Genomic DNA, 70,419 nt, shown 5'->3' with positions numbered 1-70,419 from the left:
CTGCTGCTGAACGAGCTAATACTTTGGGGCCATCGGGATAGAATTCATGTTACCTATGAGATGAATGTGAATATGGAGGGCAGAGGCTACATACTGCTGTGATTAGAATATGGCTCCCCCATTTGTCTTAGAAACAGTACTCAAATTCTTAAACTAGGGCGGTTGAAGTGGGGGTACTTTGGAAAGTGATAGGGTCCTGAGAGTTCTGCTTTGGTAAACAAATTGACCTACCCATGGATTAATAGATTACTTTTTAGTGTGATGTTTGATGATGTCAAGTGGACAGGATCCAGAATCACACAAACATCTTGGCATATTTGTGAGAGACTTTCTGGAATAAGTTAGCTGAGGTGGGAAGAGCCACTCTGTGATGGTTATTCTTGTTTTTCAACATGACTACTTCTGGAACTGACTAAAATCCCAAGATGACTGAACATACTTATGAGGGATTTTTGCTTATTCGTTTGGAGTGGGAAGACCCACTTCTAAATCTTTGAGGTGCAAAGACACACCTCTAATCTGGGCCATACCTTCTGCTGGAAGTCTGTATAAAGGACATGGCAGAAGGAAGTTACCCTCTTTGCCTGCTTGCTCTTGCCTTCTGTAGCAAGTACCTTCTTCTACTGCCATTACTTCTTCAGGATTTCAGTGTATACTGCAGACCAGCTGAGACATCCAGCCTTGTGGACTGAACAGCTACTAGATTCTCGGACCTCCTATATATATAAGCAACCATTGCTTGCTTAGCTGGACTACAGCCCATAAGTCATTCTAATATTCTTATACACATATATGTGTACATGTGTTTATATTCATTCTGTAAGTTTTGTTACTGTAGAGAACCTTGACGAATACAAGCCTAAATGTGGATGGCTCCATTCCATGGGCTCAAGTCTTGAACTGAGTGAAAAGGAGAAAGCTGAACTCCAGTGCCCCCTCCCCCACCCGCCACCATGGATGCAGTGTGACCATTCTCCTGCTCCACTCTTTCTTTCCATGATGGAGCACACCCTGGACCTGGGAGCCCAAATAAGCCTTTCCTTCCTTACGTTGTTTTTGGGAACAACAGGAAAGTAATGGATATGGGAGGTCACGGGTACAGTGACCTTTCTACCACAACTGGCTCCTGGGTTCCTTCTTCAGCCCCCTCACTTTTCTGTACCTCATCTTTGTAAGTCACCCCATTTGTGGAGTTCAGTCACAGCAACAGGAAGCAGACCAAGACACTGCCCAGTGTCCTATCTGCTACACCAGGAGATACACACCTGCCTCTCAGCACGGTCACTGTTAACATTCACTCAGGTTCCCACTTTCCTCCCAGGTGTCTACCAACAGCCCCATGTCCTCAGAGGACTACGTTAGCCTTCTCCAAGAGGCCTAGCTGTTCCTTGCCTTGTGTCCAGACAGCCCCGGGCCCTGCAAGTTAGTCTAGGAACACGGCTGCTGATAAGTAAGTATCTGGTGGAGAGTTTTATGACGTGGCATGTGCCTGTCATCGGACAATGTCTGAGATTGAATCTCCTTCATTTTGAATGACATTTTCCCTATCTGAGCCTCATGAAAAGCATTGCACTGTTATATTCGGCTATAATAATACCTCTCAATCTTTGTTCATTATATTTCCCTGTGGCCGATACACTCTGTGAGTGAGTGGATGGAAGAGAATTGACAGTTAAGGAACGGCTGGGGCAGTATGAGACTATGTCCATCATCTCAGGTGCTCTTCCAGAACATCCCGTGACAGCATCCGGTTCACAGGGGCCAGCTGAGGAGGCTGAGGGTTTGTTTGTTTGGGTTTTGTTTTTGGGGTTTGGGGTTTGGTTTTTGTTGTTGTTGTTGTTTGTTTGCTTGCTTGCTTGCTTGGGGTTTGGTTTTTGTTGTTGTTGTTGTTTGTTTGCTTGCTTGCTTGCTTGATTTTGAGACAGGGTCTCTCTGTGTAACTTTTGCTGGCCTGGAAATAACAATGTAGACCAGGCCTTGACTTGTAGATTTCAGTCAGTTTTTGTCTTTGCAGCTGCTTCCCTAATGCTGGGGTTAAAAGACTACTGTGACTGGCCCGTGTACTTATTAATTTTGGTTTTCTTTTCTTATTTTCTTCATTTCTTCCTTTTTTTTAAAAAAAAGACAGGGTTTCCCTGTGTAGCCCTGGGAACTAGCCCTGTAGATCAGATTGGCCTCAAGCTCAGAGATCCACCTGCCTCTGCCTCCCTAGTGCTGCATTGTCTGAGGTTTCTGTCCCACCAAGTCCCCCAGCTGTTTAGTCTTAAGAAATCACACAGAGGTCTACATTAGTTATAAACTGATTGGTCCATTAGTTCAGACTTCTTATTAACTCTTATAACTTATATTAGCCTATTATTCTTGTCTATGTTAGCCACATGGCTCAGTACCTTTTTCAGTGAGGCAGCCACATCTTGCTTCCTCTGTGGCTGGGTCACGACTGCAGAAAGAGCTTCCTTCTTCCCAGAATTCTCATTGCCCTACCTCTACTTCCTGCCTGGTCACCACACCTATACTTCCTGCCTGGCTACTTGCCAATCAGCATATATTTAAAATATAATTGACAGGGTACAGACCATTGTCCCACAGCAGTGCTGGGATTAGTTTATTACTAATTTGTAATAAACATTTTATTTGTGTGGGTGTCTTGCCTCCATATATGTCTATACACTATGAGGGCATCAGATCCTGTAGAACTGGAGTTACAGGCAGCTGAGAGACAGAATATGGGTGCTGGGACTCATATTTAGGTCTTCTAGGAGATCAGCCAGTGCTCTTACTTAACCACTGAGCCATCTATCCCACCCAGAACATAGTCTTTTAAGTTGCCTTGGTTAGACCTATTAGCAAGAGGGCAAATGATCACTGAATGTGAGGCCTGGCTAAGGCTAAGGTCCTTAGAGCTTTCTTTATCGCTGCCCTGCCTCTAACTACCTTGAAATCCAGCTCCCTGGGAACAGAAGGGCAGCTGTGGGAATAGCTGGGGACTGTAGTTTCTAAAGCCCTTGAACCGTAACCTACCCTGGCTGAGGCCACGCTGGTCAGCCTGGCTGTGAGCAGACATCTACTTCACCTGGGACGCAGAGTTAAATATTATCCCACTGGAGCCTTGCTTTCAATTCCTCATTTTCCAGCTCTCATGACTCCCAGTGGCTTTGGTCAGAGACCCTGGCCGTTTTCATTCTCTTCAAAACGGCTTCTGGGCATCGTGACAGCATGTTTGGAAACACTGTGGCATATCTGTGGTGATTAAACTTCACGGAAACATCTGGATTCCAGGCTCCCACAAGCCTGGGTGGCTCCCGTGCAGTCCCCCACTTAGGCCCTAGTTGAAGGAATCTCAAGTGAGTACTTGTGGCTTCTACTCCCTAGCCTCAGAGGGCAGAAAAATCGCTGGCCAGGCATTTCGACGGGAGCTCCAGGGGATCAAAGAGAGAAAAGCAAACATGGAGGCAGAATGTGCTATTTATCCTTGGAACAAAGTTGCACTGGCAGCCCTCTCCAGTCCAATAATACTTGCTTTCCTGAAAGGATTACACTCGCCCTGCCCTGGCTTCCTCTCGCTGAGTTTAGCTGCCACTCAGCTCATGACCTATGACTCCTGTCTCCGGCTCTCTCCCAACCATGGTTTTTGTTTTCTCGTTGGGTGGGAAAGAATAGATGAGATTAGAATCATCCACGAGAGAAAGTGAGTTAGTGCAGCCTCTGAGAACACCCTGCATCAGCAGCTCGAGCCAGCTACTCACAAAAACTAGCCAGGGAGCCAGCCCTGTTCCTGGGTCACAGAGGACCCCGGGCACTCCAGGTCCTTATCCTCTCTCCAAAAGGATGACGAGCAAGCTGAGGTTTCTGGGGCCTGCCTGGTGGAGGTGTCTTTCTTTGGGAGAATTCTAGTCACTTGTTTATGGACATTTCAACTTTTAATTAAGCTGTTGCACACATTCATAGTTAAATGACAGATGTATTCATTGACTGGCTTATTAATTTGGGGACAGAGTCTCATTATGTAATCACTATGGGATTGCAGGTGTGTGCCACTATAGCCAGTGTCTGTGCTTCTGAGGATTAAACCTAGGGCTTTGTGGCTGCTGGACAAGGACTCTACCAACTGAACTACATTGCCAGGGTTTGTTTGTTTGTCTTTCTTCAGTGCTAGGATGGAGTGCAGAGCCTCTCAAACCTGATTGGCAAGTGCTACACCACAAATCCTTTTCTTAGTTTGAACAAGATCTCACTGAGTTAGTCAGTTAGATCTTAGTTAGCCTTCTTCGTTTGAGGCAAGATCTTACTGAGAAGCCCAAACTGTCCATCAGTTCATGATCATCCTGCCTCAGCCACCCAGAGTAGCTGGGATCACTGGCCGGTGCCACCAATCCAACCCCAGCCCTTAGCTGTTCCAAAATGTCTCTCCTCTCAGAGCAGAACCACACTGCTGGGCTGGGCTGGGGGTGAGCACTTTGCATTTCTGAGGGTTCAGCAGCACAGGTAGTTGGGGTGGGGGACAGGTAGCAGCCCACTCTGCAGGGCCTTGTGTGGGTGTTGGGGTGGCACGGCCAGATGTGTCTGTAGGGAAGAAGTGTTGATGGGATCTCGGAGTTACGGAGGGGAATGCATGAAGGAAGTGTGGCTGACAGTAGCTCTTGCTGCAGACAGATGTGAACCCAGTGTGGGGGCCTGGAGTAGGCGAGGCAGCTCATGAGGGGAGTTTGTGGAGAATGTTGGGTACAATAGTCAGACTACCATGGCCTGAAGGCTAAGTTCAGGGTGAAGACTCCCACTGACCGGTCTCAGAAGTTTGGGTGTAAAAAGAACAAGTGAAATAAAAATACAGAAAAATATAGAGAAATGGGCCCAGAACACAGCAATCTATCCAATAGTGATTGTTAATATTTAATTTATGTTCATTTTATGTATCTTATGTTATTATGAATTGATATGAATAATTATATGTATGTATGGGATAAGAACAGATATTATGATTTATGAATGCAATTTGGGATAAGTAAATCAAGCTAGTTAGCGCATGCATTGTATCAAACACTTTTTTTTCTTTTGGATTTCTTTTGAAGACAGTGCTTCACTATGTACCACAGGTTGCTCTCAGACTCTGCAATCTTCCTGCTTCTGCCTTCTAGAGTGCTGGGATAAACCATCATGCCTAGCTTCAAATACTCTGAGGCTGGAGAGATACTAACTCAGCAGTTAAGAGCACTTGCTGCTCTTCTAGAAGACCAGAGTTTCCCTGTGTCCATATCAGGCAGCTGACAACTGCTTGCACCTATAGCTCCAGAGGCTACAGAGCGCTCTTCCAGCCTCTATGGACACCTGGACATGCAGTGTGTGCTTGTGTGCACGCACTCACACACATGCACTTAAAAAACTATTAAATCCAAATTCTTATCCCTTGTGGGAGAAAACATTTGAAATTTACTCTCAGAGATTTTGAGATATGCAATACCATTATTAACTAAATTCACCATGTTGTATAATACAGTAAGTCCTATATTTCTTCCATCTACCTGATAATTTATACCCTTGCATCCTCACCTCCTCCCCTCTTCCCTCAACCCTGAGACCCATAACCATCAATCTAATTCTACTATTTGCCTCTAACCTTGCCTGCTTTTGGTTCCACACATACTCGGAAATGTGCAGAATTTGTCTTTCTATGCCTGGCTTGTTTCATTTAGCACAAAATCTTCTAATTCCATCCACATCACTAATGGTATGACTTCTTTCTTTTAAAGTGATGAATAGTGTCCCCTTGGGCATAAATCCCATTTTCCTTAACTATTTCTTCATCTGCTACAGACAGAAGTGGCTTCCATAGCCTGCCTCTTCTGCCCTGTGCAGCCTCAAAAACAGAGTGCAGATACTTTTTGGCAAACTGGTTTCAAATCTTCTGGGTAAGCACCCAGAAGGAAGACTGGCGGGTCGGGTCAGGATTCTGTTTCTTGTTCTTAGAGGACGTTCTGTGTGGTGGTCGTGATGCTACAGCACATGTTCAGCGACAAGGGAGGTTGGGGCATGTTCAAAGCAGAGGGGAAGGAGACAGGTGAATGATTAAAGACTAGGAAAGAGGAAGTGAAGTGGAGAGGAAAGGATTGGCAAGCAGGGGCTTGAAAGTGAGAAAAGAGCCCCTCCCCACACACACCCAAATTCCCACGTGCCTAAGGGTTGGAGTCGCTCAGTTGGGAAGAAACTCTGTTACTTCTCATGTCTCATTTCATTCAAACCACAGGCCTCCGTGAGGTCTAGCAAAGCACTTTAAATGGGGCAAACGGTTCTCGGTAGAATACCGTGGAAATGTAGCTAACCCCATCTGCTAGCTTAAAGGACTCCTAGTGGAGAAATTTACCTGAAGCCAATGTTGTTGTTGTATATTAGGTTCAAAATACTAGCTGCCTTGCTCATATCTGCATCTGATCTCAAATGCAGGAGGCTGACCGGGTACTGGTTGCATATAGCAATTTAGGAATGGGGAGGACTCTGGTTCAGGCCAGAAGAGTCAAAAATGCATTCTATCCAGTTAGGCTGACCTGATCTTATTTCTCTGTGCACAAGGGAACCATGTTCTAGAATGTGCTACCACACAATCTGTGAAGTTAGAAAATGGGTTAAATACGTATCCTGTGAGGCATGCAGAAATTCGGGATCCCACAGCCATTTGTTCTGGCTTAGTGGACACTCATTTTAAAATTTAATTTAAAAAAATGTATGTGTGTCTTGGGGGTGCCCATAAAGGCCAGAACCTCCTCTGGGTCAGCTGGTTCCCCTGGAGGTAGAATTACAGGTGGTTGTGAATTCCCAGAGGGGGAAACTGGGAACCCACTGGGTTCCTCTGCAAGAACAGCAAGAACTCTTAACTGTTGAGCTGTCTCTCCAAGTCCCTCAAACCTTTTTAAGAAAACTAAGAGCCTGAGACAATTTTTCCTTTGTCTCATTTGTCTACCTATCTTTCCTATAAAAACACTCTATTGAGCCCACACCATCAACAGAATTACAGAAATCAGCCTATTATTATCTGAAGATGTGGCTGCCATCATATAGTGGAACTCCAAACATAGCTGCCTGTTCAGGTTGCCTATGTTGATTTTGAGGCACTTAAAATGTAACTGATGCATATTACAACTTTAACTTCCTTTTTGTTTTAACCATGTAGAACTTTCTTCATAGGAGAGATGCTTTGTGTTATGGTTTAAGTAAAATGCTACAGGTCCCCAAGTGGCTGCAGTGGGCAATGGTCCCGAGAGCAACCAGCTCCAGGCAGGGACAGCACAGTTCCCAAAGTGGCTGCAGTGGACCACGAGGGGCAGCAAGTCCCAGGCAGGAAGCTGCATGGTGGATAAGAGACCTCAATGGGGCAGCCAGTCCCACAAGGAGAGAGAGACAGACAGATGGGCATGCTACGAGACCACACCACAGGTCTCTGAAGGTGGCTGGTCCTGGGCAGGGAGCCATGCTTCAGGGTGAGAGACAGACTATAGGCACACCATGCAGAGTGAGGTTGGATATTTATTTAGTGGGTTATAGATGGGAAAGGGGAGAGGGGGAGAAGAGCAGAGAGAAGGGGGAGGGGGGAGAGGAGCCACAGAAGCAGCTACCTCTCTGGTAGAGACAGAAAAGGAGGGACTCCCACTGGAAGCTGAAGATCAGCATGCCTCAGCTGAGGGGGTGGGAGTGGGTGCAGCTTGTCTCTTAAAGGGACAGGACAGATCATTACACTTTGGGGGCTGGGCAGCCACCTCCTTAATGGTGAGCTTGCCTGACAGGTGAGAGGCCAATCTTAACATTTCTGTCACTGTGACAAAACAATGCAAGGAAGGAAGGTTTCATTCTGCCCCCACAATTCCAGGGACAGCCCATTCCTGCTGAAGCAGGGGCCTGAATGACATTGTATCCACATTGAAAAAGCAGAGTGAGGAATGCTCCTTCTGCCTGCTCCCCTTTCTACAGATCCAGGATCCCCCCCACCCAGGGAATGGTCCTGCCCACAATTAAAATCTTATAGAGTCAGTGTAGCAGTCAGGAAACCGCCAAGGGCCTGCCCCGAGGCTGACCTAACCTAGAGAACTGCACAAAGGCGTGTTCCCCTATCTCAGAGGCATTTCTAGATTCTGGCAAGTTGGCGGGTAACACTAGCACACAGTCCCAGGCTCAATGCTACTAACTTATAAAACAGAAAATTGGTTTTTTAAAAAGTAAATCCAGCGGCTGAGGGAAAATGTTTTGAGTGGTCTGCTCTATAGACATTTCACACTTAATGGTGTGTGCGTCTGGAGCTTAGAGGACACTCTCAGGTGTCACTCCATATTTTCTACTTTTTTAAAAAAAGATTCCCCACCCCTTCCCTCAGGCAAGGCCAGTTGATCCTGGGAATCTGGGGATTCTCTTGTCTCTACCTCCCGAGGGAGTGCTGGCATCACAGACTTTACAGACTTAGATAGCTACAGCATCCAGTTTTATAGGACTTCTGGGGATCTGAACTCAAGTCCTCATGCTTGAATATCAAACACTCTATGACTGACCATTGTCCTAGGATCCTCTAGACCAGTGTGGTTTTCAGCTTTCCTAATGCTGCAACTCTGATACAGTTTTTCATGTTGTGGTGACTCCCAACTATAAAATTATTTTGTTGTTACTTCATAACTGTAATTTTGATACTTTTATGAATTGTAATGTAACTATTAGATATGCAACCTGCAATGGGGTTGAGACCCACAGGTTGAGAACCCATGCTCTAGAAAGACTTGTAGACAACTGAATGGCATCACCCACCATTCTTCTCATCTCTGTATGGGTAAAAGTTCCACTTCTGGTCAGGGAGGAAGACAAAGCCTGGAGGTTTCCTATCTGGAAGGAGGAAGCTCAGCGAACCCATAGGAGGTACCCATCAGACCCTGGAGAATGCTGCAGGGTGGATGTGACCGCTCAGAGGGTCAAGGTGCCTGCCATCAAGCCTGGCACCCTGAGTTCTATTCACAGAGCCTGCAGAGTAAAAGGGGAGAGCTGACTTGACTGCCACAAGTGGTCCTCTGACCTCTACCAGTGCCCATGCATGTAACACGATTAATAAATTCCAGAGACGGAAACTGGGGTTCAACCTAAAGGCCAGAAAAACAAAATAGCCAGCCACTGGTTCCTACCTCTAACTCAGTCCGAAATGGCGATCCTGCCTCCAGGAACCTCAGAATGAGACTGTCTTTGAGCTGTCTCCTCTCGTCTTATATTCCTCTGTAGGGCTGGGATTAAAGGTGGGTATTACTGGGACCAAAGGTGTGCACCGCCTGGTTTCTATGGCAAACCAGTGTGGCTAATGGAATTAAAGGTGTGTGTCACCACTGCCTGGTCTGTAAGGCTGACCAGTGGGGCCACTGTACTCTCTGATCTTCAGACAAGGTTTTTTTTTATTAATTAAAATACAAATGAAATATCACTACACATGTGCACCCCACACATACACAGGCAGCAAGAATAAGTACAGCAAGAATAATGCTTTTGTTGTTGTTTTTTAATGACTGATGTAGCGTTGGAGCTGTCAGTAAGTGGAAAGACATTCTTGGTGACTAGGAGGCGTTAGTAGCTCATACAGCCAAATAACTAGCTTTACTTTAGTAGACTGCCAGGGACTGGATGGATTGAAATGCCACCTGGTTAATGATGGCCCATGGGACTTAACAGAAATCCCTTTGCCATGGAATGTAATGGCAAAAATGAGTCACTGGGTTGGAAAAAAAAATGTAAGAAAGACAAAGAGAGGGAGAGAAGTGGGAGAAAAGTTGAGTATCTTGCCTTTCTAAAACTAAGGTTTTATTTATTTATTTATTTATTTTATTATTATTATTTGTTTCTTTTGAGGTCATGTAGCCCTGGCTGGCCTCAAAGTCACTTCATATCAGAGAATGACTTTGAACTCATCGTCTTCCTCCCAGGTTTTGGGGTTTATAGGTATGCCCCACTGTACACAACCTAAACTAATATTTTGTTTCATTATTTATTTATTTGGTGATAAAACAAAACAAAATAAAAAACATGGTCACACAGAGCTTCAAGTTCTCTAAGTAGCTGAGATGACCTTCAATGTATGCTTCTCCTACCTCTACATCCCCCCCATCCCCCACGGCTGGGATTACAGAAGTGTGCCACCACACCCAGTTTTGTGCAGCTGCTGGAGACTGAAGTCAGGGCTTTCCACACTCTAGGCCACTGAGCTTCATCCGCACCCCCAAACCTGACATCATAAAAGAGTGTACATTTTCTTTTCATACTCACTTTTGCCAAGATGAATAGATATGGAAAAGACTGTAGGGCAAGGCATTCAAAGAAATTTCTCAGCCTCCTGATTTTCCACCAAGTGACATCATTGAGGGTGACACCAGTGTCTCTGTCCTCCCATCCATTAGCATCTTGTTGGGCCGTGAGGCAATTTCCTTTGTCTCGTGGTATTTGGTGTACAAGCCCGCCTTGCTCTAGCGCTCCTGGAGATCATTTACTACTTCTGGGATTAATAAGAGCTGCAAGTTTGTAGCTTCTTGTAAAAGTATTGCCACAGGATGGGGACAGACTCTGGTTTCAATCACTTGTACTTTCGAGAGAGAGAGAGAGAGAGAGAGAGAGAGAGAGAGAGAGAGAGAGAGAGAACCACATTTCTTCCCCTCAACTATGAGGGCTGACTTTGCCAGTCAAGGGACTAGGCTAGTCCAGGGATCTCTGTCCCTTTGTCTTGGCCTTTCTTATTGCTTGATGTAGGGTCTGTTTCTGAGGTTGGCTTGGAACTGGCTATTCGCTGATTCACGGGGAACCTCCCTATTTTAGCCTGCTGAGTGCTGGGATTGTGGGTGCCCTAGACATTGTTGGTTTGTTTGTTGTTTGATGGTCTGCAGAATCTAGGATCACATGGGTGAAAGGTCTCTAGGAATGCCTCTGAGGGATTAATCCCCGGGGGAAAGACTCGTTTTTTTAACTGTGCATGGAACCATTCCCTAGCAGGATTTCTGGACTGAATAAGATGGAGAGAATCGGCTGTGCACCAGCACGCTTTCATCGTTGGTGCCTTTCTTGATTGTAGATGTGTTGTGACTAGCTCCTATAAGCTCCTTCCATTGTGATTTTCCTGCCATGATGGATTTGTAACGTGGAAAGATGAGCCAACACAAATCCCTGTCCCCTGAAGTGGCCTCTGTCAGGGCATTTTGTCACCGCCACAGGATAAGAAACAGAAAGTCTCACACTGTAGATTTGGCTTTTGTTGCTATCTTTTTTCGGAGAAGAGGGGCATCCCTGTGCTTTTGAGGCTGGCTTGAAATTCACTATGTAGCCCAGCCTGCCTGGCACTAACAGAAATCTTTATCTTCCTGCTTCAGCCTCCAGAGTGGGGGGAGTTGGGGTGGGGCACGTGTTACAAGCATGCACCACCCTGCCCAGCTTGGTGTTGTTAACACGCCTTTGACTTGGGCATGACTTTACTGGTGTCTCTTTCCTGACAACTCCAAGGCATGGGCTATGAGACTGCCCTCCTCTCCATTCTAGAAGCTTTGGTCTTTGAGGCTCTAGGTTCTTTATCTGCATTTCCTACATACAGGACATGGAAGCTGACTGCAAACACAAGGTGTGTTTGATGAAAAGGTTTTCAGGTCTGGATCCTGCCCTGTGATTTGAGGACAGTTCCCAGGAGAGTGGTGACTGTATTGTGCAGTGGAGTTGCCTAGGTTGACCGGTCGAGTTTCCTGTGATGGACAGGCAGTGTCTAGGAAGTGGCAGGTAAGTTGCCTAGGATGGCCAGGAGAGTCTCCTGTGACGGACAGGCAGTGTCCGTGTTGAGCTACATGGATAAGGGCTTGCACACCATGGTGCCAGAGGATTCAGAGTGAGGATGTTTCCTGAACACATCTCAGTGCAAGCATCTTGTAGTCCCCTCAGCAGGGCATCATCTTGGCCCACACTAAAGTGATCTAACAGAGCCTTTGAAGTGGAAGCAACAGAAATGGGACACAGGGAGAGCAGGGCCATAGCTACTCTTCTGTCCAGTCTGGTTAACATTGCAGCGTTTGTGCCAACAAAGGAATGCTAAAATATATAGCCCCTTTTGCTAACTGAACACACTCCAGGGGTCCAGATTTTCTCCATATATTTGTCTGTGTTTTCAGAGATGGTGACCCCTGGCCTGGTCTCTGGACTCTGCAGGGGAGCCCTGTGCTGCAGGGAGGTGCAGCCTGTGGTCACACCTGTCTGTATTGGTGAGGCTACACATCAAGAGGCAGAGGCTGTGTGCGCAACAGCTTTATCCCCTCTCACACCTGGGACTCCCCAGAGCTGCTGAAAAGCAGTTGTGCAATGGTCTCTGCTTCATTATCATGTCCTGAGGCTACATGTCTGTAGGACCAAGCATGTCCAAAGGATTCAACAGGTATTGGCGATTCTTAGCAATAATAAGCTTATACCCAGAGCCAGATGGAGTCAGAGTACTCCAATGTCCTCTCTTCAGTCTGGGGACAAGTGAATAGACTTTGGACTGGAGCCAAATGTTCTCCATAAAACAGTCGAAGGCCAAATGGTCCCTGAGGTCTCTGCTCACCTACCAGCAACTGTGGTCTGTGCGTTCCCTTTCTCCACACACATCTGCTGAGCCTCAGCTATGTGTGTGGCCCAGATCCAACCTGTGACCTCAAGAATCCAGGGTGCAGTGCCCAGGTGGCTGCAAAGACAGCATTACATCACAAAACCTCCTCTGTGATGCCTCCCCATCTGTCTACGATACAGTTGGCCAGCTATGAGGGGCATGTCGAGAGCCAGAGTATGGAATTTGGAGTTAGGTAAGTGTGTGTATGTTTTGCAGATAAGAAAACTGAAGTGTGGAGAAGAGGCCTTACTCAAGTTCAGATAGCAGTTCAGCGGCTGCCTGAGATTAGAACTGGTCCCTTGATGCACTTCCACCCAGACCAGTTGCCTCCCTTCTAGAAGAGGAAAACAGGTCTATATTTACATCAGGACCCTGCAATTGTTTTCATTGGGAGAAATGCTGCATTTCAAGATTAAATAAAGCAAGCACCTTTGGAACAAGTGTAGAACATGGCTCTCAATTCTGATGCTGTCAGATCCCCTGGAGAGCCTCTCAGAAGCACTCATGGGAGCCCCTCCTCAGACCAATGAAGTGTTTGTGTGACTAGTGTCCAGCCAGGCTCTGTGGCCTGATGAGCCAGTCCACCACGCCACCAATGGCTAGAGAGCAAGGCTTCCAAACAGCGATGAGTATGTGAATCTGAAATTTTGATCAGCGTCTCAATTGAGCACATCCAGAGGGGCAGTTAGCAGCCCCTGTTCTTAGACTGTGCTTCCAAGAGCTGTTCCTGAGGGTACCAGGGATTCTGGTGAATCCTTTTGTCCTTGGTTACTGCATTCAATCTCTACCTCTCCACCATCTGCACCCTTGATTTTTCGGTTGTCTTGGCTCCTAGCAGCGTCCTTCCTTTCTTAAGCTGGCAGCACATGCCCTTCCAGGCTCTCCTCCTCCCTGCTGCCCACAGCCCTAGCGAGCTAGCTCTGTGCTGAACTAACTGCACAGCCTGCCTGTCTGGGCTGTTCTCACCTTTCAACCCGTGTCTTAGGACTCTAGTCCACTTCGCACTGCCCCAGTCCCCTTTGCTAACTGCCTCGAAGTAGGGTGCTTTCGGGTTTGCTTTAAACTGCGCTGCACCCAGCTCCGCCTGCTCTATAAGGAGTTTAACAAACAAAACTTCAAACTAGGCGAGCAAGGCCAAAAGCTGTAGTGGCTGTCTTCAGATACAGACGAACATTCCTTGGAGATTATGCATCAGGCTTTATGCTCTCCACATAACAGAACAAAAAGAAAAAGAGTCGATCAAATTTAACCAAGTAAGTGGTTATTTCCTGTCTGGACTTGGGGTTTTAAAGCCAGCTCAACACAGTGCAGTCCACCGGTCAGGAATAAGAGCTGCTAGGGGTTAGGAGTAGGGTTGGAAGTCTGCTTGCAGATCTGGTCCTCTTGCAACAAGGAGGGAAAGGTTGAACTTTCAGGTCAAGGTGGGGACTCCGGGTGTGGAGATCTCCTAGCCGAGGGCACGGTGGGAAGCACTGGGAGGCAGGCGGGAGTTGCCAGAGTTGAACTAAGTTGGCGCAGCCTTTCAGGTTTCGCGTCTCTCCGCGCCCACGTGGGGAAGGGGGCGGGGAGCGGGAGGGAGGGCAGGTCCTGAGCCGAGGGGCGGGTGTGTGTGTCTGTGTGGAGATTGAAGGAAATGAGACAACCTTTTCCTCCCACGGACTCAGTCTCCTCTGGAGTGTGCAGGGCTCGGGGAGTCCCAAGACCGAGTTCACGCGTTCCCAGCTCAGCCCGACTGGGAGAGACGCCCCAAATTGCTCTCTCTGGGGTGCACGGGTGCCGCAGTCACAGGGCACAGTCCCATTTGTCGCACCCCTCCCTGGGTGATCTGACCCCCCTCCCCGACTCAGTCCCCGGAAGTGTGCGCCTGCGGTCCCAGAGAAGGTAAGCTGCTCCCTCGAAGCGCGCTCAGGGTGCAGACACCCCAGTTCTACTGAGCGGGAACTCTTCAGCGCTCTTAGGATCGGAAACCTCGGCTTTGTTCCGGAACCCCCGTCCAGGTACGGGTCCTGTTTTCTCCTCCTGCTTTCTCTTCCTCCTGGCGTCTCCAGCCTATTGCTCCTCTTTGACTGGCTCAGACCACTCTCATCCCTCTGCCTCCACAGCCAGGCTTTGAGGAACCAGTGAGTTGCAAATCTGGGCGCTTCTCTAACTGCTCCAACTCCAGGAGCTTGACTGAGCCGGCTCGCCCGCGGCGGTGGCGGGCTTTGGTTTTGGGTTTGTTGGGGACCACCCACCTGAAGTCGGCCTGGCGTACACTGAAGTACTTACCTGGCTCCTCTCGGAGCCACTAAACTATTCGGCGACCCCCCAGGTCCCCGAGATCAGAGTGTACTGTGGAGTGCAAAGGCTGTTGGCGCCCCCTAAAGCCTTAAATGGGACTCTCTGCTGCTGGAGGGGGGGCTCACTCGTGCGGCAGCGCTTATCTGGGGGTGAAGGTTCTGAAGGCTGGGGTGGAGGAAAGCGCTCATTGCCGGTTATGAAGACCATGAGGAGAGGAAGGCTCTGAAGCAGGCGAGAGCGAGCCCCATTGGGTGGTTTCATTTTTGCTCCTTATTTAAGCTCGTTTTTCCCCCCAACATCAAGCCTATGGCAGGAACTTCTAAAAAGTCCTGACTGCAAAATGAAACCACGGAGTAAGCCGACTTGAGCCACGAAAGTTTGTAAAGGGCAAAGGGTCCAGCCTAGATTTGGATCCCAGCTGGTCTGAGCCGCACAACCCAAGTTCAGCTCTACAGATGGTTCCTCTGTCCAGTCTGAGCAAGAATCTGCCACTTCCTGCCTGCACACACCCGGGGAGACCAAGCTTTTGCCTTTTATAGCAAATACATAGCGATTCCATTCAGATCCAAAGTATTTATTTACTTCCCGCGGCTGTTTCAGCTCAGTAAAGAGGGTTGTAGCCTTCAGCAGCGTGCTTTAGCCCCTCCTTCCCTTCCAGGCAGGCAGATTTGTGTTCTGCCTCAGCAGGCGACTTGAGGTCAAGTCCTGTGTTGAGGAGGCCAGGTCATAGGTCAGGCCATTGGCCTTGGTGATGCCTCCCTGTAGCTGTGTTTTCTGAAAAGTGGACGATGGGCCAGGTGTGGTGTAGCACACCCGTGGGCCTAGCATTCCGGATGCTGAAGGAGGATAAGAAGTTCAAGGTCATCTGTGACCACAAAATGAGTTTGATTCCAACCCGGGTTCCACAGGACCCTGCCTCAAAATACCAAAATCAAGAAAATAGTAAAGACGGTAGAGTTTATTTTTATTTTGTTTTAGATTTATTTTATATGTATGTGCATGCGTGTGCCTGCCATGTGTGTTTTAACTGTGCCCCTTGAGAGATGTCTGGGAGTATCCGGAGGCATTTTTTGGCCATCGCTGCGTAAGTGGGGGAGGATTTGTTCCTTTGGATTGTTCAGGAGAGCCCCCTTTCCACAATGCAGTTATCCGGCCCACGATACTCAGGTTGAGTCACCTTGGCTTAGCGTATCAGTTCACAGGGAGCCGGGTGTTCAGCCCTCCTGCTTTCATCAGTTGGATCTTAGCTGATTACCCTAGCCCCTGTTCTCACGTCTCTCCCCTCCCATCTCTCCTGCACTGCAATCCCAGGGCCAGAATTCCATTGCTGTGTTCCCACCAGGCTGTGCTACCGTCCTGCCCCACACCTTTGTTTTTCCTCCATTGCTAACAGAAAGGGCCTGGGTCTATAGGTGTTTGTCAAGCATTGACAGCAGCCCCTCTGTAAACCCTGCGCCCGTCTTCCCAGGGTGGAATCTAACCTGTGACCTCATACACCAGCCCCAGACTTCCCTGCCCATTCTCACCCTCCTGCCTTCCAGCCGTGCTCCCCACACATCCCAGCTCCCTGTGGCTTTGCTCTTCTGACCTCTTGGAATCCTTCCTCCCCACGGTTTGGCAAACACTACATCGTTCTTTGGTCTTGAACTCGGTCTCTTCTGGATGAGGCTTTTCCACTCCATGTGACAGTTTCATGGTTCCCCTGCTGCCCTATCCAGTGGGCTGGGACTCTGAAAGTCTTACAGGAAGAGCAGTGTGCTAACCAACAGAATAACTGATCATTTTAAAACAGAGTGCCTGCTCAGTGGTGTGCTCACTTCATGAGTTTTGACTCTCCTGATCCTTACATCGTCTCTATAAAGTTCACACTGAGGCCAGAGAAGCTGCAGAGTTTGCCTAAAGTCACGCAGTTCATCAGTGGTGGAACCGGCATTCACATAAACATTTGAATTTTGGAACACACACGCTGCTCACTATGTAGGTAAGGGCTTTAGTTTGTATCAGACTCAGTAAACGTTCAGTGAATGTGAGCTGAGATTCGTTGACTTATTAGTGGGAACCTGAACCCACAGTTTTTCTTTTTAATCTGTACCACAGTTAGGATCTAGGACCGTACTGTTCAGATGGTACTGTTTGTCGGCAGCCCTGGTTTTCCTTCTCTTTTTATTTTTTTTTAATTTTTCGAGACAGGGTTTCTCTGTAGCTTTTGGTTCCTGTCCTGGAACTAGCTCTTGTAGACTAGGCTGGCCTCGAACTCACAGAGATCCGCCTGCCTCTGCCTCCCTAGTGCTGGGATTAAAGGCGTGTGCCACCACCGCCCGGCCTCCTCCTCCTTTGTGCTTAGTTTGCAGAACTGAAGAGTAGGGTATTGGCCCTAGTCATACCAACCTTGCTATAGAGCTTACGTGTGCTAGTCAAGTTTGGGACAGCACTCTTTGAGGGGACAGCATAGAGGAATGCAATTAAGACCCCCATTTGGAGGATCAGGCATGAAGGAAGGGACTCTGGGTGAGGGGGTGAATAAATGCTGGCTCTCCCTCCTTCTACATGGCAGACTACTCCTTCTCGTTTATCTATTAAAGGTAAAATTTGTTAAGGAATTTATTAAGAGTGCCCACTGCTGACGCTGGATACTAGGTTACAGCTGGTCACTTCACCAGCTTAGAATCCTGTTTCCCTCAAAGCAGCCGTGGCTTTGCAAGCCAGATCCACTCTTTTCTGGTTCCTGGGCCTTGCTGTGTTGGGCCAAGTTTGACTCCGTTGCCCAAATCCCTGCACATTTGTGTACTCTGTCTTCGCACTCAGCTGTTCCTCACACAGCTTTCTCATTCCAGGAGGCTGTTCCCTAAAGTTTAATGCTATGAGATCACCTTGTGTGGTGTGGTTTCGTAAGGGGTCTGGGAAACACTCTGGTGAGGGTGCTTCACAGGGTGTATCAGGGTGAGGGTTTTCCTGTTCGCCAGTCCACGTGAGAACTTGCAGTTTCCCACCCTAGACACTTTCTGTCCCTTGGCAATGCCCCTGCCTAGATCACTAGCTGCTGATGCCAGAAGCAGGTTTCCCTAGGCTATTAAAGATAGGGAAAAAAATCCAGACCCAAGATCTGGGTATCTCTTCTGTTTGACATTTGAATAGTCTGACCCCCTTCCCCCCAAAATAACTTGCTCAGAGTGGTGGGTGGGGAGTCAGTTGGTACCGGGGTCTCTGATGTCACTCCTCATTGATTCTTTCTCCGTGCAAGATTCTTCCGGGTCACTGAGAAATGTATCCTGCTGTTAGACTCGGTGCAAATCCCATTTGGCTTATGAAGAGATGTCTTGGTCCAGTGTTATGATCACTGCCTGCATCTTCAGGTGTTACCTTGTACTTGGAATGCTGGTGCATTGTGCAGCTAGGTGCTGAGTGCTGGAGACACACAGACATGACCTTTCTCAACTAGATCATAGACCTTGATGTGACAGACTTGTGATCACTAGATTGTGCTCAGTGAGAAAAATGGGTGTTGAATAGAGTCAGTCTGTCCTGCAAGAAGAGTCAGGAAGAAGCTTGCTGGGCTTGGGGGCAGGGCAGGGCCATCAAGAAGCAAACACAGGCCCAAGGCAGGAGATCATGAAAGGCCTCTGCAGATCTTTAGGGGTTTGCTGGGCACTGGAGGCCCAGAGATAGGTCTGAGGAGGTGTGGCTTGTCACCAGTCCAACTGTCTGTCCTGGTTTTGCAAGCGACAATGGAGTGGGCGGTCCTGGTTCAGGTGTGCAGACTTTTGAATGGTGACTCTGCCTCCTATCTCTGCTGGTCTGGTTTCCTCCTGGGGCCAAGGGATCAGAACCTAGTGGGTGGAGAAGGGACACTGTCTCCAGTAAGCAAAGAAAGCACAGTCGAAAGAAAGCTGAGCTCAGTAGCTCTGCATGGCTTTTTTGTTTTCTTTTCAAAGCCCTGGCTGGTAAACTGTGTGGATGGGCCCTCTGGAGCCCTGGCTTTGGAACAGTTCCCTGTATAGCTTCTAGAAGTCTGTGTGGATAGCTAAGTAATGGGTAAGTTTCTCAGACTTAGGGAGAGAGGGGCAGAGGTAGAGAGGTTGGGGAAGGAAAGCAAGACAGAGATTCGTGGAGAACGGAGAGGGTGAACTAGAAGAGATGGAGTTTGATATCCGGGCCTATTCTAATGCAGCAGGCCAGAGGCTATCAGGGTTGACACACTTCCCTGAGCCCAAAGCCTTTTGTGTACACTTACTGCATAGAGCTCCCATGGGTGACGGGCTCATCTGCTTGCTGACTGCAAAATGGATGGAGGTCCCTCTGCACTCTAAACTTGACTCTGTGCACCATTCAGCACCCCCTGGGGAATGCAGGCCCTTTTGGAGAGAGGAGTGAGCAAAAGCCCGAGTTATCACAGGAGGCAAACCTGCCCCACCTTCAGGATGTCCATAAGCCCAATGGGGAGATAGGAAGACAGCCACACAATGCAGGGGTAAGTGAGGGCAAGACAGAGGTGATAATGTAATAGTCCAAAAAGTGAATTTCCCCTGGAACCTCAAGATGAGAGAAGGAAAAGCCTGGGGCCCTGCTGCCAGCCACAGCCAGGGCAGGAACTGGTCTCTCAGCGAGACTTTATATGGTTCTGACGACTTATCAGGTCACCCCACCAAAGGCAGTGAAGATGGAGGACACGGGGCCATATCCTGACCAAGACTGAGCAGTACTGCTTAGATTTAAACCTAGATTTCACGTTAGCACCAGGGTGGGGAGTGTCACTGGACCTCTTTGCTTCTCTTCCTAATATCTGATTGGCTTTCATCTTTTTTTTTTTTTTTAACTGTTAGTTTTATTCTTGCTTCTGGCTTAGTGAGAGTGGATAGCTGAGTCCACCAGGGCCCAGGCTCTGACCCTAACAAAGCCAGTAATGGGGTCAGAGGAAATTTCTTCCATCCAGAGCTCAGGGGATGGAGGCAGGAGAGGGTATCTTCTTTGTAAGGTTATCTAGCTTACCCTGGAGGAAAGGACTCCTAGTTATTATAGGGGTCCCAGGAGTGGAGCTTTAGTTAGATATATTTGTCTCGTTGAGTCTACTCTCTAAGGGGTGTGTGTGTGTGTAGAGGGGGAAGGAGGAACGGAGGAGGAGGGAAGGAGAAAAGGGAGGGAGGGAAGGAGAGAGAGAGACCCATTCATAGCCAAAAGGCAGACCCACTACCAGATGCCAGCCATAGACTCAGCCATCCAGCCCAGCTACAGGCCATCTCAGGACATTATCTGACTATTAAATATAGGCTATGTGAGATCTTGTCCGTCCAACAACAAGAAAAAAATGACTGGGGGTGTTGCTCATTTTGTAGAGTGCTTGCCTACTTTGCCTTAACCGTTGGGTTCAAGTCCCAACTTAAACTATGTCATGTGAGTTTGGTGGAACAGGCCTGGAGGAGAATCAGAAGTTCAAGGTCATCGTCACCTACCTAATCAGTTCACAAGTTCAAGGCCAGAAAAAGAGCCAGCCAGTGGGAACAGCCATTTCCTCGGCTCCGGCTCCCTTTCCGGTCAGACTTGCCTTCTCTGCCTCTGAGAGGACTCTTTTACTTCTTCCTTCTCCTCCTGCCCCGGATTTGATCCCAGAGGCAGCCTGCACTTTGTCCTCCTGTGAGAGGAGGCGGAATTGCTGCTCAGCAGGGGGGCCACCATAAACTTGGGAGGAAAACAAGGCTTTCCCCAGAATACAAGGCAATGAGCGAAACCTCCCTTCTGCTCTGTGTTCTCCTGTCACAGGTCACTCAGAAGGGCTGTGGCCTGAGGGAGCATACTTCAGGGGATCTCTGTCCTGTTTGAAGAGGGATAATCACAAGGACTGGGTAAGGCTGTTCACCCAGGAGCTGGTACAAACACAGCCAGCTGTTTTCTTCCTTGCTCATCTTTTTAGGACAAGACAGGTCACTGCAGCCCTCAAGGAAGGGGCAGGTGGCACCTCTGGGGGAAGAAGACAGGCAGGTGAATTGCTTTCTCAAGGTCCATTGTCCAGTGTGCCTCTTGGCTGAGCAACCTCTAAGAGCAGCTCTCTGTGTTGGGTCCCCCGCGGTGCCATAGTGAACCCGTGCAAACAGATGTAACACTTGCAGGTGTGTACCTGTGTCCTGAGGGCACCCGCTGAAGTGTCCAGGTTCTTCTGTCCCACAGCAAAGAACTGGGCCAGGACACATGCTGGGAAATAGAAGGCAATGGTTTGTTAACAGAAGGGAAGGCCCTCCCGAGAGTGGGGATGGGCTGTGAGCTGAGGGAAAACCTCTGCTCAAAAGCATGGGGCCCTGTGAGGAGCAGTCCCTTACAGGGTGTTTACAGAGCGCTGACCTTCTGTCTTTTGTGCTCTTGCTGTTTCTTGAGTTTGTCATATTCAGCCCAGACACAGCTGTGAAGGATGGCTTTTATATGTTAAACTTGATACATCTTTCTCTGGTCTCCTGCTCAACTATTGGAAGGGGCTGGGCGCTGGTCCACTTCAAGGACTTGGTCCTGCCATCTCTCCAGGGCAGGGATGGTTTGCAGAGGCATTTCCCAGGGTTGCACCCTGAGAATCTTATACAAATTCTAAAAGTAACACCTCAGACATTGCTCTGGGAGGCACACAGGTGACAGTGGGACACCCGGCTCCCACAGATGGCTTGGAAGCCTTGGTGTGCTTGCCAGCTCAACACATGACCATTTGCCCACACCTCACACGCCAGCCAGCCTTTGGGCTAGGCCCTGGAAACAGATATACAAGGTGCTCTGTTTGCCCCAGAATTTAGAGACCCAGTGTAAGAGACAGATGGAGTCAGAGATAGGAATGTAGCATCTCACTGTCCATCCTGTGTATTGAAATACATTCTCTAGAAGCAAAGATTACTCTGCCAGTTCCTAAATTGCTGGGACCCACTATGAAGGAGAGTTCTCACATACTCCAAGGACTCAATAAGTTAATGTCTTCCTAGTTTGTTTTCAGTGGCTGTAACTGCATACCCCAGACTAGACATTTTATTATTATTATTTTAATGTCTTTTTCATACATAGTTCTGAAAGCCTATGAAGGCCTAGTGAAGGCCTCCCTGCAGGATCATGATGTTGTAGACGGCATCGTATGGCCAGACAGAGCGAGCAATCTAGCTTAGGGCTTGCTCCTTCTTCTTATAAAGTAACTCACGCAGGCCTAGGACCTAATCCATGACCTTATCTTATCCTAATTGGCTCCAAAAGGCCGCCTGCAAATGTCATTTACTTGTGACTTGAGGATTAGGTTTCTGATAAGTGAATTCTAGAAAACACATCGAAGCCATTTCAGATGTTCTAAGATGCAGAGAATGACAAAGTGCTCTGTGCTTCCTGAGGAGGGACACTTCACTGAGTCTGGGCAGCAAGTAGGAGGGTCCAAAGGGAGGGGGAGGAGAGTGAGACAGGTAGGCAGAGGGACTGATGAGGGTGCTGTGGTTGGGGGGGGGAGGTGGGTCTGCAAAAGAGGAAAGTCTCTATTAGGAAGGGTCTTCACGAAGTATCCGACTTTGACTTGGAAGGCACTGGGGAGCCCTGCAGGGTTTCACACTGGAGGCCAAGTCCAGGCATCATTGTAATGATAGATAGGCTGCGGAGAAGACACTAGAAAGAACCAGCCGGATGTCAGATGAGCAGCTTTGATGTCACTGTAGTGTGGGGTGTGTAAAGGCCTGGAATCTGGAGTCAGAGGACCTTGGCTTGCTTTCCTGCCTCCAGCACCCCGTGTTACTTGGGCTAGATGGTAAATGAGAGTGTCTTCTCTGAACACAGAAACTCTGTTTCCTCATTTATGGGTAGTATGGCTAGTGTTGGATTCTGTAGGACATTAATGTGTTAGCCGTAATGGGCATGTGATTAATTTCATATTGTTACTCTCATCCAGGCAAGAACTAATAAGTTTCTAAGACACCAGTAACGGGGGTGGAGAATTGGGCACTGACCCAGGAAACACTTGGCACTGGAGTCAACACGATCTGGTGACTGATTGGATGAAGGGCTACAGAAGGGCAGGAACTCATGATGACTGGGGCAGTTTGGCCTGGGCAACCGGGGCAAGGATAGTGGAGTCATTCATTGTAGAGGGGGTGGAGGGGTGGAAGAGGGGAGGGCCAGGGTGCAGCATGGCTGGAGAGGGCAGTGAGCTCAGTTTCAGACTGGCCAACTTGGAAGCGTCAGGGCCAGGTGGGGAGAGGTGTCTGGGCAGATGGCTTCATGAGTCTGGCATTCAAGAGAGGCGTTAAAGATTTATGAGCCAACTTTTAGTGAGAGGCAGTGAAGTCATATTATGTATCATTTGATCAGGGAGTGTTATGGGGTATGGGGAAAGGGCCATAGATAGTGCTTACTTTTCAATGTTTATCCAATGTTTATTTTGAGACAGGGCCCAGCATGACCTCCAACTTTCGGTACAACTGAGGGTGACCTTGAACTTCAGACCCTCCTGCCTCTGGGATTCCAGGTGTGTTTACCAAGCCTGGTATGTGGTTTATGCTTGGTAAACACTCCACCTATGGAACCACACCACTAGGTCCAGATAGTGCTTTTCAAGTGTGCTGTGCATTCTAAACCCTTGTAGAAGCAGTGATTTCTCTGTCTAGCCCCATCCTACTGTCACTTTCTAATAGTCACTCAGAGGCTTGTATTAAACTCTTGGCCAATAACTCAGGCTTACTACTATCTATCTCTTACATTTAAATTAACCCATATGTTTGTCTATCTTTTGCCACATGACTCATGACATTTTACCAGTACCCTAACACATCTTCTTCCCTCAGCAGCTGGCTTGCCCCTGACTCTGCCCTTCTTTATCCCAGCATTCTTAGTTTGGCTTTCTCACCTAACTCAATCGTGTTCACCTACTGGCCAGTCCAGCTTGTTTATTAAACCAATCAGAGCATAATTTACATAGTGTACAGGAATATCCCACAGCACCCTTGTAGTAATCTTAATTATGAGCAAAGAAAATCCATCAGGAAGGGGATTGCTGTAGAGTCTTTACTTCAGAGTACAACCGGCACCAAGGAGAACTCCTATTATTGTGCCTGTTTTACAGCTGAGTAAACTGAGGCACACAGGTGATGAGTGACTTCTCCATACAACTCTCCATGACAGACCCAGGATTTTCACCCAGCTTGTCAGGATCCACGCCTGCGTCAAACTGCTCTGAGAGCAGGTCTTGCTAGGATACCACACCGAGCTGCAGGAGAGGAAAAGTAAGACTCTGTGAAGGCAGAATTGGAAGGGGACTTGCAGAGAGCAGAGGACACAGGAGACTGCAGTGTGGGACAGAAGTTTTTCCAGAAAGGAGGGGCCGGCTGCCCAGGATCAGGTCAAGGCCACACAGGGTGAAGCGTCCTTTGACTAGGGGATTAGAAGACCTTTGAGTGCTGAGCTGGTGGGTGGGGTAGTGAGAAGGCTGGGGTGCTGAACAAGTGGAAGGTGCGGGAGTGCAGCTGAGCTGCACAGTTCTTGACAGAGCTCACCTGGAGGTCAGAACAGAGAGAAGGGGGGTGAGTTCCAGGAAGCCAGGAAGCTCCAGCACTTAGGGGAGAATCCCTAGGAATGGAGCGGGTGTGGGAAAGCCTTCAGGTCTAGCTCAGCTTATGTTCGCCAGCTGAGGATCCACACTGGAGAGGAGGTTTTGAATATAATGGATGTACGCAAAAATTCTCTCATGGTTTCTGCTGAATTAAATATCAGAGAATCCACATGAGAGAACCATATCCCATCTCCCGGGGTGAGCATCTCTTTTCTCACTTTCTTTTCCACAAAGGCCTCGTTTTTTTTTTTTTGTCCTACTTTCCGGGCAGCAGCCACATGCGTGGTGAGATAAGGAAGTCCTGGAGGGGTCTGCTGCCTGAGACCTGAGTGTGATATCCAGAATCTATGTGACCAGCACACCAGGGTGCTGCGAGCTTGGAATCCCAGCAATGGGGAAGTAGAGACTGAAGCGTGGATTTCTAGGGCTCTCCAGCCAGGCAGTTTAGCATACTAGGTGAATCCCAGGCCAGTGAAAGACCCTGTCCCAGAGAAAAAAAAGGGGGGATAGAAAAGGTGGGCAGCACTCGAGGTGCTGACTTTGGGCCTCCACACACACGTGTGCCCATGCTTAAACACACACAAACACAAAAAAGCCCGGGGTGGGCGTTTCAAGCACCCTTCTATTCACAGGTGGAGCACAGAAGCTTTCTCTCACCATGCCCAGGGGAGAGTCATTGCTTGTAGAATCCAGACAGGTAATGTTCAGGGGCAGTGTACTACCCCCGCCTCCACCAGCTCCTGAGGTTTGCCCTCCGAAGAGTCATCAAGGTACCATGACATGCTGGGGTGCCCTGTCCTCTGTGGGAGCAGGTGCCTGCTCTGTAGATGTTAGGGAGGTGAGAGTGATAACTGGTGTAGACCTTGAGGAGGAAGGAGGGGATCCTTAGGGACCCCAGCCCTGGGAGAATTATGGAGTGTGACTTTCAGTGCACCTGCTTCGAATGACCCCGGGTGATTTGACTTCTGGCGTTTAAGTTTGTCATATGAGAAAATCTAGTTCCTTGCTAGGCTTTGCTGCTGGGCACAGGAACACAGACTCAACGGGCCTTCCGAAGTGACTCCCTCATCTTGGGGCAAGGACAGTTTCTGGGCTTTGGGAACCTAGGATTCTTTTCCTCAGACAGGGACCATGGAGGGTTAAAGTCTCAACTCAGGCACGGCTTTGCTCCAGCTCCTGATGCTAACATCCCAGAGGCTCAGGGCTAGAATTAAGATCTGCTTCCAACCTTGTAAATATTCTGTGGTTGAAATGGCATCTTTGCTCTTGGAAGTTTCTCAGTGAAAGTACACACCTTCACGGAGGCCTCTGACCAGCTTTCCTAGAGATGTGCTGCCCTGAATCCAAAAGGCCATAGGAAAGGGCTGTGGTGGGGGGAGGGGACGGAGGGGGTCAGGTATGCTTGTGTATATGGGAATGTGTGTATTGTATGTTTAGCTGTAACTGTGTGTGTATGTGTCTGTGTATGTGTGTGCAGGTGTGCTTGTATGGAAATGTGTATTTAGATGTAGCTGTGTGTGTGTGTTCAGGTATGCTTGTATGTATGGAAGTGTGTGTATGTGTTGATCTGTAGTTGTGTGTGTATGTGTGTCTGTGTGTTGTTCAGGTATGCTTGTGTGTATGGGAATGTGTCTGTGTGTTTATCTGTAGCTGTGTGTGATGTGTCTCTGTGTCTGTATCTATGCATCTCTCTGTGTATTCGTCTCTGTGTGTGTCTGTGTCTGTATATGTCTGTGCATGAATATGTGTCTGTGACTGTATGTTTATGGGTGTCTGTGTATCTTTGTATCTTCATACCTACAGCAACTTTTCTTCATTTTCTCCCTCTGGGTGTCAGAAAACATGAAGCTGGCATCTTTCAATGGTTGTATTTCAAACTTGGAGGTTTTATGGGTCTGTGGAGAGACCCTCCAGGAACCAAGGATGAATGGAGATGTGGGCCTTTGACTGGGTATTGGTACCCACAAACAAGGCACTGTCACAGAAAAGGGAGGAGCCACAGGTGCCTTGCCCCACCCTTCTTTGCAGGGAAAGCAGGCATTCTTCCCCAGGAGGGTGTGCCTATGGCTCAGTACAGATGTGGACTCCATGAAGACATACAACCCTTGATGTGGCTTTTGTCCAGTCCTGTGGTTCTGAATATTCCATCAAGGGAAAAGTCTGGGCGTGTGGAATGAAAGCAGAGAACTGTGTGTTATATGATAATTAGTAGTTTATCTTCTATACTTCATTATTGAGAACACTGGAGTGTCATGGTATGCATGGAAGCTTGGAACTTGGGCCCCAGTGGGCAGTTTATAGCTTTAGATGCGACTTTAGACAGGATGCCTTGTGTTGAAATTGGAGCGGCGGCCGGGCTGCGTCCCCAGCACCCCAGCCGCCTGCTAGCTTATGCCTGAAATAACACACAAACTGTATTCTTTTAAACACTGCTTGCCCATTATATCTAGCCTCTTCTCTGCTAACTCTCGCACCTGGACTGGCCCATTTCTAATAATGTGTGTAAGCACCCCAAGGTGCTCTTACCGGGAAGATTCTAGCCTACGTCCATCCTGAGTCGGAGCTTCATTGCATGTGTCTCTGAGAGCAGAGCTATCTCGCGTCTGTCTCAGGAGTCTTACCTCACTTCCTCTTCCTCCTGTTTACTCCTCCCACCTATGTTTTAACCTATCAGGGCAAGCAGTTTCTTTATTGCTTAACCAATGAAATCAACAGATTGATATATGACACTCCCACATCAGCCTTGTAGATTCAGCCTATACTGATTAAAAAGCTATCTTCATCCAGATGTTGTGCCCCACACCTTTATTCTAGCACTCAGGAGGCAGAGAGGCAGGTAGATCTCTGTAAGTTTGAGGTCAGCTGATCTATATAGTGAGTTCCAGATCATCCTGGTCTACAGAGTGAGTTCAAGGACAGCCAAGGCTATACAGAGAAACCTTGTCTTAAAAAACCAAACCAACTAAACAAACAAAAGCTCTAAAAACTAGAAAGAGAAATTATTTTAGCTAGGGTTACTATTGCTTTAATGAAACGCCATGTGGGAGGAAAGGGTTTATTGGGCTTACACACTTCCTCATCACTGTTCAACACTGAAGGAAGTCAGGACAGGAACTCAAACCGGGCAGGAACCTGGAGGCAGAAGCTGATGCAGAGGTCATGGAGGGGTGCTGCTTGCTGGCTTACTCCCCATGGCTGGTCCAACCTCACCCTCCAGAGTGCTGGGATTGCAAATGTGAGCAATGTGCCACGTACAGTTGTGTCTTTATAAGAGGATGCGTTCCTCCACGGGCGTCGCCGAGCCTGCCTGGTGCTTTAATTGGGCAGCACACTGGAAAGCTGGAGTGGGGACAGTGTGCTTGTGTGTACAGTCTGACTGCATGAGGAGACTTGCAAGGATTTGTTAGGCGATCTTTCTGCAACGCCAGTTTTCCTAATTGATGACACATCAACACGTGTGCTAGTGTGGTCATCCTTCTGGCAGGAGGCCCTTCATTCCGCAGTGGTGCCAACGTAGCCAGCTGGGCTTGTAAACCCACAGTGGGCACAGGCCACTATTGAGTGTGTCTGCTTACAAGTTTTAAAAACTAATTTTAAGTTTTTTATTGTTATTTTAATATGTATGACTATTTTGCTTTCATATATATCTGTGGACCACTTGGGTATTGGCAGAAGCCCCAGAGGTGGTTGGATTCCCTGGCACTAGATTTACAGATGGCTGTGAAAGCTGCCTGGGACCCAAACCCAGGTCCTCTGGAAGAGTGTTCAGAGGTTAGCGATGGGTGAGTTTCTCATTCTCCATCTTCTTATTAGGCACAGGGCCTCTTACTGAACCTGGAGTTTACTGGTTTCTGCTAGGCTGGCCGGCCAGTGAGCCCCAGGATCTTCGTGACTCTGCCTCCCCAGTGCTCAGATTACAGGTGCACACTGCCATGCTGACTATTTTTTTTAAATGATCTATTTATTTTTATTCTGTCTGTATTAATATCTGTGCATGCAGTGCCCACAGAATCTGGAAGAGGGATCAGATCATTTGGAACCAGAGCTCCTCACCCAGCATCAGTGTCTTGACTTCATCTTCAACACATTCTGCTTTCTCTGCCAGCTTCTCCCAGGCCAGGCTGATCCCCCTTTGTTGTCGCTTGAAGCAGGGGGCTGCAGTGCACAGGGTATAGAAATTAGAATCGCAGTCTTTCCAAGAGAACATTTTCTTTTTATTCAAATGAGCAGACTGTGATTATTAACTTTTGATCCTCTTGCCTCCTTCTTTAAAGTACGGATCAAGTATACCACCTTCCCTAGTTTATATGGTGCTGGAAACTGAAACCAGGGATTCGTGTGTGCCAGGCAAGTACTCTCTCTACCAACAGAGCTGGATCCCCTGCAGGTCATTCCTGATGTGAACATCTCGGTACCGATTTCCAGCATGTGAGCTCTACTTCACAGAACCAGCTGTGAATGTCTTTGAAAATTCTTCTTCCCTTTCTGATGCTGTGTCTCATATAGACCCTACTGAAACAGAACCCTGCCCCCAGGCTGGCTCCAGGAACTTTATGTCTATAGACAGAGCCCAGAGGTGGAGAAAAGTCTGTCTTTAGAGATAGGCTCCTGGGCTTTCCACCTGTTTATCAGACAGCCTGTGGCTTCTGGTCTTCAGCTTGTTTGGGGTAGGGCAGGGGCAAAGTCTCAAGTAGCCCCTGTTGGTCTTGACCTCGCTACGTAGCCAGGGATTGACTTTGAGTTTCTGCTTTTCCTGCCTCCACTTCCCGAGTGCTGAGACTATAGGTGTGCACTACCAGCTGTGATTCAGAGCTGTGCCGGAGCTCTGTGTATGAGGCAAGCATAATTACAGTTATGAAGTCCATTGAAAATAATGTTACAGTCGGGGTCATCACAGCGTGAGGAACTAACTGTGTTACAGGGTCACGATGTTAGGAAGCTGGAAAGGCACTGCTTTAGACATTCCTCTGGTTGTAGGGCCTAGGACCTGATCTCTGATCTCCACACTGGAGGTCTTCGGGTTTGCTGGTTCTGGTGTCTCCCTCTCGGCTCGTCCCGCTGATGATTGCATCTCGGGCATGACCATGCCATGGGAGCTGCATGTGTGTTGTGGTTTAGGGTGCTGCAGAAATATACTGAAGCCAAAGAGAAGTCTCGGAGCATCCAGCGCCTCCGTGAAGGGTTACATGAAACATCTTCCACACTTTCCTCTCATTCTGGAGACTTCACATAATTAAAAACATCCCCAGCCAAACACTAAATAAATTTTACACATGCTGCTTGAATTACTTCACAGGCTTATCCCAGGGTGGCTTTCGCAGAGATTAATATTTCATTGAAATGATTCCTCTGGGCAGGCTGAAGCCGGAAACTGCAGAAACTCGACATTTGCTTTATACTATATAACTTCAGGGTAGGACTGCCTTTTGAAACTTTTTTTTTTTTTGGATAGGATGCTCAGTTGAAAAAAAGAGCACTCTTAGCAGAGCCCATGTGGCATGAGCCCCAGAGTGTGTTTATATCTACTCAGATATAAAACTGAGAGAATGTGCCTCCAGATGCTATCATATGCTATGGCTACATACCCGTTACAGTTTCTGCTTAGTGAGCAGTGCTGTGGTTTGGATGTTGTGTGTTCCCTGAAGGCTAATGTGTCTGAGGATTGGTCTGCAGTGTGGGGATGTGGGAGGTGATGGGACCCTTGGGAGGGGGACCTTGGGGGGAGTCTTTAGGTCACTGGTGCCGAGTATTGATGGTCTTTCTTGTTGCCATGACAAAAATGACTTAAGGAAGGAAATGTTTGTTTTGATTCACACTTTGAGGGTGTCCTTCATTCTGGCAGGGACAGCATGAAGGCTGGGGAATAAGGCAGCATGGCCCCACAGCCAGGAAGTGGAGAGAGCTGAATGCTGATGCTCAGATCTTTCTCCTTTTTATTCAGGCTAGGCTCCACCCCATGCTCCCACTGAGAGTGGGCCCTGCCTCCTCAGGCAAACCTTTCGGATAGCATTCTCACAGGCACACCCCGGGGTGTTTCCTATGTGGTTCTAACTCCAGTCAAGCTGATGAAGATTAATCGATACATGGTGTCACTCTGGAAGAGATCAATGACGTTCTCAGGGGGTCCACTTAGTCCTAGGAAACTCTTCAGCTTCCTGTCTGGCATGTGACCTCCCCAACTTGTGTGTTCTTCCCATGTAGTACCGTCCTCCCTAAGGTGACTTAGCTAAGAAGGTCCCAGTAGGGTTGGTTACACACTCTTTTGACTTTCGTTCTCCAAACTATATACATCAGGCTGTGATATATGGTAGATCACATTAATTGGATTTTCAATAGCAAATACATCTTGCATCTTAAGAATAAGTCTCACACTGCCATGTCATAAAAAAGTCATGAGAAAGAAAACAAACCTCATTTTCTGTTGACCCTGTTTGCTGATACTATGTTAAGGATCGTTATGTCTGTATGTTCTAAGGATTTCTTTCTTTTAATGTTTTCTCTTTGTTTGGAGTGTATATTAGGATCATGCTAGTTTGATGAAATGCACTGGGGAGTAGACTCCTCTTTTACATAGAATATATATTCATTATTCTGGAAGCCATGGAGTATCCGAGCAAAACAATTTGGATCTGAAGATCTGAGGGTGGGGCTGGGATTAGTTAAATTAGTAATTCAGCTTTTTCCTTTTCTTTTCTCAAGTGTACATCTGTGGATGTGTGTGTGTGTGTGCGTGCGTGCGTGTGTGCGTGTGTGCGTGTGTGTGTGTGTGTGTGTGTGTGTGTGTACGTGTATGTGTGTTTCTGGGGGTTGAACCTAGGGCTCCACACATGATAGGAAAATAGTATCCCATTGAGCTGTATTTTTGCTTTCTCACTTTTTATTCTTCGATGGGGTCTCACTAAACTGCCCAGAATGACTGCCCAGACTGTGGCCTAGGCAGGCCATGAACATCCTGTGCTCCTGCCCCCAGTTTCTTGAGTAACTGAGAATACAGACCCACCTTGGAATTCAATTTATTCACAGTTGAGGGCTTGCTTGAATCATCTCTATCTTTCTGGGTGAGATGAGGTGCGTGTCTGGGGTTTATTCTGGGGGCCAGTGGCCAGAAGTTCAGAGCACTGGGGTTGACCTGCAGCCCTTGTTACTTTCCAACTGGTCTTCATGGAAGAGCTTTCTCCATGCCTTGATTTCCCACTTGAAAAATGAGAGCAATCACACCTACATCACAGGCAGAAGTATTCAGCCAGTTCAAGGGAAGGCCTTGCTGATGCTTGCTGAGAATACAATTACTCACTGATACCTGAGCAGGCCTCTAACGGAACCTTTATGGCATTTCCCTACTGCTACCCCATTGTTGGAATTAATTACTCTTTCCCCACTGCCCCTCTAACGTTTAATTTACATGCTCTCCTGAGTCCTTCTTGTTGCATCTTAGGAAGCTAGAGTGCAGATTTCTCCCACTGGCCTTGTTCATTCATTTCTACATTCCGTCATTCATTCAGATAAGTACTCTGAGCTAGGCAAAGAGGTGAGCAAATGCGGACCGTTCCCCCGCATTCTCAGATCCCCGAGAGCTGCAAACCGCTTAGCTAGATAAATGGTTCCAGTGCACCTTTGTTAATATTTGTTGGTGTAAGATAGGCACGCTGGAGTCCTAGAACTGAATAGAAAGGAGAAAATGCATTGAACACTGTGTTCATTGCTGCTGCATCCTGACTGCGTTCTCCTGCATGGCTGCCCAAGGCAGAAGGACTGCCGTGCACAGCAACCACAGGCTCCTGCTGTGTGCGCTCCCACCACAGACTGTACCCACAAACTGTACAAACCCTTCCTACCTTCAGTTCCTTTTGTCACAACAACAGGAACAATGACTAAGGTGGAAAGGAACAGGAGTGGGTGCCAAGGATCTGTAGGGGAATTGACCAAAGACAGGGTCTCTTAAGTGCGGGGCAATTCGGATAAGGGAAATAGTCAAAAAGATGAGTCAGAAAGAATAGGAAAATACTGGAGAAAGACATACATATATACATACAAACGCATACATACACATACATTTGCATATGTGAGTACCCATATCTGTGTGTTAGGTATACACACATGCATATCTGTGCATTTGCATACATATACAGACATGTACAGGTGGAAGGAAGTAAGAAGGGAGAGAGTGGGGAAGTTTGAGAGCGAATTATGCATGCACATGTCATTTCTCTCGTGTCCCATCCTCCTGCCCGTGTGCCCGCTTCTTTTTAATATGCAAAGATGAAGAATTAAAAAGGGGAAAATGAAGACTGAATCACTGTTGGAGTGTGACATAGGAAGGAGGAAGAGATCTGTTAGAAAGTGCTGGTGTCAGTTCTTTAGACCAGCAGGGAGGATTGGGGGTGGAGGGTGGGAGTATGGGGTGTGGGGGAGTTATCTCTGCTTTCTCAGGAAAGCTGGGAGGATGATGCAAACTGAAATGGTTTTCTTTTTTATAAGCGCTGAGCACTGGACAGGAGACCAGGCAAGTGGGGTTTGGAGTGATTAAGATAGGCCTGGGGGAGAGAGGGGTTGTCAGATAGGTCCTGGTGAGAACTGTGGGGCACAGTTGTAGTAACCAGACTGTCTGGAAAGAATGGCTGTGTCTAGCATGGTGTTCCAGATGAACACAAAGAAGAAAAAGGGTAGGGCCGAGGCTCCCGGAGAGGCTGGTGAACTCGCAAGCTTTGACTCCATCATGGGGAAGCAAGCTCAGGCAGAAGAATGTGATTTCCCAGGGAATCTCTCACCCAGCAGTCCCTGAACGTCAGCTCTACTCAGTTATGGGAGACTCTGGGGTTAAGCAGAGAGATTAAGACACATCCCTGCTCCTAAGTGTTTCACAGCCCAGGACTCAGAGCTGAAGAAGCCTCTCAAGGGGCTGATGGGGTCCAGAGGAGTTACTGGGAATGACTTGCTGCTGGAGGGCAGTGGTCAGCAAAATGTATGTCTCATGGTCACCATGTGAGCTCGTGTGCCCCATAGAGGAAATTTAGATATCTGTCTACTTGATTATTTCCCTGGGATCATGAACATACTCTCTCTAGCCAAGGGGTGGGGTCTGTGCCCAGCTCCCCGTGTGTGTGTCAGTTGGTTTGTCATCACTGACCAAACAGTGTAAGGGAGCAATGTTTGATTCACCTTTCAAGAGGGTGTAGTTCATTCTTGGCTGACCTCTTACACCTGGCGGATGAGGTTTCTAGCTCTGAGCCACCAACGCAACTGACTCCATGCTTTTGGATAGAGCATCATGGTGGCAGCAGGGTGTGGTAGGGCTACTTTTTCTCTTGGTGGACAGAAATGAAAGGAAAGGCTAGTTAAGATATAACCTTAAGGACATGGCCACAGTGACCCCTGCATCCCCTAACTAGAGCTCATCTTTTGCAGAATCAATAGGGTGAATGTTTATGCTAAAATGGTAACAGTAGCCGAGTCTTGCCTGAGAGCTGTGAACCTCTCAGTGGTTTCCCAGTCCTTGAGCGTGGTGTAGCCCTGCCTCACTTTGGGGAGGCCAACAATCAGGTGGTTGTGCAGTCCACAAAACTGGATGCCTTAGCAAGCCCAATCTGTCACTGAATACCGAAAAAGTTCTTAGAGAGCTGCTGTCTCTTAGATTTTGATGGAAGTCAGGAAACGCTGGTTCTGGTATCAACAGCATTGATAACAGAATGATGAATCAACTCAGCAGCCAGAGAGCGCCTTTCTTAGGGTTTCCAAGGCTGTGAACAGACACCTTGACCACTGACTGCAACTCTTATAAAGGAAAACGTTTGATTGGGTGGCTCACTTACAGTTTCAGAAGTTTGGTCCATTATCATCATGGTGGGGAGCATGGTGGTATGCAGGCAGACGTGGTGCTGGTTCTATCTTGATCAGAAGCCTACAGGAAGTGGACTAAGACACTGGGTGGTATCTTGAGCAGATGAGACATTAAAGCCCACCTTCACAGTGACATATTTCCTCCAATAAAGCCACACCTCCTAATAATGCCATTCCCTATGAGTTTATGGGGGCCAACTCCATTCATACTACCACAGAGCACAAGCAAGCCCCAGGTGAAATCTTTCTTCTGCTTTACCCTCAGTCTGCACTGCTACCAGAAGATGCTGTCCGCAGTCAGGACAGGTCTTCCCAGGTTAACTAAGGCAGTCAGAATAATACTTCAGTTGAGGCTCCCTACTCACGTGGGTCTAGAGCTGACATTAAACCCAACTACAATAATCCATTCATGAAGACAGTGCTCTCATTATCAAACCATTTCCTAAAAGCTGGCAATCAAGCTGCTTTCCGTGAACCTATGACATCTCTTATAGTCAGACCATGATGGTCAGCCCCTGATTGTTGTCATGAGTGTGGATCAGTGAGCCCCCACAGACCTGCTTTTGCATGTAGGTACAGGAGTTCGTAACGAATTACTGATCCGCAGACAGACAGGGATTGTTGTACACTGCAGGCAGGAATGTAAACCAGTCGGGCCACTGAAGAAATCAGCGTGGGGCTTTCTCAAAAACTAGACTTAGATCTTCACATGACCCGTCTGTATCTTTCCTGGTGGTTTATACAAACGACTCTGAGTCCATAGATCACAGAGGTACTTACCCCCCAGTGTTTATTACAGCAACATTCACAGTTAAATTATAGAACCAACCTAGGTGTCTAGTGACAGAGGAACAGATAAGGAATCTCTCTCTCTCTCTCTCTCTCTCTCTCTCTCTCTCTCACACACACACACACACACACACACACACTTTTCTTCAGCCACAAAGAGTGAAGTTATTTTATTTGTAGGAAAGTGGATGCAACTGGAAAAAATCATATGAGGAGAATTAAGCGAAGTCCCAGAAACACAAATATCACATATATTTTTCCTCCTTTATAGTTCCCAGATTTTATACAGATGCATAAATCATGTATATACATATGACATAAAAGTAGAAATAAACCTGTCTAAGAGATGGGTGGTATTGGGGGGGGGTGGCTGAGAAAATGGAGGGTGTCTTGGTCTGCTTTCCTGCTGCCGTGACAAAATACCCAGCCAGCTTTGGGAGGACAGGGCTAACTTGATTTACACATCCACTCAGGATTCTTCACAAGGGAAGTCAGGGGTAGGAACTTGGAGGCAGTAACTGAAGCAGAGGCCGTGGAGGAACAGCGCTTTCTGCTTGCTCAACTTTTCTTGTATAACCCAGGTCCATCTGCCCAGGGTTCACGCCACCTACAGTGAACTGCGCCCTTACAGGGTCAATCATTACCAAATAAAATCCCCCACTGACTTGCCCACAGTTCAACCTGAGAGAGGCGATTCCTCAGCTGCGGTTTCCTCATCCCAGTGGACTCTAGCTCATATCAGTATGAAACAAACAAACTAACGAACAAAACAAAACCCCCAACTGACATAGAGGTTAAGGGAGTGGGGTAGGATGTGCTCGATATACAGTATATAGGTATGAAAACTTTTTAAAAATTAAGAAAACAAACCAAAATGACAATAAAAGAATTGCCAGCTGGAGAATCCTAATTCAAATGCCAGCGGCCTGCCTGTGAGCCTAGAGATCAGGAGGCTAAGGCTAGGAAAATCTAGAGTTTGAGGCTAGCCTGGGCTAAAAGAGAGACCATGTGTCAAAAACAAAACAAAGCATAAATAAAACAGACAAACAAATAGAACTAAAGATCCTGTGCTTCAAATTTCCACTTCTTTTTAAATAATAGGTTTCTTTTATTTCCTGCGAATGAATGTTTTGCCTGCATACATGCATGTGTACCCACAGAGGTCAGGAGAGAGTGTTACAGGCAGGTGAGCCACCATGTGGGTGCTGGAAATCAGACTGGACCACCTGCAGGAGCAGCCAGTACTCTTAGCCACTGAGCTGCCCTCCAGCCTGGGCTTCCTCTTCATTCTCACATCCCTGGAAAGAGAAGCAGACATAGGAGGTTGCCGCAGCCTTGGGGAAAAGCCTTGGCATCAAATCTACAAGCACAGTCACATGCAGGAGGCCACGTGCATATGGAGTGGTACCCTCAGCAATCCGGGAGCTCCATCACTGGTCCTGTTTATCCTTTCCGCACACATAAGCAAAGCTGGTGACAAAATGCCTCTATTCTGGGCCAAAGAGAGAGACTTCCCGTGCAGCAGTAGGAGACTGTGGGAACAGACGGGTTAGAATTGACCAGGATTCAGCATCCACACTGAGCGCTGCATGAGTTTTGTTTGTTTTTTGGTTGTTTTATTTTATTTTATTTTATTTTATTTTATTTTATTTTATTTTATTTTATTTGCTTTATGGTGCATCTGGGCATTGCTATCTGGGAACTGAATTCCCTTCCTTCCTCTTCCAAGGAAGTAGCTTGCAGACTTCACTGATGTGGAGCCAGGCAGACTGGTCCCTCACTCGCTGGGTTGTGAGTTTTGGCTGAAGAGAAGGAAGAGGAAACGGGTGTCTCTGATCATCTGTCTCTTGCTTCCTTTCTGTTATGAACAGAGGATGCTGAATTCTGCAACTGGCTAGTCCAAATTCCTGATAAAATCCCAACCCCTAGTGGCTGGAGAGATGCTCTGCCGCTAAGAGCACTGGCTGCTCTGGGAGAGAACCCGGGTGTGTTTCTCAGTATGTACATCATGGCTCAGAACCATTTGTAACTCCCTTCTAGAAGATCTGATGAGCTCTTCTGGCCTCAGCATGCGTATGCATGAGGCACACATAAATACCTGCAGGCAAACACTCATACATGTAAAATACATTTTTCCTCTGAGAGAATACTACCCAGCTCTCCAAGGACCTAGGCACATCCCCAAGTCCTCTCTGTTGGACTCATGATGGCACCAAGTCTAAGGTACAAGGTGATCTCCTAGACATGTGATGTGGTGTGTGTGTGTGTCCTTTCTTTTTCCCTTGCAACATCTGAGAAGTCAACTGAGGCCAAGTAGGTTTAGAACTCTGATTGGCTGACACCAACCTCATTGAGGATGACCAGTTCTTACCAGATATTTTTCTGTTCCTGGCAGCCCACTTCTTCTCACTCAGTTAGCTGAAACAAGAATTGCCCATCCCTGAGAGTTACCTGCACAGGAGTGGAGGTGGGCTTGGTTCCCAAGGAAGGCACGTTGCTTCTGAGTCTAAGGTGTGATGCACCATCACCAGGGACACTTCATTTCTGTGATTACTCTGTGTACACGGACGGACTCAAGGCTGCAGACAATGTACATTTGTAACTGTGGCAAATGTTACCTGTAAGGTGGAAGCCGCTGAAAACAGCACACAATGCGCTCAATTAATCAGTCTAGGTTTTCACAAGACAGGGAATGTTGACGTCTTCATCCAGAGAAAAGTATGGGAATGCCAGGGCATGGGATGGACGTGGTAGAAGGAGGTTGTTTCTTTCCATTACTTTGCAGTTGGTCTCTAGTTAGAAGAAGCTGTGAGCCAACATATGAAAGAAAGCCATTAGAGAGTTAAGAATTGGGAGCTGGGAAGTTAGCTCAGTGGGTAAGAGCACTTAGTGCACAAGCATGAGGGCCTGAGTTTGAATCCCCAGCACCCACTTAAAAAGCCTGTGATCTCAGGGCGTTGGGTGCCATAGACAGAAATAGTGCTGGCTGATAGATAGCCGAGCTCCAGATTCGGTGAGACCCTCACTCAGGGAAGGAGGTGGAGTGATACCGCAGGACGTCTGACCTCTTTGGTTTTCAGGTGTGTTCTTGGTGTATGTAGTTGCACACTCGTGTATGCACACACTCTCTCATTCACACAAGAACTGGTAGATGCTATATTGCCATGTAAGCGTTGACAGGGTGTTCTTTAGAAATGACTTTTCTCAGAAGGATGTATAATTAACTCAGTGGGTTATCTTTTGAAGAAAGCCCTGGCTTTGAAAATATCCAACTCACTTGTAATTCTTCCTTTCCCTACATAATTCCCATCATTCCTAGCATCAGTTTGTCTGAAGAACTAATTCCAGTCTTGACATGAATCTTGTACCCTGTGAACCAAAGAAATACTTCCATGGAGGTTCCCATGCAGGATGGGCCATTCTAAGCTGGGGATTCTCTGCTTACAGATTAATAAACCACGGTTGGCTTATAGTACCTGCTTTGGAAGACTTTGCTATTAAATTCATTTTCCAAGAACCTGGTCACTTCTGGTCACTGGGAACCCTGCACTGTTGGACCAGAGTTTGGACATAGGCAAGGCACTGGCAACTTCTCTCTGACACACGGGCTTCCTAAACCCGAGATTGGCTTAGGCTAGACTCTGAAGCAGTGATACTTGACCATTCTAGAACCCTGTGACCACTTTTGGACCAGATTGCTCTTTGTGGCAAAAGGCTATCCTGTATCATATGGAAGACTTAGCAGCATCTCCAGCCTCAACTGTGAATACCAGTGTCACCTTGTGTTGTAGCTATGACAGCCAGAAATGCTGCTAAATGCTGTCAAATATGTGCTAGGAGACAGAACTGCCTGGGTTGAGAACCAGTCCCCTCAGAGCTGTGAAGGGACAGAGAGCTTCCTGCGAACATGGCATAACCCTGCACGTAAGAGTGGCTTGGTGCTTCTGTCCTGTATCTCTATGCTGGTGTGTCTCTTCTCGGAGTGCTGGCCGTATGAGCCCACAAAGGTCATATGACACAACACTTCTCAAACTCAACTCAACTGGGCATCTTAGAAACTGCAATTTGGATTTATTAGGTCTAGGGTGGTACCTAAAAAGCTTCCAATTAATGTCGAAGCTGCTGATTCTCAGATGATGTTCTGGGCCGTGAGGCTGTAGGCCAGGTATCTACATGGTGCATGATATGATCTCTGAACTAACTTGAGATCACTATGGTTTGTTTTTTTTTTAAGTTTTTTTTTATTTTAATTGACATATATGTATGTAGGGTTATTTGTCTGTGAGTGCAGGTACCTGAGGAAGCCAGACAATGGTGTTAGATTTCTTGAAGCTAGAGTTGCAGGTGGTTGTGAGTTGCCCAACACGGGTGCTGGGAAACAAAATCAAATGCTCTGTAAGAGCAGTAGGTGCCGAATGAAGATCACAGTCAAATGTTTGGAAAGGTGCAGGAGCTTGGTGCCCCCGGGAATTAAAGACAATCTGGCATTGTCGGAGCTTGGGTGAGCTTTTATCTGTGCCTGCAGGTGTGTGGCCCGCGGAGGAGGTTCCGTAGGAGCCAAGGTGAGAGTCATAGAGGTGCCTCTGTTTATTACTAAAGAGAGTGGAACCTGGCTGCGGGCTTCGGCTGCGGCCCGTGTGATCGTATCTGTACTGTAGAAACATACCCTGGGTGGTGGGTGGGCACTCACCTGAGTCAGCAGGAAGAGTCATCAAAACGAGCCTGTGGGAGACTGTTGCTCTTCAGGAGAGATGTGGCCCGCGTCCTGGAGCATTGGTGCTGACAGGTGGGAGGGGATGGATTTGGACTTATGATTCTAGCAGCTTCTTTCTCTGCCTGGAACCTGGGGTCCTTGAACCTGCTGAGCCCAGAAGGAGTGAGCAGCTGGCCAGTGGCCTGGTCTCTCATTGTTTGACTGCATCCTTCTATGCTCACCTTTCAGGAATGCTAAGGGCTACAGGAAGAGCCCTGCTGTGGCTCAGAGGCTAGAGGGAAGGAGTCCTGTGCCCCCCCTCCTTTCTGTTTTCTTTTTTTTTTTCTTCTTTTCTTTTTTTTTTTTTTTTTTATTAAAAAAAAAAGATAGCTTAAAAATATTAGGTACCTTTTCAGGGGAATTCACCTACTGCTGTGTCTAAAACAGCCTTTACTGTCATCCCCTTGTCTGCTACCCTGCTTTATTGTTGTTGATTTTTTTTTGTTGTTTTTTGTTTTTTTGTTTTTAAAAACCTCTCTCACTTCTGGACTCTGAGATCTCCCCATCCTGGTTCTCATCCCTGACACATCTTTGCCATGGAGCCATGGACCTGGGATCCAGGAGCAGACTGAGCTCCCAAGTCCTTATGGGCATTTTAGAGCTGGACACACGGTGGCAGCTGTGGGATGGGCATCGCTTACCCATCGCCAAGGGTGGCGTATTTTGACCCGAGGGACGAGGCACCTGATCAAAGTACATGTGTGTCATCGGTGCAGGCTTCCAGAAAAGATCAGGAGCAGAGCAGTCACCGAGGTGATGATGTGGCTCTAATGGACCGTTCCTCAGAGATGAACGAGGAAAAAACGCAGTGAAGCAGATGAGGAGTTTCCTGAGGGAGGGCCGCAGTGGGGCGGAGAAAGGAGAAAATTCAGGAAAGACACGTGAAGTGTTACTGCCCCCTAAAAGCCGGGCACCTCGCCCGATCAAAGGGCAGGACCCAGATGTTGCCTGGGAAAGGTGGCTTCCTCTGGATCCCCGGCTCGTAGTTGCTGAGCACAGGCTGCTGGAAACAGAAGCCCAGGGAAGCAGACTGCCTCATTGCTCCCTTTATGTCTCCAAACAGGAGAAGAGAGGTAGGGGGCCACGCTGATCCAGACGTGTCCAGGAGCTCTCCTCCCAATGCCATATGAGGCTGCCCCTCAAGCCCAGCACGGAGCCCGTGGCCGCGGAGCCCTTGGAGATGGCTTTGCTCAGCAGCATCCTGGCAGCCTGTTCCTATATCTCAGGTGGGTACTGGTGTCTGCTGGCCAGCCCGGTAACCCAGCACTGAGTCCCGGGTTGCTTCCTGCTGGCCAGGCCTGGTCTTGTGTTAGAAGAGAAGTGTGTTGTCACTACAGGGAGGCTCTGTGCGAGATGGAAGTTCTTCAGGTTCTTACCTAAGTGTGATGTTCTCTAACTCAGCAGGCGAAAGCTCACAACAGCCTTGTCTTTCTGTAGAAATGTTTAGTTGCTTTTCAGCCACAGCCGCTGCTGCTTTCTGTCCTCAGCACATCAGCCAATAAGCAAGGCACTGGGGAGTCCAGCAGCCTGAGGAAGGTTCTCAAACCTACACAGGTTTCTGTGTCCATGAGTGTGTGTGTGTGTGGGGGGGGTGTGGGTGTGAGTGTGTATATGTGTGCAAAAGAGTATGTGTATACATGTGAGTGTGTGTATGAGAGAGGGGGATGTGTATGCATGTAAGTGTGTATGAGAGATGATGTGTATGCATGTGAGTGAGGATGTGTATGCGTGTTTGTGTGTGTGTGAGAGAGAGAGAATATGTATGCATGTGAGTGTGTGTGAGAGAGAGACTGTGTATACATGTGAGTGTATGTGAGAAAGAGAGGATGTGCATGCGTGTGAGTGTGTGTGTGTTGTGTTTCTGGGGTCATCTGAGGTGTCTAAGAGCCTTCTGGAGGAGAGGGAGACAGAAGGTAGGTGACTCTCAGAAACCTGATGTTACCTTTTCTTGATTCAAAGTCTTGCTCTTCACCAAGACAGCTGACTCCTTTTTTTTTTTTTCTGGAGACCAGACATTGTTCATATAAAAGGTGGTATTTAATAGCACGTGGAAATGGTCTCTCGTTTGAATGATCAGAACTTCTGTGTTGCTGTAGCGAGTGTTTTAATCTCTCATGCTTTTAAAACTTGCTTGTATTTTGTTTTGCTTGCCTGGGGTTGTATGGATACTGCATGAAGAAGGGGCTGATGTTTTGATTCGTCTCCCTTTAGGGGAAGGGTTTTATTTTCTAACTTTTCTAGTCAGAGCTCATATTGGTAACTTAGGAATTCAAATGTAAAGCCCAATGCTTCTATTTACAATGACTCAGCCAGGGTCAGAAAACTTGAGGACTAACCTGTCTGATTCAGCTATGGTTGGCAAGGTGTCTTGTTCCTGCAACTGTGACAGAGAACCCCAACAAGAGCAACTCAAGAAAGAAGGGGTGTATGTTGGCTTATAGTTTAATGTTACAGTCCATCATGGGAAGTCAAGGCAGCCCTCACAACCAGGGTCAGAAAGCAGCAAGCACAGGCATGTCGTTACTTGGATCTGGGCTCTCTGTCCACTTTTCCTAACTGAGATTGATTTCTCACGTTAAGTAACATAATAAATATAATCTTCCAAAGGCCATGAAGTTGGAAGGGAGTAAGGTTGAGTCTAGGAGGAGCTGAGGGAGGGGCTGGGTGAACATGATCAAAAGACATTGTATGCAAGTATGAAATTCTCAAAGGGTTATAAAATATATATTTTTTAAAAAAGAGAATCTCTCCCAGACACTCTCAGAGGCTAACCTTAATCTAGACAATCCCTCAAGGGTGCACCGGAGTCTGTGAAGTTGACCATCAACACTGACCATCATAGGGTAGCTAGCCCATCGGTGCCATGCATCCTGGATCTTCTTTCATGATGTGGAGAAGCCAACTCTGCCCCATTTCAGGAAATTCGAGACCCTCTGCCTCCTTCCTGGGCATCCACACACCAGAGAGATTTCACTCTTATTTATTTATATTTTTAATGGAGAAAGAGTCTCATGGACTGTCTTGGACTGTCTGTTGTTTTTCTGCCACCACGTGTGGTCTGTGCTGGAGGTTGAACTCAGGGGTTTATGCAGGCTAAGCTAGCACCCACACATAGAGCTACACTTCCAGCCCTTTTGCTGTGTATTCCAGCTGTGCTAGGGATAAAGGACACCAAAGCTAGGGTATGGAAGTTTGCGGCTGTGACACCATGTTCGCACAGTGACTGGAGGGGGCTTTACTGACTCTGTCCTGAATACTGCCCCACAGTGAGGTTGTAGGCAGGCAGCTGGAGGGTCCAGACTTTCCACAGTCGCAAGGATGCCTTCAAACCAGCCCTTGGATGAAAATGCCTCTGATGAGAACAAACAGTGCGCTGGACTTTGACTCCCTGCTCAACACAGGAGGCCCTTGGCGAGTTTCCATTTTTATCAGCCTGACCCTGGGTTGTGGCCAGTGGATGTGGTAATTCATCGAATTGACTGCTGTTTACTGGATGTCCTGTGACCCTGTTGAGGCTGAAAAAGCCCATGGTCCTATTTTCCTGTCTCCTTTCTTTTTCCTTACCCCATTACACAGGAATGAATTATTATGTGGAATAGAGTAAACCTTTTCCTTCCTGTAAGTGAGCATGGGGAGGGAGCTGAGGAGAGGGCTCAGCAGGACAGGACGTGTGCCATCAAGCCTGACAGCCTGAGTTGGGATCCCAGGAGCCACATGATGGGAGACAGAACCAACTAAAGGAAGTTGTCCTCTGCCCTCCACATTCATGCCAAGGCACAAATGCTACCCCCTCACAAATAAATAAATAAATAACATGGGAGCATTTTTTTAACTGAATAAGCATGGCTAAGTTTTAAAGTGAATGCCAGAAAATGGGAACTTGGATGTCTAAGATCAAATTTCTCATGTGTAATAGCAAAGACAATGATTAAAATTCCTCTGAGTGGCTAAACAGATGGTCCAGCAGTCAAGAGTGAATGCTACTCCTGTAGAGGATCCTCCACATTCAGTTCCTCGCGCCCACACTTGACAGCTCATAACCTACTGTAACTTCAGCACTAGGAGACTTTGCACCCTCTTCTGGCCTCCACAGGGACCTGCACACACGTGCATGTACCCACACACAAATGCACACATACAGTTTTGTTTTGTTTTGTTTTGTTTTGTTTTAATTCTGAAATCAGGGACATGCCTCAACTATGAAGGCAATGAAAAGATGATTTTAAAACGCAAAGATAAATACATTAGGTAAAAAATAGCTATTGTCCTTTTAAAAATGTAGTCATAGATTAGAAGCTAGAAAACACGGCAGGAGAGACTTGTGGGAAAACCTTGATCTTGCCTTGCTCTCTCCCATGCCCTTTCTCCTGTACCTGGTTATTAGTTTCAAGGGGACCCGATGTCTCCTGCTTACTCCTGTGCTTCAGCTGCGTGCTGGTTGATCTTCATTGTTTACCTGAATGGATTGAGAAGTACCTAGAATTTTGGCATGCGTCTGGGTTTGTCTAACAGACTTTACAGAGATTGGCACGAGACAGCGAGCCAGGTGTGTTGAGGGAGCTGCGGGTTGCATTCTGCCACCCAGCTCCCAGCCACTAGCTAGCTTTACCCGAAATAACAACACACAAATTGTATTCATTTAAACACTGCTTGGCCCATTATATCTAGCCTCTTCTCAGCTAACTCTCGCAGCTGGACTAGCCCATTTCTAATAATGTGTGTAGCACCCCAAGGTGCGCTTACCAGGAAGATTCTAGCCTACATCCATCCTGGGTCAGAGCTTCATTTGGTCTGCCCAGGAGAGGGGAGCATGGCGTCTGTCTGAGGCATCTTACCTCACTTCCTCTTCCTCCCAGCATTTTGTTCTGTTTACTCCACCCACCTATGTTCTAACCTATGAGAGGGCCAAGCAGTTTCTTTATTTTTTAATCAATGACCTTCCTCCATCACAGGTGGGGAAGACTCATCTTGAGTGTGGGTGGCTCTGTTCATAGTCTGCAGATCTGAGTGGAACAATAACAAGGAAGAAGGGGGAAACTCGTTCACTGGTGATGTCTTAGTGTTGTTTGCTGCGGCCTCAATAATAACCCTGACAGAAAAGCTCAGTTGAGAAAGAAAGGGTTCGCTTTAGCTCCCCGTTCCAGGTTGGAGTCCAGAACTACAGGAGAGTTATAGTGTCTTGAATCTGAAGAGGCTAGTCATATCCACAGTCAAGAGCAGAGAAAGGATGAAGGCATTCATGCATGTACTCAGCTCATTGTCTTCCCTCTTAGACAATACAGGATCCCCTACGCAGAGAATGGTGCTGCCCAGAGTGGGCTGGGTCTTTTCACCTCAATTAACTCAGTTAAGACAACTAACTTCCCTCAGACCTGCAAACAGGCCAGCTTGAGCTAGACAACCACTGAGATTCTCTCCACCTAAGATGTAGGATTGTGTTAAGTTGGTAATTGCAGGGAACCATCACAGGTAGGTGCAACTTTTCCTGAGTGGTTTTTCTTGCTGCTGTCATTGACCATTGACATCAGACTCCAGGATAGTCCATCTTTAAACGGGGACTTCCACCAGCATTAAACTTACCAGCCTTCAGCCTGCGTTACTGGTCCCTCTTATTCTGGGACTTCCAGCTGCTCCAACAACTGAGTAGTGGTTTGCTTCCTCGGTTCTCCAGCCTGCAGACTGTGGGACTTTAGCCTCTGATCATGGGTCTAACAAGTTCTATCCCTCTTATTCATTCTCTTCTTTAGAAGAATCCTGACTAATACAAGTTGCCTCTTGTCCAACCCATGATGAAGCCCTTTTCTTTAGCAACATAGTTGCTACTTCTAATGCACCCAACACTCTCTCTCTCTCTCTCTCTCTCTCTCTCTCTCTCTCTCTCTCTCTCTCTCTCTCTGTATGTATTTGTGAGTTTTAGGGATTATATGAGGTGTTTGAGCCTCCCAGGAGAGAGAGGGAGGGAGATAGAAGGTTATGTAAATCTGGGAGCCTCCATATTTGTCTCTTTCTTAACTCAGAGTTGGGCTTTTCTGCAAGATGACTGACTTCCTGAAGTTGTTTCTGTGGACCACACATTTTTTTACAGAAGCTGCTTTTTGATTACACGCGGAAACCCTCCTGCCTGCTCGAGTGAGTTTTTCAGCTTTTGGTAGCTGGATTTGTTTTGTCTGTTAGCTGGTGTTTATTGATGTTATTTGAAGAGGAAAAGACCGTTTTGGTTTTTTTTTTTTTATTGTTTCCTTTGGGGAGAGGCTGTCTTTACTTTCTGGTTCTCTAGATAGGGTTGATGTGTGTTTAGATGGAAGCCAGCAGACCCCCATGGCCTCTGATCCCAGCAGAGCCTGTGACATTGTACTATGATCTTCCTGTTTGCTTCTGGATATGTCTTGTCTAGTGTCTGTGTATCATGAATCTTGTACCATAACTATTGCAAAATGTTACCATTCTTCACAGCAAATAGCCACCCTCAACATTAACTATTCCAATAATTAACAGTATCAGTTCCACAAAATACTCCCTGAACAGGAATGATAAATTGAACAGCCTAGACTGGCCCCTAACTCATGGCAATGCCTCTGCCTCAGCTTTACAAGTCCTAGGGTTACAGTTGCAATCACCATACTAGATAGACTCTTTCTTTTCTTTTCTTTTCTTTCTTTCTTTCTTTCTTTCTTTCTTTCTTTCTTTCTTTCTTTCTTTCTTTCTTCCTTTTTATAAATTTATTTCTTTATTAAAAATTTCCACCTCCTCCCCTCCTCCCATTTACCTCCCCTCTTTCTCTCCAGTCCTAAGAGAAGTCAGAGTGCCCTGCCCTGTGGGAAGTCCAAGGCTCTCTCCCCTCCATCAAGGTCTAGGAAGGTGTGCATCCAAACAGACTAGGCTCCCAAAAAGCCAGTACATGCAGTAGGATCAAAACCCAGTGTCATTATCATTGGCTTCTCAGTCAGCCCTCATTGTCAGCCACATTCAGAAAGTTTGGTCTGATTACATGCTCGTTCAGTTCCAGTCCAGCTGGCTTTGATGGGCTCCCATTAGATCAGTTGCTCCGTCTCAGTGGGTGGATGCACTCCTCATGGTCCTGACTTCCTTTCTCATGTTCTCCCTCCTTCTGCTCTTCATCTGGACCTTGAGAGCTCAGTTTAGTGCTCCAATGTGGTTCTCTGCCTCTATCTCCATCCGGATGAAGGTTCTATGGTGATATGTAAGATATTCATCAGTGTTGCTATGGGATAAGGCCAGTTCAGGCATCCTCTCCTCTGCTGCCCAAGGACCTAGCTGGGGACATCTCCTTGGACACGTGGGAACCGCTCTAGAGCCAAATCAACCCTAAAATGGCTCCCTTAATTAAGATATCTTCTTCCTTGCTCCCATATCCAGTGGTTGAGATGGAGGAAGGGTGATTAGACTCTTTCTGTAAGGGAAAAAATGTTACTAATGATAAAATATTGAAATATATAACATAAAATTTCACAAATTTAATAAAAGAGTTCCAAGTGTAAAAGGTAATGAATGATCAGAATTAGCGGTTTACATAAGGAAAAAATGCAAATGGCTGGTGAAACTGAGCAGTTTAAAATTCTAACAAATACATGAAAGATGAGGATAGGATGGGAGTGCGGGGAGGCCAGTGCTTACATGCCAAACCGGTGGAATCACAGGCGGATGGAAGCTCTGCAGGCAACAGTTTTGCAATATCTGCCAAAAGCTTTAAACATGCATATATTATGTATTTAGGAGTCCCATCGCTAGGAATTTCTTCTCAGGGCATCATTAGAGATGTAGGCAGGAACAATTACTATGAGGATGAGAACCCTCAGAATAATTTTGATGGAAAAAATGAGAAACTGTGCTGAATATGAAGTGAAATAAATATGTAATCTTGTGCTATTGGGGGGTAAAGAACATGCATGTATAATGTATAGCACGTGTACTTCCGCTGTCTGTCAGTTTTAAATGCGACTGCGCTCGACTATAATTTGTATGTGGGTACTAGGATCAGATGGGTGGCTGTGCACTTTTTATATTATTTTGATGATCTGTCTTTCTGGTATGTTGTTTCTGTGTGGTATTGGGTGTGCAGTGCATGCGTAATGCACGTGCACATGGAGGCTAAAGGACAGCCTCAGCTGCCATTCTGCAGGGTACCATCTGGTTTTTTGAAATAGGTTTTCTCTCTGGTCTGATTCTTGAGATGCAGAGCCAAGCTGGCTGGCCAATAAGCCCCAGGAATTGCCCTGCCTCCACTTCTCAGCCCTGGGATTACAAGCAAGCACACCCATGTTTGGATTTTTTTTTTTTTTAGAGATGAGTTCTGGGTTTCAAACTCAGATCTTTGTGATTGCAATGCAAACGGTTTAGTGACTTGAGCCACACCCCCTCCCCTGCCTGCTTTGCTGTGTTCTGTAACTCATTGGTGGCGCCTTATAAGAATATTGGATTAGAATATTAACTTTTACTTGTGTCATACGTATATTAGATAATTCCCATTTTGCTGTCTACTTGAGTTCCATGGCCTCCTGGGCTCAGCCTAGACTAGACTGTTTTGTTTACCTAACTCAGAAATACAATTTTCCCCTGTACATATGTCTTCTATATAGACCCCATCCCTTTGGTTAAGGTCAGTCCGACCACCCCTCCCGGTCCTTCAGTTGTGTTTCCCCTTCATGGCTCCCAGCACTGAGTTAGTTTGAACTTCATCTTGCATTTGCCCAAATAACCATAATGGCATTGTCCACTGTCTTCCTGCCTCCAATCCATAATTCATATTTCTGTTGCAGACTGATCTATCTGCAGGTGTGAGGATGAAATTCCCTTTATTTTGTTGCTGTCTTGAGCTTGCTATGCAAGTGTGAGGATTGGAGTTCAGACCCTCATCACCCACATAAATGCCCCGTGGCTTGCTTGCAATCCCAGTGCATGGGAGGTGCAGACATGATGTCCCGGAGCAAGCTGGCTGGCTAGACTGGCCAAATGGGTGAGTTCAGAGCCCAAGGGAGAGAGGCTGTCTCGGTGTGTAAGGTGGGCCGTCAAGGAAGACACCAGATGTTAACCTCTGGCTTCTACATGTATGTGTGCACACACACATAAGCATGAATACACATAGGCACACATCTCAAGCACATACACCTACCAAAATAATCCAAATGTATGCTTTAACTGTTAATGCTATTTGTTGGTTACAGGTAGTGTAAAATCTTAAGTTGGTCGTCTAGTGAGTCTGTGGAGTTCTCTGCCCTTAGAGTCTGGGGCGTTCTCCTCTCATAGGAGCTGGGGAGTTCTCTACCCATAGGGGGCTGTGGGGTTCTCTCACCCATAGGGGGCTGGGGAGTTCTCTCACCCATAGGGTGCTGCGGAGTTCTCTCACCCATAGGAGGCTGGAGAGTTCTCTCTTATAGGAGGCCGGGGAGTTCTCTCACCCATAAGAGGCCGGTGAGTTCTCTCCCATCCATAGGAAACCGGGGAGTTCTCTCCCATAGGAGGCTGGGGAGTTCTCTCTGGTGTATTTTTCTCAACCATCCATGTTCCTTGGCTTGTATTTTAGCCCTTCTGCCTCAGCAATTGTATTGAGGGAATTAACAATTTCCATCTTAACTCTTTGCAAGCAACTCATTAACCAGTATATGATGCTTTATAGAGAGGATAATAATCTCATTAATAGTAATAGCCTCATTAATAATTTCTAATAGGGTCATTAGAAAGAAAAATGGAATAATTACTCATTTTGACTTAACGATTGGGTCCTTAGTGTATGCTCAGGACCCTAATCTTTTAGGGTTTTCCTTTAACGTTACCTTCTCAGTGGGCTTCTTGCTGGTCAGCCTGCCTACTCCCATCAGTGCATGTTGAGTACGTCCTGTCCTCTCCTCCTTCTCACCCTGTGAAAAGACACAGAGGAAGTCTAATCTCACAGCCGTCTCTCCATCCAGTTCTGTTCGCAGGCTTTGGCGTACCTTCTGGTCATCTTTCCCCCTTATGAGGAGTGATCCGAATACACTGCCTGTGCTCTGCTTTTCCCACTAAGCATTTTGTCCTGGAGACACTGTGGGTGGGTATAGAGCAACCTTCCCTGTTCTGTTAGACAACTGCTTCCTCCTCCATTCCGCAGATGGCCCAAGCTTAGGCCCTTTGCAGATGGCCAGCGGGAGTGGCTCAGAACTCTCAAACAGAGCAGTGATAAGTAATGACAGCATACACCTTCAAGTGCGTTTCCAGACTCGGTTTCCCAAAGCACAATGGCTGGATCGCGTCCCATTCAAAGGAAAAATGTCACCAAGTTGCCACCTAAAGAGCTCTACTAATCTTTTAAAAGAGAAATACGCAAAGCCCCGGGACAATGTTTTCAGTTGTGTTTGGAGCTTTGACAATCTGATAGGTGGAAAAGGCTCCCTGCATGTAATTTAATTTCTGTTGACCAGGGCTCAGCAAACTTTGTTTTCCTATAAAATGCCAGTGTTTTCAGCTTTGTAGTCCAGCTTATGTTCTACCAATTTAACTCCACTGTAGCTCAAGAGCAGGTAAAGGCAACATAACTGAACAGACATGCCTGGCTTTCAGTGGACTTTGTTGGTACGTGCAGGAGTCCTGTCAGAGGTAGCTTGTGGCCCACGGTGCCCAGTCATCTCAGGGGCATCTTCCATATGCCAAAGACCCAGTCCTAGTGCTTTCTTTTTCTGTGAATTACTCAGATCCTTTCCAAATTTTCTTTATCAGTTGTTACTTATTTTGTTTAAAAAATCTTTATTTTTTTTATTTTGTGTTTATGGGTGTTTTGCCTGCAGGAATATATACCAGCTTTGGGAAGATCAGAGTAGAGCATCAGATCCCCGAGAACTAGAGCTACAGACAATTGTGAGCTGCCGTGTGGGTTCTGGAAATTGAACCCTGGTCCTCTGGAAGAGCAGCCAGTGCTCTTAACTGCTGAGCCAGCTCTCCAGCCCTCTTGTTATCTCTCTTAATGTTTTTTCTAGGTATTCTTTATGTGTTGATCCCATGCTTCTGCTAATATAACAAACGATCTTTTCTAATTTGTCGTTTGATTTTGTGTTTAGTAGTATTTTGTGAAGAGATGTTGGTGGATCATTAAAAGTAAGTGTGTGTGTGTGTATTATGTGTGTGTGTATGTGTGTATATGTATGTGTGTACATGTGTGTGTATGTGTGTGTGTAAAGTATGTATAGTGGTGTTTTTTGAGACAGGGTCTCATGTAGTTGGGGCAGGCCTTGAACTCCTGATCCTCCCCCTTGCTAAGACTGTAACTAAACTCGACTACACTTAGCTCATATGTTTTTCCTATTTTGTGTGTGTGTGGTATAAGCACACATTTGTATTGGTGTGTATGTATGTACGAGTGCGTGTACATGTGTGCGCTATGCATTGTGGAGGCCAGAGATTGACGTCAGGTGTTTTCTACTATTGCCGTCCACTTGCTTTTCTGAGACAGGGTCTTTCATTGCATCTGGAGCTCACTGCTTTGGCTGGAAGAACTCCGATTGTCTGCCTGTCTCTACCACTCCAGCACTGAGATTATAGGTATATACCACTTTCCCAGCTTATTATTACAGGATGCTGGAGATCGGGTCCTGGTCCCCACACTTACACAGCAAGGCCTTTATTAGCTAAGCCAGTCCTCTGGTCCCAGCTTACAGTTTTTGTTTAACCGATAACCTTCAGATCCATCTGTCTTGACAGTACAGTAGTTGCACAGAATCTAGCTGGAGTTTCTCGTGAGCTTGGTGTGAAGGAGGTGTTCTTTCAGTAGAAGGCCTTAGACTTCCCCAGCTCAACTGAGCCAGTCACAAATTTGAACGCTTGAGAAAGTGTTATAGTTTCGGGTTTCTGTTGCTGGCTGAGAACAGAGGACTTTGTGCTCTTAGCTGCTGAGAGCTTCCAAAGCACTTGGCTCACAGTAAAACTGCCATAAAGCAAGTCCCCTTTAACTAAATGGTGTGCTTTATAAAGGTTCTCAAAAGTTCTTTATTATTTACTTATTTGTAAACTTAAGAGGGTTTTATTACTTGTGTATGTGCACATGTGCATGCACATGCCGCGGTAAGCATGTAGAAGTCAGAACATAGCCTGTAAGAGTCCTCTCCTTCCACCATGCTGGGCCTGGGGCTCAAACCCAGGTTGTCAGGCTTGGCTGCAGGCACCGTTACCCACTGAGATATCTTATGGTCCCATTTTCTAGTCTTCTGATGTTATTTTATCGTATATACATACACCTTTACACATGCATATGTGATCCAGCATACACATTGTTCAGATGTAATAACATTCTTCTGATGCTATTTCATTGTATATACATACCCCTCCACACATACATATGTGATCCAGCATACACATTGTTCAGATGTAATAACATTCTTCTGATGCTATTTCATCGTATATACATACACCTCCACACATACATATGTGATCCAGCATACACACTGCTCAGATGTAAAGTGTTTCTCAAAAGGCTATGGGCTGTGGGCTTCGTCACTGGTTGGGGGTGTTGTTTTAGCATTTTCTGGAAACTTTAGGAAGCAGAGCCTAGTGGAGGAGTAGGTCACTAAAGGGTCCTTGTAGATATATCTTCCCTGGCCTCTTCCTGTCTTCCTGTCTACTTCCTGTGTGCCGTGAAATAAGGTGACCTCTCCTCTGCCAACACTGACGCTGCCATGATATCTGTCCAAGCGACGATGCATTGAACCTGCTGTGTCTCGGTTTCACTTCTGTTGCTGTGCTAAAATCCCCTGACTAAAGCAGCTCTAAAGAAGAAAGGTTTCGTTTGGTTTACAGTTGCAGATCATAGGCGATCATTAAGGCAGTAACTTGAAGCAACTATAATATTTCATATCCACTGTCAAGAGCAGAGAGAAAAATGTGTGGTTACCTACTGCCCTGCTCACTCTTCCTTCTGTTATACAGTCCAGGACCCAAGCCCAGGGAATGGTGCCGCCCACAGTGGGCTTGAGCTTCTCACATCCATTAAGATCAGCAAGACAATCTTCCACAGGCAAACCTACTCTAGACAGATTCTCTTTGTGACTCTCTTCCCAGGTAATTCTACGCTGTGTCAAGATGACAATTTAAACTTTGGTTCTGAAACTATAAACCAAAATAAATCTTTAAATTGTTTATCTTAGGTATTTTGCTGACAGAGACAAAAAGCTAACTAATAACACAATCCGTATCTATAGGTGCACTCATACGCTCAGACATGTAATACAGTTATGAATATAGAGCAAATGTATTAATTGAACTTTTAGAATTTATATTCATGATTTAATTTAAATGTCACTCATGATTTAAAATATTCATCGTATTTATGATAAACACATGAGCTGGGTTCGGAGAACCCATAGTGACTCATGGTTTCTGCCCTCCAGTTTCTCACTGTCGTATGGAGAAGGTAATGGCTATATGGCTAATTATAGTAGAAGTACATAGAGTGTTTCCTAGGCTGGAGGGACTGATTAATCACAGGACTCAGACAAGCATGAGGCTGTAGTCTCCAGCAGTGATGAGGTCAGTCAGGGATGCATCTGAGTCTTCCTTTGCCCTTCCTTTCCATGGCCCCAGGGAAGCTGGTTTGCCTTCCCTTGCTATGATAACACACCATGACCAAAAGCAATGAGGGAGAGGAGGAGAGGGTTTATTTTATCTTACAGGTTATAGTCCATCATCAAGGGAATTCAGGGGCAGGAACTGAAGACAGGAGCCGAAGCAGATAAGGAGGAATGCTGCTTGCTGGCTTGCTCAGCTTTCTTTTTTATACTGCTCAGGCACCTGCCTAGGCAAGGCACCTCCCACCTTGGGCTGGACCCTCCTCCATCAAATAGCAATTTAGAAAATGCCTCAAAGAAATGGCCAGAGACTAGCCTGATCTGGGCAATTCTTTATTTTTATCTTATGTGTGTGTTTTACCTGAATATACAGAGTCAGATAACCTAGAACCAGAGTTATAGATGGCTATGAGCCACCATCAGGATGCTGGGCATTGAACCTGGGTCCTCTGGAAGAACAGCCAGTGCTTTTAACCACTGAGTTATCTCTCCAGCCCAGAACTGGGTAAATCTTCAGTTGAAGTTCTCTCTTTCCAGGTGACTCTGGTGTGTGTCAAGTTGACAAAAACAAAGGAATACCTTAAGGGGAGAGAAGGGTCAGCTGTAAATTAGATAAGAACCTGGGGTGTGGAGCTTCTTGGTGGGGTGCTTACTGCCCAGGAGGTGGGAAGAGAAAGGGAAGAAGTCAGAGCAGGCCTGGCAGGGACATTCTGCAGTATTCCTTGTTCCCAAGCCGGACAAACCAGGAGTGAAAGAGACTGAGGGATGCCTGCCTCCCTCAACATTTCAAAGAGGCCTGGAGTGTTGGTGGAAGAATTCCTTTTCCTATGGTGTGGGGCAGAATCCCACAAAGCACCATCTGTGTAATGATAGATAACACAGTGAAGACATCTGCGAAGTCCTTCCTGATTCCACACAACCCTGCCACACTCTTTAAAGCCCATTTCAAAAGTGTATTTCCTTCCCCCTTAAAGATTGAAAACTTTGAGGACCAGAAACCTCAGGCAGAGAACATGTTATGTTGGCTTGGAGACTGGCTGACCAGGCCTGATCTGGGCCTGGCCTGGTGTGGCTGCACTTCCTACAGTTTCCTTGGCCTGTACTGACTTCCCAGCATGCAAATGAAACCGGCCTCAGAACCTCCACAAAGGGCCTCTTCCTTCTCACGAAAACAATGACCCTGCAGGAAGCAAGATAGAGTAATACATTTATTTTTATTTATTAAAGGAAAACAACCAACAAAAGCCCTCTTCACCCCGCTTCCTGGGTAATTAACAGATGTCTGCATGTGGTCAAGACCCTGTGGGTCATTGGCCAAGCGGGAAGTGACCTGGAGCAGGAAGTATTAGAGGAGAGAAAAAACAAACAGTCTAGAACTCCAGCTTGATGTCAGCAGAAAAGTGCGTTGGCGCTATTCACATTACACGGCTCTGAAACCTTGCTTTGAAGCCTCAGTTTGGTACCCAGTGAGTCCCAGTAAAGCCTTCGCTCTGGCTGGTTGCTTCCACTGTACTTCTCTTGGAATCCATATCTGGTAGGCTGTATGTAAAAGGAAGTGTTTCTGATGTGAGAAAAAAATTAGTTGGGCTCTAATTGGAATAGCAGTGTTCATCGTGAGGCCCATTAGGTAGTCATGGTGGCCCATGGCTGTGACCCCAGCACTCAGAAACTGGATGTGAGAAGAACAATTGTTTTAAGACCAGCCCGGGCAACATAGCAAAACCCCATCTCATAAACAAACAAACAAACCAACCAACAACAGTAGAAGTTAGGCCTGTGTAGCAGGTCGGTGAAGGTGGAGTATGAGGTCAGCATGATTGTTTTCCTACTCTTTGTCTCAAGCGTGGTTTCCCATCTCGTGCAGCCCTTGGTCTCAGTTTTAAGAATGGGTACCAGTACTTACCCGCTATCCTAAACTGTGCTAATATTTAAAAGTAAAAGACTAGCACAAAGTCATTTTCCCTGATCCTAGCAAAGATTCAGTAAATGAGAGCCCCCATCTCTTGTCTGTCTAGTCATCTTTTTTAAGATCTATCTTTGTTCTATCTCCTATCTACCCATCTGCACTTCTTCCACTCTATCATCATCTGCATGTCACCTGTCAATCACCTATCAAACTTCCCCATCCCGCCCTCCCCTCCCTGAGAGGATCTGCACATGTCTATACAGTACAATATGTATTTCTTTGTCTGTGAACATTCTTTGGGTTCAATGTTGGGAAGGGACTACCTTGGTTTCTTTCCTTTTTCTGTGATGAAATGCCTGGTAAGAAGCAGCAGGAGAGAAGAAGGTTTCGTTTGGGTTCATATTTGAAGGATAAAGTTTATCATGGTAGAGAATCATGGCGGTGGGAACCTGTGGCTGACTCTGCACGTCTTGATGGACCAGGAAATGGAGAGCACAGGATGTGGACAGGACTATCCATTGGTCCACTCATCCAGGGACCCCCTTCCTCCCACCGAGCCCACCTCCTAACGGTTTCATAGCCCGCCAGGCAGACCACCAGCTGGGAACTAGGTGTCCAGACGGAAGCCTGGAGGGACATTTCTCATTCAGGCTATCACAAGGGGATGCAAAGAGACTCTGCTCGTGATGGGTTGGGAAATGAAGGACTTGTCTGAGCTTTTAAACTGTGTCTATTTAGTGTTGGGTGCATGCGACCGATGTGACATGGTCTGAGATCATGGTTTTTAATGAATGTGTCTCCAAGGCACGGGAACAGGAGCTTTGGCAGAGATAGTCTGTTGACTGCATTAGTGGCCTGAACTCCCTAGGGGTCTTTAAAGTAGTCTACTCAGGATTTATTTTTGACCTATCAATGTGGCTGTTTGATTTAGAGCTGTGTTCAGATCCCTGCAGCCTTTTAAACGCCAGATGGGATCCTGTACTTTCAGTGCTGGGAAGGTACAGATGGGAGTGCCAGGAGCAAGCTGGCTCGCTTTACTAGCGAGAATTGCAAACTCTGGGTTGAGAGACCCTTCCTCGAAAAGTAGGGTGGAGAGTGACGGGGGAAGACCTCCGATAGCTCCGCTGTAGGCCTCCACTTGCACATGTACACATATGTAGGTTCTTGCACATGCACACATATGTAGGTTCACTGCACACAAGCTCACAGGAATCTAAGGACTGGGAATGACGTGAGAAAGGATGTGTTAACTCTCAGGAGCTCTTGCTTCCTGACTGTCAGTATTTTTTTTTTACACGCAGGCCATGTCTGCACTTTCTGTGATATAAAGTTCAGGAGTGGGAGAGAAAGGACATCTTCACAGAGATGCTCGAGGCCTGGTGGGGTTGGGGGCAGTGAATACACTGTCAACACGCGTGCCTTCTCAGCTAAATACAGCATGGAAAGAACCAAGAACATGTCTGTCAAACGCTGTGAAATCGGTTCTGTTAAAGCCATCCATGGTGCATGCCTAGGATCTCAGTTCTTAGGAGATAGAGGCAAAAGGATCAGGAGTTCAAAGCTGGCCTGGGCTACATGGGACCCTATTTCAAAAATACTAAATAAAAATGTTTTAAAAATCTGCCACCTTATCCCTCTTACACACACTTTCCACTGTGAAGACAGCTTACCCTAGAGCAAAGCTCATAGCCGGAGTTCAGGCTTTCTTAGATTCACAGCAATACTGGCAGGGTCAGTGACCTAAAGGGCCCTGGTGGCTGTGTGGATAGAGGAAGGACTCTGGGCTTCCTGAAAAAGGGGTCTCCTCAGGTACAATGACCTCATCTGTTCTCTGCAGACTGTGGCAGGAAAATCAAGGCTGGTAGCCCCTGGGGGTAGGCATTGAGGCTCATCAAGCCTGCCTGAGAGAGAATGGGGCTGTTGGATCTTTCCGCACAGAACAGCCAAGCCAGGACACGACCCCTGGGAGATGTTTGATTCTGGTAAACAGCAGAACTCATTTTCCAGCAAATAGATTTTCATTTTGCTTTTTCCCAGTGATACATTTTGGAATTATCACTGGAATGAGGTCTGATAGGGTCACCCAGACTGAACCTCTCTTGCCTTTCAGAGATCCATCTTCTAAGCCCTGACTCAATTCTGCCAGGTCTCTCTCTGCTACTGGTCCAGGGTATGGCACTCGCTCCCCATGCGCCCCATTCCAGTGTGTGTGTGTGTGTGTGTGTGTGTGTGTGTGTGTGTGTGTGTTGCACTCACCCATGAGGCCACATGTGAAGGCCAGAGACTGAAGTCAGCTGTCTTCTTCTTTCAGACTCTTCCCCTTTATTTTGAGGAGCAGGGTCTCTTGTTGAATTCACTGATTTGGCTCAACTGCCTGGGCAGTGAGTCCTTGAGAGCTGTCTCTGGCTCTCAGGGCCAGAGTTATGATGATGTGCCTCCATCTCAGCTGTTACATGGGTGGTGGGACTGCAAACTTATATCCTTAGGTTTGTGCAGCAGCTGACACTGAACCCACTGAGCCATCTCCAGCCCCCCTCCACCGTCAGTATTTATCACGTGCTATGGGACTTGAGGTTCTGTGGGGCTGAGATGGACCCTGGCTGAAGTAACTGATCATTGATAGGAGGGCCCTCCTCCTGGCCGTGCAACAGAAAGATGATTCGTGGGCTTTAACCTCATGGGAGGTTCTTAATTGCCCAAGTCACATCCCTTGTATCTGGGAGCTTTACAATTTTCTACTTTTGCTCTGGCCCAGTATCAGTGAGTCTTTGAATCCGACTTATCTCAGGCTGACAGTAGATAGCACATTGTCATCAGAGGAACATGAACTGGTCATAGATGTGCTGGCTAGTTTTGTCAGTTTGACACAAACCATATGATAGAGGAATTGTCTCCACCAGATTAGCCTGTAGTCTCTGGGGCATTTTCTTGATTGACTGATGTGGGGTGGGGCAGCCCACTATGGCTGGTGCCAGGATCCTGGGCAGGTGATCCTGGGTTGCATAAGCAAGCTGAGCAATCTGGAGGCAAGGAGAATAGCATTCCTCGGCTTAAGTTCCTGCCTTTGGGTTCCTGCCCTACCTGAGTTCCCACCCTGACTTCCCTCAGTGATGCACACGTAAGCCAAACAAATCCTTCCCTCTCAAGTGACTTTTGGTCACTTTTTGTCTTGTTTGTTTATCATAGTAACAGAAAGCAGGATTTGCAAAGCCGAGTGACCAAGATCTGAACACTCTCTTTAAGATTGGCATCTCCTGCTTTCCCACACAGCTACGCATCTTTCACACCCGGGTACCCTCTGGTCCACTTCCCCTGACCTCCACATGGCTGTTTCATCACAGCCATCAACCCATAGCTCAAAAGTTAGGTTTCCGTATGAAGGTTTCCCATATCCGACAATACTCATCTTTCATTGCTTTAACCAAATACAAGAAATGACTTAAAGGCTGGAGGATTTTGGGCTCGTGAATTCAAAGTTTTCAGTCAACCATAGTGGGAAGCTGTGGCAGAACATAACCGCTTACCTTACAGAATCCAGGAAGGAGAGAACACTGGATTCTAGGGTCTCGTTTTCTTACCTTTGTGTGGGTTGCAGAGATCAAACTCCAAGCTTGCTCAGCAAGCAGCATTATCTGCTGAGTCATCTTGTCAGCCCATCTTTAAATCATTAACGTGTAAAATATGAGAAACAGCGTACAGGCTATCAATAAACAAGTCAGTGAGTCTGTCCTACAGGTGTTCTTCTATCACCATAAATACACAGATCTGAAAATCTCAGTAAGAAGCCCCCTACCCCGCATGCATGTGGGTGGTCTTGTAGCTCAAGCTGGCCTTGAACTTGAACTTAGTAGTTGGGGATGAATTTAACCTCCTGATCTTCCTACCTCCCCTCCCACAGCACTGGGATTACAGATCTTCTGTGCCGCTGTGCCCAGCTTTAAATTTACAAAGCAATGCCATGTCATTTGTGATCCCATTTCTATTGTTTGAAGCCATAAAATAGCATGTTGATTCATTTTCCAAGTGACTACAGAATATGGAAAATTGATTTGCTGACGTGTATGTAAATCCTGTTACCTGGGTCAGGCATATCTTTATGAAAAGGACTCCGTTCACTCAACGGTTCTCATTCTGCTGAGTGCACACCACAAGGGTCACTGAGGGCCCCACTGAGCATACACCTCATCTGTAGAACAATTGTGTCTTTCTCTGGCTGGGCTCTCCAGGCCCGCCTTCACTTTCAGTGAACTTGTTGAGGTCATTCCTCAGTGCTTATCCTGCTTTTAGATGTGTGATGGATTGCATGAGTTATCCGTGGCTGTATACTAGTTACCCCATACTTAGGTGGCTGGAGAGATGGCTCAGCAATTAAGTGCAGATACTGCTTTGGTAGAGGACCTGAGCTCAGTTCTCAGCACCCACAGCAGGCAATTCACGACCACCTATGACTTCAGCTCTAGGAGACCTGATGGCCTCTGGCCCATATGCACACGATCCCCCATATAAACACAGATGTAGATATGAATAAATTGCAAAAGTTGTGGCACATACACCCCTAAGTTTCTGGAGTTTGGAAAGCTGTGTGTGTGTTAGCTGGGCTCTCTAGCTCATGGCCCTTCGAAAGGCTGCTGGGAAGCCATGCTTGTATCACCTCACCCCAATCTTCACTTCCAAACTCACCCACAGGGCCGTCGGCAAGTTCAGCCCTTTGAAAGCTGTTAGCTGGAGGCCATTGTTGACTTCATGATATTTGGACCTCTACATGAGCAACTTACCCACAGCAACTGACTTCATCTTCCTGAGCAAAGAGATGGAGGGAGGGAGGGAGAAGGAAGAGAGGGGGAGATTTTCGTGCACCAGGGATAATCAAGGAGGGAATAGCTTCTAGTTATCTAGTGAAACTGAAGTCAGGGAAAANGGGAGGGAGGGAGGGAGGGATTGAGAGAGAGAGAAGCTTTTGGACCTCATCCTAAAGTCACCTGTTGCTTTTGTCATACTGTGTAGAAATCAGTTACTAGGGACAGGGAAAACCGCTCCTTCAGTGACGTGCTTGCTCTACAGGCTTGAGGGCCTGAGTTTGATCCCTAGAACCCACATTTCAGAAACCAGGCATGGTGGCAGGCACTTGTCATTCCCGCACAGGAAGGTGGAGACTCCAGGTGGGTCACTGGTCAGCTCACCTAGGCTTCTTGACACGTTCCAGGCCAGCAAGAGACCTTGTCTCAAAAGAGCAAGGCAGATGATGCTTGAAGGATACCCAGGATTGACCTTTTCACACTGTATTCTTATACTGTCTCTGTGTGTCTCTCTGTCTCTGTCTCTCCCTCTCTCCTTCCCTCTCCTTCTCTCTCTCTCCCTCTCTCCCCCTTCTTTCCCTCTCTCTCTCCCCGTCCCCCCTCCCCCCTCACACTCACACATACATTCATGCACATCCACTTGCTAGCTCCAGACTTTGAGAAGAGGTTGATTGACCAAGGGCATGGATACCAGAAGCTGGGGTCACCATTGGTGATTAGCAGTAATTCAGAGGTTTGTGTGAGTGAGTCAGTGGACAAAAACCCCAGGCACTCAGGAAGACGGTCTTCAATAAGATACATAGCTTAAACTGAACACAGCTGCTCCGTGTGGAAGGGGCTAAATTATAGTTTTTCTCTTTTAATTTCTTGGTTTTTGGTTTTGGTTTTGGTTTTTCGAGACAATGTTTCTCTGTGTTACAGCTTTAGCTGTCCTGGAACTAGCTCTGTAGATCAGGCTGGCCTCAAACTCAAAGAGACCTGCCCGCCTCTGTCTCCCAAATGCTGGGATTAAAGGTATGCACCACCACTGCCTGACTTTCTTGGGTCTTTTAACTTTAAAAATTGTTCTAAATTTAGTATAAAAAAAGTTGTCCCTGACCCTGCGTGGAGACATGAGTCCTGTCCAACGCGTTCTCCTTCTTCCTCTTGCTGCAGAAAACCCTGAGCGAGCCGCTCTGTACTTCGTCTCTGGCGTGTGCATCGGTCTATTTCTGACCTTGGCCGCCTTGGTGATGAGGATCTCCTGCCACACTGACTGCCGGCAGGGTTCCCGGAGGAGGTGCTTGCAGGACCATGAGAGTAGCAGCGACAGCAGCGACAGCGAGGATGGCAGCGAGGACACGGCCTCGGACCTGTCGGTGCGCAGACACCGCCGCTTTGAGAGGACTTTGAACAAGAACGTGTTCACCTCTGCAGAGGAGCTGGAGCGCGCACAGCGATTGGAGGAGCGCGAGCGTATCATCAGGGAGATCTGGATGAACGGGCAGCCCGAGGTGCCTGGCACCAGGAGCCTAAACCGCTACTACTAGGGCACAGTGTGGACCCCAGAACCTCTGCAGGCCACCAGGAAAGAGAGTGGGTTTTGCAGGCAGGGACGGTTTGTGCAAGGGAAGCCAGCTCTCTGCTCATGTGTCTGGAGAGAAGCACGTCCGGCGTGCTTTCCCAGGGGCATGGGGGTTTGCTTTAGACTCTTACCTCTGGAGAGATAAACAACCCAAGCAGGAGCACCTGCCTTTCCAGACACCAACGTGGGAACACCAGCCCAACCTTCCTAGGTCTGGGAATATTGCTGAGACTTTCTCTCCAACCACCTGACAACCACGTGACAAGCTGAAAAGACGTGTGGTCTTTCCTATTTTCAGAGGCGCTCAGAAGTTTGCGCAGACTTTCCTCTGTGTTTCCTTTAAAAAGGAAAAAAAAAAAAAACTCTCGTGGCTGGAGAGCTGGGGATACCAGGGTGAACTTGATCCAGAAAATGCAATAGAAGTGATTTGATTGAGATAGCATGATCTACGCTAATTATTTAAAGCTAATTTTTAAAATGAAAAAAATCGTGGCAACCTCTGCATTTTAACTGACACCTCAGGGATTAAAATCCTATCGTTTAGTCTAGTTCCCACCTCGTTCATGAAAATGAATAGAACTTACTGCATTAGGAGATGTATTGGGGACTTAGGATAACATCAATAACCTCAAAGGATAAAGGGTTTTATTTTTTGGTGGTTTATAAGATATGTATTGACAAGCGTATCTGAAGATGCTGCATAAACACAAGCCGTGTGCCCTTCCATTTCGGGAAGAAGAAAAGTCTCTCACGACTTCAGAGACTCGTGCTATTTAAATAATATTTTTTTTAAAAAAAAAAAAAGCAGTTTGGATTTCCAAGAAAAGAATGGGAACCAGAGGTGAGGATGAAAGCCAAAATTAAAATGGTATCGAAAATAAACATTCCATGAACATGCTCCTTTTGCTTCATGTCTGTCTGTGTGGTTACTCATAAGCCCCTATGATCACCCTTCTGGATGGTATGAGCAAGTATGGCCTCTACAGGACCCCTGAAGGATTGGGAATTAAAGAAGCCCCTTGGTGATAAGGGCCTTTTGTGTAGGGTACAGGTTGCTGTTGAGTTATTAAGCAGATAAAGGAACTGAAGATTTACCTAAGGCAAAGATATGATAGTGACCCCACCCCTATTCCTTGGTGGAGAGAAGCTGGTAGGGAGGGAAAGCTGGCAGGCCCTAGGGAAGGATGGGAAGAGGACTGCCTATTGGAAACTGGGTGACAGAATGAGACAGTGGTTCTCAACCTGTGGGTCCTGATCAAATATCCTGTGTATCAGATATTTATATTATGATTATTTTTGTAACAGTAACAAAATTAAAGTTATGAAGTAGCAATGATATAATTTTTGGGTTTAGTACTCATCACAACTTGAGGAACTGTATTAAAGGGCCATAGAATTAGGAAGGTTTAGAAACACAGTTCTAGCGTATAATAAACAGGAACCTAGAGGTCTGTCAGGGGCCTCCCCTCTCTTGCCATGGACTAGGACCCTTATTGAGCCCAGTAGCATGATCCAGAGCCTTCTTAGTGGAGGGCTTCTCCTCTGTGCATTGCCTGATAACCACGCCTAAGAGATGGGCAGGAAACTGCCATGGAGTGTGTAGCATTTGGGGAATTCATTCTAAGTCACAGAGGCTAAGAACTAAACTGCATGCTCACAGTTTCCAGTTGCCCAGGGCCTATACAGTTTGCCTGAGATTCTCTGGCAAGTCTGATTATACCATCCGAGATTAGCTTCCTTTAGCCAATAATGATGCTAAAGATCGTAGTAAGTCGGCATCTCTGGGCCAATCACAGGGATCACTCCGTTTCCCGGGCTTTAGAGTTACATCTTTGGTCTTGGTCTCCATCTTTTAGAAAAAGGGAGTAGTCAGTATCTACCTTCATCTCCAGGAGGAAGCCGAGCTGATCACAGGGGAGGTTCTGACCCTCGCTAGACAGAGGCTGCAGTAGAGGGTGTGCTTAGCAGGACTCCGGGATGTACACATTGCTAATCCAGGGTGCGATGAATTATCTTCATACATTTTCACCGTGTCCGTGATGTTTAACCAGCAATTTCACTTTCATATAACAAGAACTTCATTTTTTTTAAACTGTCCAGTTTCATATTTTAGGTTTAGACTTATAACACAGTTTCTTATTTTAGTTTCTGTACAAGTCATCTGTGTTTATAATAGAGAGATACCCAACTTAAGAGGCTTTATTGATGTAGTAAACTCAAAGGGCAGATCTGAATCTAGCTTCAGGGGTGGCTGGGTTCAGAGACTCCCCACCAAGAGCTTGGCTTCACCTAGCGCTGCTTGATCTCTTTGTTCATTTCTGTGTTTCTGCTGCAACTGCAACTGCGCCACGCTTGTGTTGACTTGAATGTTAAGCTTCTACACAGCACACAGGGAATGGGTGTGTGCGCATGTGTGTGTGGAAGGGGAGACTGAGAGAGTATAGAAGGGCTGTATTGGCTACAATTATAGATCTCTGATCTGTAAATCCACTGAGAAGTATCGGCTGGCAAAAGTCTGGATACACTTTTTGGAAATGTAAGTGTCTCAAGTTCTCCAGAAAGCCTCTTTAGATGTAAGGCAGAACCCACCCCTCTCCCGTAGGCACCTTTTCCTGAGTTGAGCTGCAGAGGTAGCTACTGTCAAACCCATGACTCATTCAGACCCACTGTCCTGAGCCAGTGCCATTGTCGGAGTGTGCTGTGGGCACCTGTAGATTTGCGACAGTCCTGTATAGGACACAGGGAGGACCTCACTGCATGGCAGTGAAGGATGATGGAACCTAGCTGTATAATGTGCCCACCGATTCCATAGAATTCACAAGCATTAAAAATGCTGTTTTTCAGTCATAAAGTTCTGAGGAATTTTGCTACACGACAGACAACTGTATAATCCATGCTACAGCTCAATGTTCCTTCTAGACTCAAATGGAAATTTAATTGCTATGGAAACCATGCTGAGAAGCAGAACCCATATGAGGTGCTAGGTCCACGAGGGCCCTCTCCTTATGGATGAATTAGTTCCGTCACAGAGACAGTGAATTCGCTGAGATGGGCTTGATGTCTCTCTCTTGTGCGGGCTTGTATTTCTGCCATGTTACAATGCACTGAGAAAGCCATCACCGGAAACTGGGGACGTAGCTCAGGGGATGTCCCCTCACTCTTCCACTTCCAAGTCCCTTGAAAGTGACCAAAAGAATCATGATGCCACACTCACTTTCCCTGGGGGAATACTCTCCCTATACTTTAGCAAGTGACAAATGGCCCCTAACCAAAGGGGGGGGGGGACGGACACAGTTAACAGCTCCTCCTCTCCTTCCTTGAACACCTCAGGTAACTAATTAGCAAGCTTCCTAAGATTTACCACAGACTGTGGTAAATCATGGTCAAGCCTTCTAACATTTACCTCAGACACTACGATTTATTGTAGTCATCAACTTGACTAGATAGCTGGACACTTAGAAAACCTGAGTCACGGTGGAGGCCATTGCTGGGTATGTCCAGAGAGGACTGGCAGGTGGGTCTGTGGCCAGAGTGAGAAGGACCAGCTTGACTACGGGACTGCCATCTATTACACTTCCACCCCAAGTGGGAAAGAGCCAGTTCACACATACGTACCCACTCAACCCATTCTGAGCAGCTGTCACCTCACATAGAAACTCGGCCTTCAGTGTGGACTGGGAGCGGTGGCTCTCCAGTGGGCTTCCAGGCCTTGTTCCGAGCCTTCTAGTTTCTTATATTAGCAGCTATTGGATTTGACTCTTTTTTGCCCCAGCTGAAGTTAGCTGATGTTTATAAGATATTTTATCTAGTTTTTTTTTTTTTTAAACAAGAACTCACATTAGATTCAAAGTCAGCTTGTTTTGACAGTCATCTCTCTGTGAGGAATATTTCTAATTTATTTATGTTATTTATCACATTGTCTCCTCGTATTCTAGCATTTATTGGCATGTGTACATATCTGGAATTCAACTGTGCTGAAATCATATGCGTCCAGCCAGTCTGCCTTATCTCCATGGCTGTTGTGTGTGCTCCACTCTGCTCCCATCTCCATGGTGATTGTGTGTGCTCCACTCTGCCCCCATCTCCATGGTGATTGTGTGTGCTCCACTCCTCCCCCATCTCCATATTGATTGTGTGTGCTCCACTCTGCCCCCATCTCCATGGTGATTGTGTGTTCTCCACTCTGCCCCCATCTTCATGGTGATTGTGTGTGCTCCACTCCGCCCCGATCTCCATAGTAACTGTGTGTACTCCATCCAGCATGCACTCATCAGAATGGCAGCTCTAAATAATCTGAACATCTCAACTTCGTTTTCTTAGTCTGCCCTGAGCAGAGCAAAACTAGCCTCATGTCTTAAGTATTTTTATATCTTCTCAGTCTATGCTGTGATTGCACAAAATGAAAGCAAACACCTCTGAAGAGTTCTGGGTAAACAAGGGGTTCGTCTTACCATTGCCAGCCTAAATCAGCCTTTCTGGATCGGCATACATCATTTCCTTGCTCTAAACATTGAGTTTAATACTGCAAATGCCAGCATCAAGCCTATCAGCTTTTATTGGGTAGATGGTCTCTCTAGGTCCTCTGGTAAATTTCCATCACAACTTTACATTATTGCTAAGTTATTACTTCATTGCTAAGTATAAATTTGAAAACTTACAATTATAATTTTGAAAGTGCCAATTGCTTTTCTTTTTAAACTGTTGTATGGCAATATCTTCCTTCCTCTAGATAAAGTCAAATGTTCCTGTTATTCCCCATGGTTTCCAGAACATTCTGACTGTATGTAATTTTTATGAACTTGTCTTAATACTCTGTACTCTGAGCCCCTGACAATGAACCTTATTGTGGTGTTGGTGCAAAGAACATATCTCTCAATGCAAAGAGGATATGAGATGGTTTATTCTGGAACCAGATTTGAGGGACCATAGCCTGGAAACACACTTAGGTTACTCGAACATAAAAGTGGTTTCATGAAGTTTTAGAGTAGCGGAAAAAAGAAAGCCATCCATCAATCAAGGCTGTGCTGCCTAATTTTTAATGTCACCTTGACCCAAACTCGAGTCGTCTGGGGAAAAGGAAACGCCCCCACCAGAGTAACCCTTGCATAAGCCCTGGCCATGTTTTCTTGATTGATGGTTGAGGGTGGAAAAGTCCAGTTCATTGTGGATGCTGTCACCCCAGGGCTGGTGGTCCTGGGTTCTATAAGAAAGCAGGCTGAGGAAGCCATGAGGAGCAAGTCAGTAAGCAGCATCCCGCCATGGTCTCTGCATCAACTCCAGTCTCCAGGTTCCTACCCTGATTTCTCTCAGAGATGAGCAGTGATGTCCACTGTCAGCTGAAATAAACGACACTGCCCTCCTCCCCCGCTCCCAGCTGTTTATAGTCCCAGTGTTTCATCACAGCTGTAGAAACTCTAAGACAAAGACAGTTTAAATACATCGGTGGGACATTCAGTGGCACTTACAGCGCAGCAGAAGAATCTCAGCTACAGGCTTCAGATACTATCTGATGACTCAGCGTTTTGGTGGATGGGCTTAGGGTTGGGTCAAGTTTTAATGCATTCCAACGGTTTTTTATCTCTAGTTAAGATGCTACAACTTGCTAGGAGGAAGGCGTTAGGTGACGTGCCGGTGAGACAAAGAGTAACTGGTAGGCTAGTGATTGAGCAAGATACATTGTAATTAGGCCCTGGTTCTGCAGCATTCCGATCTCTCCTCAGTTGACGTTGACGTATTAATCAGTCAGCCAGCCTTTACAGCCGACTTCTTTCAGTAATTCTCATTCATAGCACTCAACTCTGTTTTCAGTGTACACACAGGACCCACCTCAGAGTAGAACCTCCTTCAGTATTGCTACTGTGCTTGCTTGCGTGCGTGCGTAAGACATGGTGTGTGTGTGTGTGTGTGTGTGTGTATAAGACAAGGGGTGCATGTGTATAAGACATGGTGTGCATGTGTGTGTGTAAGACATGGTTTGTGTGTGTAAGACATGATGTGTGTGTATGTGTGTGGTGTATAAGACATGGCGTGTGTGTGTGCATGCGTGTGTGTGTGCATGCGTGTGTGTGTGTGTGTTGAGATATGGTCTCTCTGTTCTGCTCAGGCCAGCTGCACAAGTGGCTGGAAACACAGGTGCACAGCACGGTACCTGATGACATATTTTGAACTACCCAAGTGATGAGTAAAGTCTCAGAGCACCAGCTACAGTCTTCTGCAGCATTGCTGCTCCGTAAAGCTGAGACAGGGATTGTTTCTGGAGGCCACGTACATCTGTTTCATCTATCTCTATCTATTCTTTAGCTGCTAACAGTTCTTTATGTTGTTCAAATTTGGAAGCCCCATGTCTTCCTCTACACAAACCGAGATGCCCGTGGGGTGGAGCTGTCAGCTAGAAACATCCTCCGATTTCAGTCCTGTCTGGAGAGTCTTTAAAAATTCTTTGGTGCTTAGTTAATAACCCATTAAGTCCAGTTAGTGCTGAACGTATGTGAGGCCATCCACTGAGACACAGGGGCTACCAACAGCCACAGCCCAGAGGAAACTGTCCCTCCCTCTCCAGCAGCCCTCAACTGCCAGGAACCCCTCATCCAAGGGTGGGGCTCTGTGCAGATAACTGCAGCCGCTGTGAGTGCAATGGTCGTATCGCGTCCAGAGGACAAGTGCAATGGTCCTATCGCTCTAGAGGACAGGACTTCACAGCTCTCATTCTCTGCATCCCCAGGCTCTGCATTCTTTCCACTCCTCTCCCTGACGTTCTCTGCCTTGGGTGGGGTTTAGAATCCGAAGGAAGAAGCCGTCCTTCAGCTACGGTGGTTTAAGTGTAAGCTCACTGATGAGCAATAATTAAGCCCTTTAAACTGAACAAAGAAAGGGACCCAACAAAAGCTTGACTTTTGGGAGTCGCCTCGTGAATCTACATAAAGTCCTATCTACCTCCATCCCTGATACTCCTGCTTTCCAGACCATCTGTCTTTCCTATCTAGTCTGAGGCATTTGACCCCTAGACGTGTCCAGTAATTTTTTATTGAGAAACAAGCATTATTCGCTCCCCAGAAGAAACCATGAGATTGAAGCCTGTTTTTTTCCCCTATGATCCATTTCTGTTTTGTTTTCTTGTATTCAGTCATAGACAGACACTTGGGCCTTTGATGGAACAGGAAAGTGAAACACAGCCTTCATTTTAAGCTCCCATTAGCCAAACAGTAGAATTCTCTGCAGGGATAGGGGGCATCCAAGAAGAAAGAGTGCTCAGCTGTAGATATTAGGCAGTCAATTCAGACTCACAATCATAAGGCCCTTCCATAGTAAAAAAAAAAAATCAGATCATTAACCAAAATCTTTTTTTATTATCTTAAAACCATGTGCTCATTGCCGGTCTTCTCCTGGATAAAGTCTCCTGCATCACACCTTCTTATGTCATCAAAGCAGATGCCTGCTTCTTAAAAAGAAGGATGATGGTCAGGACTCTGGTTGGTTGGCCACACTCCAGTGAATGGTTCTATAACCGCGATTGTGTGGGCAGCACAAATTGGACTTCGTGGCTTATTGTTTTTAAAAAGAGAAGACACGCATGTGGGGGTGGAGGTAGATCTGATGAGCATACATTGTATGACATTCTCAAAGAATTAATAAAAACATAATATTAAAAATAACTTATATTAAAAATAATATAAAAATAAATGAACAGATCTCATTAAAGACAAAACAAACAAAATGATAGCCGTTGAGGTCAAGATCCCCAGAAGAAAGGCGTTAGAGTGCGGGTGGAATCCAGGGAGGACATTCCTTCCTGAACTTCTAGACCGGAAAAGTGAATCTGTGAATCAGGAGCTGTGGTAGTTTGAATGGAAAATGTCCGCAATAAGCTCAGGCCTTTCAACACTTGCTCCCCTGCTGTTGGTGCTGTGTGGGGAGGCTCAGGAGGCATGGCCTTGCTGGAGGAAGTGCATCACTGGGGGTGGGCTTTGGGAGTTTAAAACCTCACCCCACTGCTCTTCACTCTCTCTGCTTCTGGATCTCTGAGCTTCCTGCTCTTACCCCAGGCCTGCTGCCTGCTGCCTTGCCTCCCTACCACGAAGAGCTCTTATCCCTTTGGAACATTAAGAAACAATAAACTATTTATCCCATAAGTCACTTTTGGTTGTTTGGCATTTATTCTAGCAACAGAAAAGTAATGCATGCAGGACCTTTGGTAGGAAGGGGATTCGTGAACACAACCTTTTCTCTTTGTGATGCCATCTTCACTTGGTAGGAGTAAGCTTTCGCTTGTCTGTTCTGGAGGGACAGAAGGAGGCTCCAGGCAGATGTTCCCGCCTTCTTGATAATTCCTCTTGAATGAGGCAGAAAGTAAACAAGCCATCCATAATGACAGAAGCAAGATGACAAAGACACTTAGCTGAGCCACGTGCTCCTTTAAAGCAGTATTTTAAGAAGCTTAAGGAGCAGAGTTCAGCAAGCGTCAGCGCATGGACTGAACTCAGCTGTCACCTGTTCGTGTGGCTTGCAAGCGAAGGATGGTGTTCACATGTTTAAGTAGTCACATCTCAGATGGCTGTATAGGGAGCTAACGTTTGTAGACGCACTCTTTAGGCATCTATAGGAAAGGTGTGGGGTCTGTAAGAGGGCTCAGCAGGTAAAGGTGCATCAATGCAGCCTGATGGCCTGCATCATGTACAAGCAGAAGGAGAAAACGACTCTGTGATGTTCTTTGACTTCCACATGTACACTGTGACTAGAGCACCCTCCCCTATCATGCACACACACACACACACACACACACACACA

The 70,419-nt window shown here is 46.9% G+C and overlaps 1 protein-coding gene and 1 long non-coding RNA gene across 3 annotated transcripts; both read left to right on the top strand.

Moving 5' to 3' along the window:
- Window positions 1-14,205: 14,205 nt before the first annotated feature.
- On the top strand, window positions 14,206-25,795 carry LOC126515344 (uncharacterized). 2 transcript variants are annotated; one of them, XR_007595824.1, is made up of 4 exons: window positions 14,206-14,616; window positions 20,654-20,736; window positions 23,286-23,363; window positions 25,076-25,795. It is a non-coding gene; the product is annotated as an uncharacterized lncRNA (long non-coding RNA). The 2 variants fall into 2 exon arrangements; XR_007595823.1 differs by having other exon boundaries at window positions 23,286-25,795.
- A 14,786-nt stretch (window positions 25,796-40,581) lies between these two features.
- Window positions 40,582-62,533, top strand: Eva1a (eva-1 homolog A, regulator of programmed cell death). Its single transcript, XM_050164949.1, is given in 3 exon segments — window positions 40,582-40,959; window positions 40,961-41,048; window positions 61,227-62,533. Coding segments are annotated over 3 exon segments (480 nt in total). The 5' UTR covers window positions 40,582-40,941; the 3' UTR covers window positions 61,601-62,533.
- Window positions 62,534-70,419: the final 7,886 nt, after the last annotated feature.

Source organism: Alexandromys fortis, unplaced genomic scaffold, assembly GCF_014885135.2.
Source record: "Alexandromys fortis isolate MF-2015 unplaced genomic scaffold, M_Fortis_MF-2015_v1.1 scaffold_138, whole genome shotgun sequence".
Taxonomy (NCBI): Eukaryota; Metazoa; Chordata; class Mammalia; order Rodentia; family Cricetidae; genus Alexandromys; species Alexandromys fortis.
This window is presented reverse-complemented; position numbering and strand designations above follow the sequence as displayed.